General features: G+C 36.3%; 4 protein-coding genes, 1 long non-coding RNA gene and 2 pseudogenes across 6 annotated transcripts; 4 read left to right on the top strand and 3 right to left on the bottom strand.

Moving 5' to 3' along the window:
• Window positions 1-4,037: 4,037 nt before the first annotated feature.
• LOC116142478 (peptidyl-prolyl cis-trans isomerase CYP57) lies at window positions 4,038-11,246 on the top strand. Its single transcript, XM_031427905.1, has 10 exons — window positions 4,038-4,412; window positions 5,542-5,720; window positions 5,797-5,898; window positions 6,103-6,209; window positions 6,333-6,465; window positions 7,302-7,527; window positions 8,170-8,209; window positions 9,308-9,503; window positions 10,372-10,512; window positions 10,874-11,246. The coding sequence occupies exons 1-10, from the start codon at window positions 4,193-4,195 to the stop codon at window positions 11,012-11,014; spliced, it is 1,485 nt and encodes a 494-aa protein (XP_031283765.1). The 5' UTR covers window positions 4,038-4,192; the 3' UTR covers window positions 11,015-11,246.
• A 3,224-nt stretch (window positions 11,247-14,470) lies between these two features.
• LOC116142472 lies at window positions 14,471-25,534 on the top strand (annotated as a pseudogene).
• Window positions 17,656-21,240, bottom strand: LOC116142483 (RNA-binding protein 1-like). Its single transcript, XM_031427908.1, has 6 exons — window positions 20,973-21,240; window positions 19,775-19,893; window positions 19,374-19,680; window positions 18,996-19,057; window positions 18,244-18,325; window positions 17,656-17,800 (listed from the first exon to the last, which is right to left on the bottom strand). Exons 1-6 carry the CDS (start codon window positions 21,013-21,015, stop codon window positions 17,688-17,690), a joined length of 726 nt encoding a protein of 241 aa, XP_031283768.1. The 5' UTR covers window positions 21,016-21,240; the 3' UTR covers window positions 17,656-17,687.
• Window positions 25,535-33,463: 7,929 nt separating the features above from the next.
• Window positions 33,464-35,486, top strand: LOC116142479 (protein ALP1-like). Its single transcript, XM_031427906.1, has one exon. The coding sequence runs from the start codon at window positions 33,712-33,714 to the stop codon at window positions 35,227-35,229; it is 1,518 nt and encodes a 505-aa protein (XP_031283766.1). The 5' UTR covers window positions 33,464-33,711; the 3' UTR covers window positions 35,230-35,486.
• A 1,556-nt stretch (window positions 35,487-37,042) lies between these two features.
• LOC116142484 lies at window positions 37,043-40,440 on the bottom strand (annotated as a pseudogene).
• A 14,788-nt stretch (window positions 40,441-55,228) lies between these two features.
• LOC116142480 (protein ALP1-like) lies at window positions 55,229-56,887 on the top strand. The gene has a single exon (XM_031427907.1). It carries the CDS (start codon window positions 55,361-55,363, stop codon window positions 56,876-56,878), a length of 1,518 nt encoding a protein of 505 aa, XP_031283767.1. The 5' UTR covers window positions 55,229-55,360; the 3' UTR covers window positions 56,879-56,887.
• Window positions 56,888-57,756: 869 nt separating this feature from the next.
• LOC116142485 lies at window positions 57,757-60,245 on the bottom strand. Of its 2 annotated transcripts, XR_004129995.1 has the most exons (3): window positions 59,517-60,245; window positions 58,965-59,073; window positions 57,757-57,991 (listed from the first exon to the last, which is right to left on the bottom strand). It is a non-coding gene; the product is annotated as an uncharacterized LOC116142485 (long non-coding RNA). The 2 variants fall into 2 exon arrangements; XR_004129994.1 differs by lacking the exon at window positions 57,757-57,991 and having other exon boundaries at window positions 58,640-59,073.
• Between the last annotated feature and the right edge of the window lie 11,844 nt (window positions 60,246-72,089).

Genomic DNA, 72,089 nt, shown 5'->3' on the forward strand with positions numbered 1-72,089 from the left:
CATTTATATATATGTATTATATGTGAAATGTCCGAAAGATACAAATCTTTAGAAGATCAAAATCATCAAAGTACTCCCTATATAGGTAATATTAATTGGGCAATAATATTACATAGTAGACATGCTGAATGCCTCCGTAGAATATCATGTGATGGTATTAGTATGGATGATTATAAAAGTTATATCACTAGGGCATGAGCATGGATAAGCGGTTAGTAAACTGTTTATCGAATATGATCATTTATGATGAATCATATAGACATTTAAAATGTAGTCAATGATGCATCATAAGATCGTACTAGTGTATTATTAATCTTTAGACCTGAGATATCACGGTTGGATTCTGCATAAATGCATATAGTTCATATGGTGTATAAACATGAGGCTAATAATGTCATGTGTTAATAAGCCGATTTGGTCATGTGTTGTTTAATTATGTTTGAAGATAAGTGATAGTCAAGATTGAATCCGTTGACTTGATATAGATTGATATCAAGTTCCTAGACAAATGTCAAGATACATTGGAAAAAGGAAATCGCCAGCCGGGGTATATAAAATGTTACCTGACAGGTTGTTTCATGGTGACATGTTCCATATGTATCGATTGTCAATTTGATATAAAATTAAGATAAATATTTTGACATACCATGAATCCATTCTTAATTGAGATTAGACAACGGAAGGATTTGATTATATAGCGCATATGATTATAAAAGGGTTCGTTAGAGTATATCTTCATTGTGACTTAAGCGTTATGAAATATTACTAGATGCCTACCATAATCAGTATGAGTTTTGTTCATAAAGAGTTATGACAAAACATATCGGAATAGACTATAATATTAGGCCCACGGCTAGGCCACAGTGAACCTAAGAGGTCACACATTAAAAATAAGAAGAATGGAGACATAGCCAAAGAGAGTTGATTATCCAAGATTGGCTAGCACCTACCAAGGGTAATAAAGTTATTTATATTATTATCATTGAATTAGATTCGATGGAGAGTTATATTAGTTACTATAAATAATTTAAGAGTTAAATTGCTAATTAGAATTAAATAGAATTCCAATTCATAATTAATCATTTTCTTTATATTAAATTGAATTTAACAATGGGTTGTAATTGTAAACATATGAACAATTTAAGGGTTAAATTATTATGTTAACAATTTAAGAGTTCAATTGTTAATTGTGATTAAATGTTAATCCAATGTTTTTATTTAAAGAAGTTTAATAACTTCATAATAATTATGGAATTATTTACAATTCCAAAACAATTATGAATTTGTTTAAAGAAGTTCAAAACAATTATTAAATTGTTTACAAAGCTAATATATAAAAAAAAAATATATATCAATTTTAAGATAGAGATCAAAATTTCTAAGAACCCTAAATGTCTCTCTTAGCCTAATTCTTCTTTTACCTTAGTGTGGATACTCTTTTATTTAATTTTCTTGAAGTTAAAAGTCTCTAAGGTTATTAAGAACTTAAAGTAACAAGTTATACTTTACTTGTTTTCAATTTGATTGAAATTTTTTGCAAAATAATAATATACGTATTATAGAATTGTATTGCATTCCAACTTTCAAGCAAACCTACTCAAAAAGGACAAGTCAAAAGCACAAACCAACTAAAAGAAAATTGTAGCAAGACACACTACAAGTGATCAACAACCATTAAGCAAATAGAGCCCCAACAGGCACAATCCCAACTCAAAGGAAACTGCAGTAGGGCGCACAGCAAACCAAGAGGACCAACAACCAACAAGCTGACTGAACTCCAACTTGCAGAAATAGCAGCCACCCTCCAGCCCAGCCATAAGACAAAAAGTAATAGCCTTAATTAAGGAGAAAACCAACCCAAACTATTAAGCTGGCCTTTAGATACTCAAGTAACGAATCAAGTTGGTGACAGAATCAGGATCTTAGAATGACAAAGACAAGTCACGATAGGGACGAGAACGGCACCAGTGAAGTCATCAGCGAGAACGACAGATTGACAGAGGTTGGAGAGATATTACGTTTTTTTCTGTTATAATTTCAAAATTTCCAAATCGTTTTGGGTATCTTTCGATTTTGGGTTTGTTTGTCATTTAAAAAACTTTAAAATTACCTATTGCCCTTATTACTGTCAAAACTATCAAAAACACCCTTCGAGCTCGCTGAAGCTCGTGAGCTTTTCAAGCTGCAAGCTAGAGCGATCAAGCTCGGCTCGACACTATAGTCAAGCTGCTCAAGCTCGAGCTGAGTTTGAGCCGAGCTCGAGCTACTCGTTAGCGGCTCGGCTATCACCGACTCAGTGTTGAACTAATAGTTAAAGGATATATATGACTTTCCGTTTTATAAAATATGAAAAAGCAACTAAGGAATTTTGTTTAATGTAAAAATAGATAAATATATAAATATATTCCATATAATTTGTTATAATTAGAATCAGAATGCCTAAATCTCAATTTCTTCAAATTTCTCTTCATCGAATATCTTTCCAGAAAACCATACTCAACGCCACTTTAACATCAAATCCTCACCATCCACAGTCATTACAAACTTCACAAAACTACTAATACACTAAATCATACCTAGCACAATTGAAGAAAAGATTTCAGAACATCACCATTCATCTAGAAGGTAAATAAATTTTACATAATTTAAATCAAATTTTGGAACGTACTCCTTCCGTGGGTATCTTGAGAGAAACTGGAAGAACAAAATGAGATTTAGCAAAGAATGGGACTATTGTTTGGTCCGACGGAGGAGACCAGAGCCTCGTTCAACCTATTGCTCAAAGGTTTGGATAAAAATATGATAATGAGTCGGCCCAAATTTGTACATAAAAAAACCCCAAAGGAATAACAACAGAGAAACACAATAAAGTTGCTAAACTTCTAAGGAAACAAACTTGACCAGCAATTATCTAAAGTAATAACACAACTGAAATTAAACATTATTTTTTAATATCTGGCCAAACTCATAACAACTAGAAGACGTGCTGCATGGTTGCGAACTGGAAGGAACCATTGGCTACAGAAACTGTTGAGAAGAGCAAACAAAGGCCCACATCTTTCATGCCCAAAAATTCACGTGCGAGACATGCACACAAACAACTCCTCCCTTAAATGGGCTCTTGTCCTCAAGAGCAAAAAATTGGAAATTGCTGATTTTTTTCAACAAAAAAATAAAAATAAATAAAGGGTGGGAGATTCTTGTTGTTGAGCTGCACAGATGAATTTGAGATTTATGATGCCACTTTTATTGACGCTAGAGGAAAGCAGTAGAATGGATTTTCTGGCCTTTTCTTAGAGGTAAAGAGGGGGGACGAGAGAGTGAAGAAGATGATAGGGCGCAGAGTAGGAAGAGATGAAGGAGGAGAGCATGAAGCAGGGAAAAGAAATGGAGGAGGCGATGGGTAGGGTTTATTTTGGATCGGACTTTAATTTATTTTTTATTCAATTTTTTTTTAATCTAAAGAAAAGAAGTAGGGGTATCTTGGACTTTATAGAAAAGATGAGTAATACTATGTTCAATAACCAAATTGTACTAATCCAAGTACTAACAATTGAAATTTTAAAAACTCTTTTATTTTTTTTTAGTTTTTTGGAGGAACTGACGTGACAATAAGAAAGGTCAGTCATGTCAGTTAGTACTTGGGTTAGTATGATTTTGATTAGTGTATATAACATTATTCCAGAAAAGATATTGTATTAACCAACAAAATTCGATGACGTCCGTTAGTTTCAGGGACGATTTTGCACGTAAAAATTCATTTTTTCCTTAATTAGTAAGAGTATAACCAAGGGACGTCTAATATTTACCTCGTATTAATGCATGAAAACTAACAGTTCATATTAATTAGAAATTGGTTAAGTTGAAGGGCAATTATGTGATTTCACTATTTTAATCTGTGGTGATAATAAGTTGTTTTGGTCAAGTCAAAGTCAAGCGGACGTAGGTGATAATTTTTCAAATGTGAGGGAATGTTCTGATAGTTTCTCATACGTAGAGGATATGCTTACGACAAATAAAACCCTTTGTAGTAACAGCAGCGGCGACATTAAGTAGTTCGCACATAAATCTCCACAACGACGTCGTACTCTGCAATCCGCAATCAGAAATTCAGAATTCAGAAAGCCACAAAACCGGCAACAGCTTCACTGAAATATTGATTGAAACGAAAGACGGAAGTTAGGGAAGAAGAATGTCATCGATATACGTGTTAGAGCCGCCGACAAAAGGAAAGGTGATAGTGAATACGACGCACGGGCCACTTGACATCGAGCTCTGGCCCAAGGAGGCACCAAAAGCTGTGAGGAACTTCGTGCAGCTCTGCCTCGAAGGCTATTTCGACAACACCATCTTTCACCGCATTATCAAGGGCTTTCTCGTCCAGGGTGGCGACCCTACCGCCTCTGGCACAGGTTTTTCTCCTTCTTAATTTCTTTGTTATATTAGGCTATCAATTGGGGGATTTTGGACTCAATTTGAAGTTCAAAATTAGGTTTGGAAGATTAGTTTCGAAGTTATAAAAGATTAGTAACTGGCAAAGAAAATTGTTTTTAATTGCTTATAAAGTTGTTACCATGAGATATGTAACTAACGAAATAGGAAACTCAAGATTGGAGAAAAGTTTGATGTATGCCTTTTAGATAAGAAAAGCTCTCGAAGTCAACCTTTTTTTCATTACTGGGTTTTTATTTTGAATTAGTTTTTAGGGTTCTATCTGAAAACTATTCTGGGAAGGATTTTGACCAAATGTATTTAAGAATGGTATTGAAGTTTTTTTTTATGAAGATACGAGGTGTGATTAGGATCTTAAATGTTGAAGAGTAGTTCTTCCTGCCTTCGATGGATTGATGCCTGACTAAAACAGTAATATCATCAAATATGACTTACGCTTATGTTGTTGGCACGGACAAAAGACCGCTTGAAGCAATAAATAAGAATACACTTAAGTTCATCAGGACCGGCTGCACTAATAACATGAAGAAGAGTAAGTAGGGCTTCTCAGACTACTGATTATTCAGTTCCATATTATGAAAATAATTCCAAGGATACAGTAAAGCCCAAATTTATAGGGTAATTGGAAGAGAATCTACCATTAAATGTGTATCTAGTAGTTGGTACGATAGAATGGGTCACAAATAAGGAAATTAAATCTGAGCAAAATTACATAGCGTCGATTTGGTGTTCCTTCACAGACTTCACAAACAAAAATTTGTGGATGAGAAATGAATTTTCATAGTAATAAAGGTAATGTGAGATATTGAATTATTTAAGAATTAAAGTCACAACTTAACTTTTGTCGGTCTGTTCGGTTCTAAAACAATATTCTACTTCTACAAATATACCTTTGTAATTATTGGCTTGAATTATAGATTGTGACTTAAAACAAATGATTTTTTCTTAAATCTTTTTCGGGGGATGAATTCTGGTTTTAAGGAAATAGAAAATTATATTTGGTTGCTTACTTTGTGCAAGCTTGCTTTTGCAGATATCATTCATGTCAGGGTCTTTGTTTATTGACATTGTGATTAAAAATATCGGCAGGTGGTGAGAGTATATATGGAGGCCCCTTTGCTGATGAGTTCCACTCACGTCTAAGATTCAACCACAGAGGGCTAGTTGCATGTGCAAATGCTGGCACCCCACATTCTAATGGGAGTCAATTTTTTATATCTTTGGATAGATGTGATTGGCTTGATAAGAAGAATACTATTTTTGGAAAGGTAATGCTGATTTCATTTCAAAATGTTATTCACCAATTATTTGGGGTGGCTACTGAAATCATTTCCTTGTTTTCAGGTCACTGGAGATTCAGTATTTAATATTTTGAGGATAGGTGAGGTTGATACTGATAAGGATGATCGGCCTTTGGATCCGCCACCAAAAGTGCTCTCAGTTGAGGTATGATTCTTGTAGTATTTCCTTTTTTTGGATGCCTAACAATTTCCAGAACTGTTTAGAGTTCGGTGATAACGGCAACCATATCATTGATTATGTAAAGAAATTGCAATATTTTTGTGTAAAACATATTAATACAATACAAAAACTTAGTGCTTGTATGCAAATTAATGAGTTGAACCTCTTTTTCTTAAATTCTTGTTTTAGGTATTATGGAACCCTTTTGAAGATATTGTTCCAAGAACGCTATCAAGGCCTTCTATCCAAACCACAACTGGTGCTGAAAATAGAGACACAAAGAAGAAAGCTGTGAAGTAAGTTTCTTCACCCATCATGTGGAACATCATCTTTAGGAGCCACTGAAATTAACATTATGCATACTTTGTATTTCTCACTCTTATTTTTTAAGGTGCATGTGGTATATTTGGACAATGCAGAAAGCTGAACTTGCTTTCATTTGGAGATGAAGCCGAAGAAGAGGAGAAGGAATTGGCAGCTGTAAAGCAAAAGATCAAGAGTAGCCATGATGTTTTGGATGACCCCCGTCTTCTGAAGGATGATAAAGGATTGGTAATGATCAATTATCTAACATGTGTGCACTTTTTATGATTAACAAACTGAATGGTATGGTAGATCACAAATTTGTAGATCTAGTTAATTTTTTTTTTTTGTTTATAGGAAACAATTATATGTACTGATATTAAAAAGAGTTACAGCAGTGGACCAGATGTCCAGAACAGATTCTTAAAAGGACATAAGCTGTACAATATAGATGTGAATCAATCTCTACAAAAACCCCAATGACAAGTTAATTGATCACCCCATTAGATGAATAAAGTAAAGTTAAAAATTGAGAAAATCCTTAGAGAATGCGATGCTAAGAACTGAATCCTTTAGAAGACGGGGGTCATCCAAAACGATGCTAAGAACTGAATCCTATTACATAAATCACTAACATCTTCACCAATTTTTCTTCGAAAATGCAAGCATTCCTTTCTTTCCATATCACCCAAAGGATTGCAAAAATAACACAACTCCATAGGGTCTTGGCTTTCTTTCCTCTTTGAAAAGCAACAGTTTTCTCTACAAGCAAATCTCCACAGGTTTTTGGGATAGCCCAGCTTTGTAGATCGAGTTAATTTTATTCCACAAATTGCTAATTCATATAAGGACATAAAAAGAGAGAAACTTTGGCACTTTTTTCTTGTAAATTATTTTTCCATATATAAAATCTTTGCACTTCAGTCCTTGAAATACCTCTTTGATAATTGCTATTGCTATATGCTCATCAAGTTTACTACTGTTTTTATTACTACAAATAAAATATGAACATCTCATGTCGTAACCAATATGATCAGAAATTTGTTACGGTTCACATATGTAACACATTGAATTCTACAATGCAGGGCACTTCTGGAGACAAAACGAGAGAGGTGCAGTTATCCGTAAGAGAAGCTCTGAGCTCAAAGAAAGAAGAGCCAGGAAAACTTATGGAAGCTGAATCCTTTAATTCCCCTGATAATAGTGATGAAGATGAGTCAAACTTTGACGCAAGAATGCGCGGGCAGATACTTAGAAGACGACAAGAGCTGGGAGATGCCCCAATCCCACCTAAGCAAAAGCCTCGAAAGGGTACCTCATTATATTCGACACTTTTTTGTTTTTAATACCATACTTCCGTGTTTACTGTCAAGATAAATATTTCCTCATCACATGTACTAAAGGGTCGTGTGACTTAAAGAGTTTGGAATTTGTTTGTTGTTTGAGTCACAAGATCCCCAACCCTTGCATAAAGTATAACAGACTCCCACCATGGAACTACTGAGTAATTGTATAGGAATAACCACAGATGTTTATGACATAGGTGTGGATACCATTGCAACTTGCTGGAGAAAATATTTTGTTTTCTGCAATTAAATGGTACTTCAACATTGGTATTTCATGGTGTCATATCATCTATCTATTGAAGTGGTTTTCTTATGTATCACTTTTATGCATCCAAATCAGTGCTGCAACATACTATTGTTCTTTGATACTTGAAACCTGACTGAGTTCCAAATATCTTTTACTGGTAGCATTTTAAACTTATTGAATGGTATGGCAGTTTTTTAACATTTTGAAAATTTAGAAAGAATAGCTTGGATATATTTATTAAAAGAAATAAAAAAGCTTAGATATCGTCATAACTTCTTTGTAATTGCTCTTGATATTAACATGAGTTGTCTTTGATTATCTTTTTTTTTTTTTTTTCTTTTTTTTTTTTTTGGTTTGCAGGGAGCTCAAGCCCAAAGTATAATGACATGTCTACTCGAAGGTAAAGATACAAATGAAGTATTTCAAAGTTTCATTATTTTTTAAGCTCAATTGTGTCCAGATTGCTTGCTCATTTTCCTCTTGGAATGTTGATTTAGTTTGGAATTTACACATACAAATTCTTATTGCAGACTAATTTTTACTAATTGACGTGGCATTGTTGTATTTATTCTTTGCTACAACCTGTCTGGAGCAGCAGCAAACTCTAAGAAAACTTTTGCTTGCTTAATTTACCTTTGTTTTATGGATAGAATTCGCACAAGGTTTATTCCTGAAAACATCCTCAAAGCATGATTTTAACCTAGTAACGATTATTGAGTTAAGAAATATAATTAATTTTTGGTAAACAAGTGAAAATCTTGTGGTTAGACAAACTGGGTACAAGAGATAAAAGATCCTCTATATGGGCTTGCTTGGCAAACCAAAAGAAACTTGATTCTGTATCCATACCTGGTAGGATTAGGAGGGTTTTCAATCATTAGGAAAAGTACTTAATGAAGGTAACAGTTTCTGTTCCTAGCAATTCATGACATAGAGAACCTTCCACTTTAGAACATTCTCCCTCTTCCTTAAAATTTGACACAGTTAGAATCCAAATACGTCAACCGAAGAGTGAAATTTCAAATTGCTGCCAGCTCACTGAAATTTAGTTAACCTTTGCTATGGATTAGGAAAATTGATATGGAAATTAGGAGGATTTTCAATCATTAGGAAAAGATCGAGCAACTTTTTGATTAAATCCTTGTTTGATAAATATTATCTTTAAGGTATTAAGTTTGGATACAAAAGTTAGTAGCTTTTACAAATTGAGCATCACTTCCTTCTTTGTACAACTTTGGCCTCTGTACTTTTAAAGGTATAACAACTTTATGATTTCAAATAATGAACCAATAATGTGAACAATTTTTTTTTTAAGTTTTTACTGAAGACATTTTGTCGTATTTAATTTGTTTATTTGCATTGTGGACTGTAATACTTTCTTCCTGTGGCTGAATCTGCTTTTTTTCTAAATTAATATTTTTCCTGTCTGATTGAACCTATTCCTTTCACTGAGGTTAACAAATTCAACACTCACTACTATTGTTGTTTTTCTCATCAGATCTAATGCAGAAAGCATTGATGATGAACAACCAAGGGTGGAAAAGTTGTCCTTGAAGAAAAAGGGCATAGGGTCGGAAGTCAGAGCTGAACGCTTAGCCAATGCAGATGCTGACTTACAGCTCTTGGGTGATGCAGAACGAGGAAGACAATTGCGAAAGCAAAAGAAACGCAGGCTTCAAGGACGTGAAGATGAAGTACGTTATATATCACAGATCATCTTTGTTTTTCATCCGTTATATGCTTGTGAAAGTTTGTACCTCATCCTAGTTTTCTCTTGCTTATCTTCCATTCTTTCCTTCATTTTATGCTGTCAGCAGTGGCTGTCCCAAGTGATCCATCTGGTTGAAATATCATAATATAGTTTAATCAAGAATGATGGAAATCGAGAGAAGATGAAAAGAGGCAAAAGCCAATGCATTAGCTGCATAGGTGTATCTGGAAATCATGCACATTAAACATTTTAGGTATTTAAGCTGAAATTTTAAATGAACCAGAAAATTTAACCAACATTATTTAAAATGTAATAAAATGAATATTAACATTTTTCTTGTGTGCTGTTTATTTAATATTCCTCGAACCATTTCTTTTGGAAACAATTCATATTTAACAGTTGAAATTTCTACATATTTAAAACTAATTGTTTCCTGGTGAGAAAAAGCCTTGAAACCTAAAACTGAAGGTGAACTTTTGGATGCCAAATTTAATTAATTTATCATATTGCTAAGACTTGGACAGAGGAGGTGAATTTACGGAATATTAGGACATTTCTTCATACTGTACTGAAATCCTCACCCACTCCCCCTTTGTCCCCTTAGCAATTTTAAATGCAATCCTTTGTTATATTATCAAATTGAGGTTAATGACTTATCCCATATAAATGATCAGTGGAATAAAGATATCTAGAATGAAGGAAAGAAAATAAATTTTTGGGGTTAGTTTGCGGTGTATCCATGCATGAAAACAATAATCTTTTATGTGTACCTATTTATTGTAACATACTTCTCTTTTATATGTGTTATTTACCATTTTTGTTAACATGTGCTTTGCTATTGCTACTATCAGGTTTTAGCAAAGCTTGAGATGTTCACAAAGGCCATCTCTGAGAAAGCAAATGCCTCAAGCAACAAATCGGAAGGCGGTGAAGATGAGGATGTTTCTGATTGGAAAACTGTAAGGTTAAAGTTTGCACCTGAGCATGGCAAGGTAAGCTTTCTCTATTCCTGACATCTCCAATTCAATTCGTTTCATTTATCTGCAGGCCTCACGCCAATTGTATGTGCAGACATTTTACATTTGCTATTGTCTGGAATTGACCAAGGAAAAAATGAAGTCTTAAACATTGCAAATTTCCTTTTATTTGTAACTTAAAAAATTATGATGATAAGCATAAACAATTGAAATTAGATAATTCATATAGCAGTTTTGGAATTGCATCTTCATATGCAGTGGAACTTGTTCTATAATTACTTATTTTTGGGAATGGTTTTACAGATTAATTCTCTTTCATGTCCAGACCCCCCACACTGGACTTTATTTTTTATTTTTTTGGTGAATCATCATGCAGGATAACATGTCCCGTAAGGATGATCCAAATGACTATGTTGTGCATGACCCCCTGTTGGAGAAAGGGAAAGAAAAGTTCAACCGAATGCAAGCCAAACAAAAGCGGCGAGAACGGGAATGGGCTGGCAAGTCTCTTACTTGACTTATCTTAGCAAACTTATACGAGCTTGTGAATATTAAAGGCCGAATGAAACTGATGAGTTGGTTCACATGGTGGTTTGTCTAAAACCGTGCAAAGGTTCTTCAAACCATTGAAGCCAGTTTCCAAGAAAATAGGAGCTTGTGTTTTATTTACTTTAGTTTTATTCAGCCCAGAGCAACTTTAACTGAAAAAGAGAATTGCAGCCCTTTTGGTATGTAACTTTATACTCTACTCTTTTTTTTTTTTTTTTTAAATTTATAATATGTTTAATAAGTAGGTAAGAATGAACGAAGTAGAAGACCAATTTATAATTTGGTATTCAAATAATTTGACTGCCGTTCCCACTGGTTCAATCAGTGTGAAGAGTTTTGGGAAATAGCCAGCCCCATTAACTAAAATTTTGAAAATGTTATTATTAAACAATTTGACCTAGAACTTGAGAAAGAGGCATATTTGTGTGTCATGAGAATCAGTCAAGGCAAAGAGATTGACACGACGTGAGCGTCTGTAGAAAATCACATGGTATGGTTTGAGTTGGTGCCTCTTCTTGGATCATTCATTTCACACACCACGCGTCATTTTGTTAAAGAATGAAACCATTTCTAGAATCACTCCGCAAAACTTGAAGTTAAGTTAACGAATTGACAGCTATAAATTCCAGTTGATTGTGGGGAGAATGGATTCCTGGTTGTTAAGCAAATATTATCACTTAGCTTTACAAGTTTACTAATTATCAATTAAAGACTTAACAGTTTACTTATAAATTATAATTATATTATATCTAATTAATAACAGTTATAATTTTAGTTTTAAATTTTTTAAAGGTTTTTTGTTTTTTTATTAAATAATAAACATAGAACACGTTAATATCATTTATATTTTCTTTCCCAATTAACAAGGCAAAATGGTGATGCTTTTTGCTTTGATGTTGTTCACATTTCAATTTTGGTGTTGGTCAAAAGTAGCGTAAATTGTTGACATTTGGAGCTAAAGTCTCATCGTAACAAACACACAGATTAACTTCACTGCGAACTTAAACCATTTTGTCAACTTCTTGTCTCCCGAAGTGGGACCCCCTTCAATTTTCTTATTTTTGCTTTGCTCACCGTCTCATTTTATGCGTCAATATGTTTTCTTTATAAATAATTACATTTACCCCCCTTGGTTTGGGTCCTGATTTTGTAGACTTCCCTGATTCTAATCAAGGGTAAGTAGTTAGAACTAGTTTGTTTTTTTGCAATAAAATTAAAATTAATTGACGCCTATTAGTTTAAGGGGTGTTTTGTAGTGTTTAAAAAGTTGAGATTTGAACTGGGACCAAAAATCTAGGGGATTAAGTCTTTGTCTTTAGTATAACAAAGACTCCTCTCTAATGAAATTACTTAATGAAAAGTCTGAAAATATTCAAAGGTAAATAAGTTTGACTTTACTTTACTTCATGACTTTATTGTATTTTTACTTCTTGTTGAAGTATATAATATTCTCTTTTTTCACTTTATTATTTTATAAATTAAATTAAATATAATAGGCAGCATGGCATGGCATTTTTGAAATGTAGCGTATATTCGCTCAGCTCAACAGATTACTTGATAAAGATGGCATTCTTTACAACCAAGTAATTCAAATACTACTCTCCATCCACACCTTACCATTTCAAATCTTCATTATTATTTTGTTTATTTTTTTAAAGTTTTATATTGTATTATTTTAGCATTTTAGTAGTTTTTATTTTTATTTTTAATGACCAAAGTGTTTGGATCAGTTTACGTACACCTAACTAAATCTTCCCGACCTAAAAGTTGTTTACCACCCTCACCCTATTAGGTTGTCGTTTATGTTACTTGGCTTTAAGATTTATTATATAAACATGATTGTTTCTCAGTTTCATATTATAGGTGTCAATTAATCATATTTCTATAAAGTTTTGATACTCAGTTGGAACAACTCATTCACCTTTATTCAAAATTTCTAAAACAATTCAGAAATGTTGCAAAATTCTATCATATGACCCACAACTAAGTGACCAGTTTGACAAATCCAACATACACTTCTCTCTCTCTCCTCTCTCTCTCTCTCTCTTTATATATATATATATACTCACTTGAGATCCAAGTTGAGATCAAATTTGGATAATTGAAATACATAGTGTTGATCGTGATTTTGACACAACGATTCGCACGTGCAAATTGTTATATGATTAGAAATTACTGTAAATTATTAATCAGATACAAAAATTGAATAATAATGAGAGAGATGATTTTTAAAGTGTTCGATGCTTAAAGCAAATCCTATCTACTGTTTCTTTTATATATGAGAATTACAAGAGATCGCGTATAACAAACCGAACAGAGGTACAATGATAAATATTCAAGAGAATATCAAGCAGTATCTTTCTATAGGTTATCTTGTTTTGAATAAATATTACAATCAAAATGAGGTTCAGTATCGAATCCGAAAATGAGAAGGGGAGTCCTCTATTTATATAAGATGAATTAAAGGTAATGATTATAAATCTGCAAGTGGGTGGTGACGTGAAAGTCTTTCCTTCTCCCATTAGCTGATAACTTAAGATATCCTCAAATTATCTGGGGCTTGGAAAGTTGCGGTCCTCAATCACTTAAGATAAAACATAAATCTGTTAAGTCTGACAGTCATCGATGAGCAACGTAGCTCTTGGATAGATAAACCTTCCTAAACTCTGATTGGTCTTTGCTGAAAGAGATCAACATCCCTCTGATTTTTTTAGATATACACATAGCATCACCTTCTCGAGGATCAAAAGGGGTGGTTTATTAATAGCTAGGGCAATAATAATTTTGAAAGAATATGGGTAGTAAGTAGATTTAGACATTCCAAAAGAAGTTGAGAAAAATGAAAGATCCATCCGCATCCGCATCCGCGTAATCAAAGTCACCGTCCAACAGCACCTACCCCCACCACCCCCACCCACATCATCCATTATTAAAGAAGTACTGCACCTGCCGTGTTCACACTACACACGTTTTTTTTCACTTATCCATTGAACTCAACTATGTTTGATCTTTGAACTTTTATATCATTTTCCTTGACATATGCCAAACCAAACAACACTTCATCGACCTCTTTTTTATTATTATTATCAAACTTTTCCCTCCCCCATTTCCGTATTCCAAATCTTTGTGTTCACACTTTGTTCACACCGTTAAACCCAATTTCATAGACTTTCTTGTTTTTTCTTTACCCCTTTTTCATTCCTTATATCAAACTCTCCCTTCTCTCAATCCAACAAAAAACCATCATTTCTCTTCTTTTCTATTTGTGTTACGTTTTCATCTTTGCTTCAATCTTCAACTTTCTTCGAATTATGAATGACCACCACCACAGCAACCATCATAGTATCAGGAACGCGAGGCGAAAAGATGAAAGATCATCGCGTTAAAAGCGATGTTTGAACATGAAATAAATCATTTCGCGAAGATGATGATGGAGAAGAGGAGGAAGAAGAAAGACTTAAAGGGTATTATTACTTCATTGATATTGTTGGAAGAACACGAGAAGGGCATTGAAGAAGAGCAGAACAAGCCTCTGCTGAAGCTAAATCACTCTTCGACACAATCAAAGAAGAAGACCAAAACCATGTTGGATATTACTCCGATCTTCAAATTACTATTCAGAAGAAACTGAACATATAAATAGAAAGAAGACACGCGTTCTCGCCTCTTCCGTTGCCACCATCGCTGCCGTTGCTGAATCAGATAATCTACAAAAGTCTGTCAACAGAAGCGGTGGGCCGGGCACGGCCCGCACAGGCGTTTGTGGGTCAAAGACCGGTCAAAGGCTTGGTGGGATGAGTGCAATAGTCCTGATTACCCAGAAGAGGAGTTCAAGAAATGGTTCAGAATGAGAAGGCAAACTTTTGATATGATAGGCGAAGAGCTGAATTCTGTTTTGCCAAGGAAGATACAACTTGTGCGAATGCAATTCCTGTGAGGCAAAGGGTTGCCGTTTGTATCTGGGACTTGCCACTGGTGAGCCACTTAGACTCGTGTCAAAAAGGTTTGGTTTAGGCATTTCAACTTGTCATAAATTGGTTCTTGAAGTTTGTACAGCTATTAGAGTGTGTTAATGCCAAAGTATTTACAATGGCCGGATGAAGAGGGTTTGAGGAAGATTAAAGAAGAGTATGAAGTCAGGTCCGGGTACCAAATGCGGTTGGTTCTATGTAACCACACAATTCCTATTATAGCGCCTAAGATTAGTGTTGCACTTATTTCAACAGAGAGCAACTGAGAGGAATCAGAAGACTTCGTATTCGATTACGGTACAAGGTGTTGTGGATCCGAAAGGGTTTTTTACTGATGTATGCTTGGTTGGCCTGGTTCGATGCCTGATGATCAGTGTTTGAGAAGTCTGCCTTGTATCAAAGAGCAAGCGGGGGTCTTTTGAAGGGAGTGTGGATTGTTGGAGGTTCAGGGTATCCCTTACTGGATTGGGTGTTGGTACCTTATACACAGCAGAATTTGACATGGACCCAACATGCTTCAATGAGAAAATCGGGAGATTCAAAGGGTTCTAAGGATGCATTTGCGAGGTTGAAGGAAGGTGGAGGTTTGCAGAAAAGAACAGAGATTAAATTGCAGGACCTGCCAGTGGTTCTTGGGCATTGTGTGGCTGCATAATATATGTAATGAGCATAGAGGATGGATCGAAGCTTGAAATTTGACCTTGTTGACGATGAGATGATCCGATGTTCCTGAGGTCAGCCACTCATGAAGGCTAGAGATGCCATTGCTCATAATCTTTTGCACCATGGCCTTGCAGGCAATGCATATTTATAGTTGAATGATTTGTGTTTGTTCATTTGATGAGAATATGATTCTTTTGTTAATAATTATCATAGTTGTGTATTCATCCTAATTTGATGAGGGCTATCTAAACATTACAATATATATTTTGCCCTCCTTCAAATTGATGAACATTGCTATCTTACATAGCTTTAAGTTTATACCCAAAGAGACAAACAATGTGCCTAGGTTCCATACTCCACAAGAATAAAAAGATGAATGATTTAACATATATATCTTCTTTTGCTATGGTTTATAAGTGTTAATGTCAAATTGTTGAAATGTTATGTATTATCATTCTGTGATTATTTAGCTGCATATATACAATGATCCCAGAAACCCAAACTAATGTTCTTGTATATCTGTTTGAAGGAAAGTTTTTATGTGTTGCAGAATAACATTTTGCTTTATACCTCTTGCACTTATATTATTCTGTTATTTGACTCATCAACACTCAAATTGGCATGAATCTTGCTGTTATAAAATGGGTCAACATTCCCAAACCTAAGAGTTGGATTATTATATGGTTTAAGTTCCTTCTCACTGTTTGAAAATTAAAACAAGCACACTTTGAACATGTAACAATGAATATTTTAATTTTCGATAGGTTTCTCATAACTGAAAAAATGTGCATATGTTTGATTAAGCATTAATGAAATGGGCAATCAATCATCAAGAGTCGTTAATAGGGGAATCATGTCTTCTCTATTTAAACCACTAAATTATAACTGCACTTTTAACATAAAACCATATAACAAAATGTAAACCACATCTCATCAAACTCTGAAAATGTCAACTACCCCTGTTTGCCGCACTGCAAATTTTTGTTAATTAATGATAAATGAAACTGCATGAGGTCCACTTTCCCTTGGTTTTTGTTTGTTTATTTATGTTGTTTCAACTGTACTACCAGAAAACTATATATATTTGGTATGAGTAAGCAATTTGGGCGATAATGAATGTAACTAATGCTGAAAATAGCCTATATTTCACAGAGGACAAGGATAGAAAATGACACCTTTCGATGTGTAGTGTGAAATCATCAATATTCTCCTTTCTCAAACATATGGAACTCACAGCAGCATTCAAATCACAACCACTCACAGAATTTTCCAATCTGAATTGTTTAACTTCTGGAAAATCCACACAAAATGTCATGGAAATAATATCAGTGCTGCTACTTAACTACCCTCTGTTTTCATACCCAAAATTCATCCATTTCTTTCTAATTGAAACCATGATGCAAGATCATTATAACTCAACTGCTTTAAAGATTTCAATTTTCATACCCTAGCTTATCTCTCTCTCTTAGTAAGACGAGATTTTTTAATCAGTTTGATGATTCTTAACATTCAATTTTCAACCATTTGATGGCTTCATGTCAATCATATTCTTGCAACCAACACTATAAGATTTCAATTTTTATGTGCCACACAATTACATTCAAATGTGATTTTAAATATTTTAAGATTATTTAAATATTTTTTTTTAACATCATTAGTAACGAATTAAGGCAGGAGAAAAACTATGTGATAAAGTGGGAAGGTTAAAAATTTGAAGATGGAATTAGGACGCAAAAATAAAGGCTTTTTCAATTAGAGGTCCATTCCATCAGTTTGGGGAGAAATGGACATAAATTTACGCAACCAACCAATGCCTAAGGGTGGAGCATCAATAGGAATGTACAAGCTTATTTAATCACCCAACGTAATTTTATATGAAAAATGGCTACCAAAACCACAGAATGGCTCAAAACTATAACTATACAATTCAAAATGAGGACGGCTGTTTCTATACCATAACAAATCCAAACCAACTAAATGGATTGTCGTCCAACCATGCACAAGTACTCACCGTGGAATCCCAATCCGCTGCTCATCACCATCAGATGGACGGAAAGGGAACTGTGCAAATTGGATCCTCAAAGTAGGGGACTCAGGTTTTTTATCATCAAACTTGTAACCTGTAGAGAAAACCCACATTTACAGACTGTCAGAGATCTATTCCCGAGTAAAATGATTAATCATTTGAACAACCTCAAGCATCAATCTTGATTAACAAAATTAGTGCCGAGAGTTCAGCATGCATATCAATTGAGTAGTTTCTTTTCCAATAAAAGAAACTATTTATCTTAAGCCTATGCAAGTAAAAGATAAATAATAAATTAGTTGACACCTGCTGCCATAATGTAACGAACATGAAATTTTGAAAGAAGTGTAAATGCAATGTGTTGTGTTATAATCAACACTGAACTATATTACATATAAAGAGTATGCTAGCGATGAATTTACTGGCATATGGAAGTATCCTTTTCCCATTGTCCCTAAATGAAAGTAAAGAGAAGTTCAAAGAATTTTCCAAAAATATTTGATAGAAACATCAAAATAATTTCTTGTATTACCCTACCATTAAGAGCTTCCATAGCAGTCACAGCACACTTTGAGTCCATGAACTCCACGAAGCACAAAACCATAGCCTTATCTCCACTCTGTAACACACTTATTTATTGAGAAAATTACAGAACTCTGAAAACATAAATCTAACAGAAATAGCACAGAATGTAATCATATGAGCATCAAGAACTAGAAAATGATGACAAGTTGATGGGCCAGAATTGATTCATTGGAATGTATACCATAATATGCATTGTAAAATCTTCACATTAGTTGAATCTAATAGTTATCAATTTTGTAAAATTCAATATTATCTTTGGATGTGGCATTAAAGACCTAACCCAGACCCCATACTCCCTGAGACAAATCCTGGACAGATCCAAAAGCTTGTAAGTAATTGAATAAGTGAGGCTAAATAGAGCAACATAGCAACAAAGAATACATATAACTACTCTAAATCGTTGGGTAAAATTTTCAGTGTATAGCTTTCAGGTCAACTTGAGTTGAGTTAATTACGATGCTATAAACAGAGGGTACAATATACCACCATCAAGATTCCGGACACTCAAAACCAGAGTCACTAATCATTCCATCCTCCACAAAAATTGCTGACGTTAGATGAACATAACATTCTCAGTCATTCTCCAGATAAACCATATGCACTGAGACTTGAAACTATATTTGACATAAATGAATAAAGGAATCTCTCAGTTTGACAATGTAAGCCCTGCCTCCAAACAAGTATAATAGGTTTATTGTACTTACACGTCTGGGCTCCTTGTGAACAACTTTGATTTCCCTATAGCCAATAAAGGGACGGAAAAGATCTTTTGATTATATGTCAAGGAGACAGAACAAAGCAATTGATTAATGGATTTTCAAGAACATTTCATTACTTTTTCATTACGTCACAAGGCATATCTCATTCTGGTGCAGCAGAGCCAATGCCTGAAGATGATGGAAATTTTTCGATTCGAAACTCATATTATATGTACTGATTTTTCACATTTCTAAGAAGTATCCAAATGACCAGTCATGAAATTAAAAGAAGCACCAGGCATCTCAAGATGTCACACATCAACAGGATAATGCACACATACATACACATGTACGCACAAAAGCACACATAGGAAAAAAGGATACGAGCTACTTCTCTTCTGGTACAGTCAGTTGGGAGTCCATCAACAAACAGAATGTTTGATTCTCCTTTTATTAGCAGGGAACCATTAACGTTTCTCAAAGAATTGGGCATTTCAATCCTACCAGGAATAGGTGGACCAATGCCTAGTGCAACATCCCGTCTTTGAACTATTAAACTTGGATCTTGTGGAGGAGATGAGTAGCCCTTTACACTAGCTCCTGCTGTGATTGCACCCATAACAGGCTCAGGATGAACTCCAATCCCTGCAGTTTCATCCAAGCCATATGGCGAAGGCCGCACTGCACTTATCTGGAAGTAAAAGCACAAAAAGGAAAAGAAATCCCCTCATTACGTACACCAATTGTAGAATAACTAAAAACTTTGTCTACAGTGAAATTTTTACTTCTCTCTGTGGAAAATCAGAAGCAACTCGCAAATCACTAGAGCCCAAAGGTTGATGAGAAACAAAAGAGGGTGCCTTAGGAGTCAAGTAGCCAGGAAAGCTAGACCTTGCAACACTGCCTGTTACAAAAAGGATTATCAATGGGAATATCTATGCTAAAACCAATTTAGAAACAGGAAAAGATGGAGAGGAAAGATAACTAGTCATACATCAAAACAGTAATATGCTGTCTACATCTTTTTCATGCAAGGTTATTCTACTATTCATCAACTTAATTATAAACAGCAGCAATCTTCCCAAGACATGGCACTAAGAGGTATAAATAGTGCAAAGACAGATGTGAAGACTAGAAACCATCTATCAATAAAGCACCAACATGTGCGTAGCAAAATATCAAATAACCAAAGGACCATTGACGTGAGACTGAACCAACGTAAGTTCATTAAAGTAAGAAAAGCAATGGTTCAGGCAAAGGAACACAAGCACTCATAGGATCCATCTAAAGTCAAGAACTTCAATATGAGCAAATGTTAATTCAGTCATTCCAGTCAGAGCTACAATCAGTTCAGCCACCCGTCCATCATATCTTTACACAACCAACCTTGAGAAACAAGGTGAAATTTTCCAAAGTAAATTGAACAAAGGAGAGATGACACTGTTGACACAGTGAACTAATCAACCAAGCAGAAAATGAAGAGAAGTACCTACATACGATTCTTCAACAGGAAGGAAACGTTTGAAAGCATTAGGATCAGGCATCCAAAAATTCAATTAAGAAACCTAAACATCAGACAGTAACTAGAGAAAACAGTTAGACACCAATGTTTGGCTTAATAAACAGTAAAACATAACAAACAATAATGAATTCTAAAATTACAAACGCGATTTTCATCATCTAAAAACTTTAAAGATCGACTATCACATTACGAATACAAACTAGGCAATCATCTTAATAGCTGTACTACCAAATTTGTAATACATAAGAATTAAGAATTTTGTATAGACAAAGCATAAGCATCTATCAAGTAATTAGATATTAAGACGTAATAGTCTTGGCAGCATTTAGACCTCACTTTTCACTTTATTTTCTCACATTTTCTCGGCAAACAAACAAAGAATTCGAATGTTAAGGTTTAACTGTTAGTCTACGGTGCGCAAATAGAGTTTGAGAAATTAAAGCTAGGGAAAAGAAACGAACCTCTGTCTGCGGAGGCATCGTATCGATAATAGGGATCACTCATGGCTTCTGTCAGTCTCGCCTCCTCTCTCGCCTCCTCAGTTTATTTACCGGTATTTGAGGTCGCCGGATGACGGGATGCGGTAGTGGCAGTTCTTTTACGGGTAAAAAAATGAACACCCTGAGATATCAGACTTACGAATCCCCCAATGTTTTGGAAACTATCAATAAGATCCTCAATTGTTGGTGAGAAAGTTAGGTTTAATTACCCCGAGGAAACACTCACTATAATTTATCATCACATATATAAATTGAACAAAAATTACAAAAAGAACTTAATAAACATTTAATTCATTGAATAAAATTTCATAATTTTTTTATAAATTTAAAGAGTAAACAATATGTTCCCACCCAAAGATTAGCAAAATTCCAGTTCCCACCCCTAGTTTTATTTATTCCACTTTCTCACCCTTAAATTAACAGAAAATCATTTAATGTAACGGTTAAAGGGTAAAGTTGTCAATTAAATCGCATTAAATCTTAAATAAAAATGAAAATTTTAAAATAACCCTTTACATCTCAAATTTCTCTTACAAGCACCCATCATTACTCCCCTCCCTTGTGGCCGCCAGAAAAATCCAGACCTAGCTAGATTCCAGTGCCATTTGACATCAGCGCCACCACTACTAGCTTCCCCCACTCATCCCTGACAAAACCCACCATCCCCCAGCCTCATCGACCTCCATTTTGGCCGGATCTAGGCCTTTTCTCCGCGATTTTCCCCTTCCTCGTGGCTACCGGATAAATCAAGATCTAGCCGGATTCTGGCGTCGTTTGACATCATCGCCACCACCACTAGCTTCCCCCACTCATCCCCAACAAAACCCATCCATCCCCCAGCCTTGTCTGCCTCCATTTTGGCTGGATCTAGGCCTTTTCTCCTCGATTTTCCCTTCCCTTGCAGCTGTTAGAAAAATCAAGACCAAGTCGGATTCCGGCATCGTTTGACATCACCGCTACCACCACTAGTCTCCCCCACTCATCCCCAACAAAACCCAACCATCCCCCAGCCTCATCCACCTCCATTTTGGTCGAATCTAAGCCTTTTATCCACGATTTTTCCCTCCCTCGTAGTTGCCAAAAAAGTCCAGATCTAGCCGAATTCCGACGTTGTTTAACATCACCATCACCACCACTAGCTTCCCCCACTCATCCCCGACAAAATCCATCCTTCCCCCAGCCTCGTTCGCCTCCAGTTTGGCCGAATCTGAGCCTTTTCTCCCAATTTTCCCCTCCTTAGTGACTACCGAAAAAATCTAAATCTATTTGGGTTAAAAAGTAATTTACTAGTAAGGGCAGCTTGGTAATAACATTCTCCATATTGGGTCAAAACCCAAAAATCATTAAACAATGTTAACTTAAGGGTGGGTATCTGAAATAAATGAAACCAGGGGTGGGAACTTGGATTTTCACTAATCTTTGGGTGGGAACATTTTACTCATTTAAAAAAATTGAAATGACAATGGTGTTGGGCACCACCAGCGGTGGTCAACTACTGGTAAATAGAAAGTCAACTATTGTTAAGCGGTGGTCAAGTCAAAATTTGTTCCACTAGTGTCAAATTTTCTCCCATTAAGACCGGAACAAGCTAATCTATAGGAATCCATTTGAATCACTGGATTCCGACTCCAATATTAGCCGCAAAATGTGGTGGACTATTTCACCACCTTCTGCGGCCAAAATAAGTGTCAAAATATGGTAATTCAACACCTTCTGCAGCCAAAATAAGCTTCAGAATATGGTAATTCAACCAGATTCTTGTAGGTCGGGAAAGTATGACCCAGACTAGGCAAGAGGTGGCAGTTGACCAGTGATCAACAATGGTTGATTGATGCTAGCTAATAATTAATATTTATCATAATACATTTTTAAATATTTTATTAAAATACAAATTAGTACGAAGGAAAATTTGTATTTTGACTAAATACAAAAATCATTATGAAAACTTGATTAAAAATACAAAAAATAGATTAAACATATATATTAAAATTTATGGATGGATGATCCATAATCCAATCCAATCTATCTTCAGATTATAAGAATGGATTGGATTGGAGATTAGATTAGACTGGATTGGATCTATCTAATCCACAATTTTTGTCATCCCATACAAATAACCTCTTGAAGTGAGCTCTCCTTAGGACACATTTATAAGACAAATTTTATTGTTGGGGTTCTTTTGTGCTAGGGGTAAAATAGTAAATATAACTGATATGAAAACAATTATAGAAAAATTACAGAAGTAACAAAATAACTGATCAAATAACATTATTAGTTTTTAGTCCAAGAGCATAGCCTAAGTCTCATAATTTTTAAATATTCGTTGTTTTTTCGAAACTTTTTGAATCTGAGTACAATGACAAGTAAATTTAAGACCTTCCCATGTAATACCCCATATCGGTGAGCAGTGTCCCTAAGGAATTGGTTTTGGTGTAGGGTGCAAAGTGTAAGAATTCAAAGCCTTGGTGGGAGTAAAATGTTACAATTGAAATGATGGAGGGCCAAATAAAATTTGGTAGAATTAGTATAAAATTGGGTTGTTCACCCAAAATGGAGAAGAATCGATAAGGAGATAAGGAAAATAGAGAAAGGAGAAAAGAGAAGAAGACGAAGAAGAAGAAGAAGAAGAAGAAGAAGAAGAAGAAGAAGAAGAGGAAGAAGAAAAGAAATAAGAGAGAGAGTGATTTTGAGCCAAGGTAAGTGTGAATCATGCTTGTATTCATCCCAAACTCTAGCTTTCTCCCAATTTCCTTGTTTATTGTTGGGGAAAAACCTTAATTTTGGTGTGTTGAATGTGGGTGTATTGTGTATGTTTGTTAATGGAGTTAAATTTAGTGTGAGAGGATGGATTGGGGAGTGAGGAAAATGGGCTAGAGTAGAGATGTTGAAGATGGGTTTTGAGGTTAGGGTTATTTAAGTTTTAATTAATAAAATTGAGTTGATGTTGTTGTAAATGTGTTGTGCATGTGTGAAAGGTTGATTTGGGGTATAGTTTTGAGAGAAATTGTTGAAACGACATTCCCTTCTGGAAGTCCACTGTAAGAAGGGCAAAATTTCTCTTTACCAAGTATTAATTCGCCTGAATGTGGACCACTTTCGCGTCTACGTCCAGAGCCCCAAAGTCTTGTTTCTGTTTGGTATTCTCCTCTCTCAGCTCGTGGAATCCTCTAGTAGAGTCCATATCAATCTTCTGTTTAGTCATGTGTAAGGTAAGCAGAAACTGTATGAGAAAAGAAACAAGAGTTAGCCTTTTTTTTTTTTTTTTGAAAATCATAAAAGTTAGGAAATCAACTAATACTAAAAAGTCCTCGACAAGAACAAATTGTTTTACCCGGCTTTGCAACTGAAGTGCAATAGCCGCTAGATCCGCGGGTCGGGAAGCCACGAACTCCTCGAAGGCTGCAACAAGTTGGCATTCCAGCAACGTATACACCACCGACTGCAGGTGCTTCGACAGTTGCCCCGTGGAATTCAGCACATGAGGGTCTGATCCTAGAGGAAGAAGCACCTCGTCGACTCGTTGCTTGCCCACTCTCATTTGGGCAACTACGACCTCCCTTTCTCCTCTGCGCGAGCTCTCGAGGACCGCCGAAGTGCCAGGGACACTCCTCGAGGGCACCCCCAAGTGGAAAGCCTGGTAAGGCTGCAATCCCTCGGGCAACATCCCGAAGCCCTCTGGCTTGGACTCTGACTCTTCCTTGGTAAGTAGCTGTTTCCTCTTCTTGGCCTTCTGGCCCATGGTTTTCTGCTTTGCAACGTGAGTAGCCACGGGCCGAAAAGCCTCTCCACGTCGCTCCATGGATGTTCGCCTTTCGCCACCAATCTGTACCCCTCCTATGGGGATATTGCCAGGGGTCACCTCGACTGGCTCAGTCAGGTCGACCCGGGGAAATATGAACCCCTTAGTTCTCTTCGATGGCTTTGGAACCCTAGATGGCATAGTCACTGCGCGCCATGGAAGCATGTTAGCGAAAAGGTCACCTCTGCAAAAAAAAAACCAAGGCGTTGTGGATCCGAAGGGTTTTTTACTGATGTATGCATTGGTTGGCCTGGTTCGATGCCTGATGATCAGGTGTTGGAGAGTCTGCCTTGTATCAAAGAGCAAGCGGGGGGCTTTTGAAGGAGTGTGGATTGTTGGAGGTTCAGGGTATCCCTTACTGGATTGGGTGTTGGTACCTTATACACAGCAGAATTTGACATGGACCCAACATGCGTTCAATGAAAAACGGGGAGATTCAAAGGGTTGCTAAGGATGCATTTGCGAGGTTGAAAGGAGGTGGAGCTGTTTGCAGAAAGAACAGAGATTAAATTGCAGGACCTGCCAGTGGTTCTTGGGGCATGTGTGTGCTGCATAATATATGTGAGATGAGCAATGAGGAGATGGATCGAAGCTTGAAATTTGACCTTGTCGACGATGAGATGATCCCAGATGTTCCTGTGAGGTCAGCCACTCAATGAAGGCTAGAGATGCCATTGCTCATAATCTTTTGCACCATGGCCTTGCAGGCAATGCATATTTATAGTTGAATGGATTGTTGTGTTTGTTCATTTGATGAGAATATGATTTTTTTCTTTGTTAATGAATTATCATAGTTGTGTATTCATCCTAATTTGATGAGGGGCTATCTAAACATTACATATATATATTTGCCCCTCCTTCAAATTGATGAACATTGCTAGTCTTACATAGCTTTTAAGTTTATACCCAAAATGACAAACAATGTAGCCTAGGTTCCATACTCCAACAAGAAATAAAAGATGAATGAATTTTAACATTATGATATCTTCTTTTGCTATGGTTTATAAGTGTTAATGTCAATGTTGAAATGTTATGTATTATCATTCTGTGATTATTTAGCTGCATATAGTTCACTGACATGATCCCAGAACACAACTAATGTTCTTGTATATCTGTTTGAAGGAAAGTTTTTATGTTTGCAGAAATAACATTTTGCTTTATACCTCTTGCACTTATATTATTCTGTTATTTGACTCATCAACACTCAATTGGCATGAATCTTGCTGTTATAAAATGGTCAAATTCCCAAACCTAAGAGTTGGATTATTATATGGTTTAAGTTCCTTCTCACTGTTTGAAAATTAAAACAAGCACACTTCATGAACATGTAACAATGATATTTTAATTTTCGATAGGTTTCTCATAACTGAAAAAAATGATGCAATATGTTTGATTAAGCAGTCATGAAATGGGCAATCATCATCAAGTTAGCTTAAGTAGGGAATCATGTCTTCTCTATTTAAACACTAATATTATAACTGCTACTTTTAACATAAACCATATAACAAAATGTAAACAACCATCTCATCATAGACTCTGAAAATGTCAACATACCCCTGTTTGCCGGCACTGCAAATTTGTTGTTAATTATGATAAATGAAACTGCATGGAGGTCCACTTTCCCTTGGTTTTTGTTTGTTTATTTATGTTGTTTCAACTGTATCTACCAAGAAAACTATAAGATATTTGGTATGAGTAAGCAATTTGTGCGATAATTAATGTAACTTAATGCTGAAAAGATGCCTATATTTCACAGAGGACAAGGATGATGAAATGACACCTTTCCAGATGTGTAGTGTGAAATCATCAATATTCTCCTTTCTCAAACATATGGAACTCACAGCAGCATTCACAAATCAACAACTCACAGAATTTTCCAATCTGAACATTCGTTTAACTTCTGGAAAAATCCCACAAAAGTCATGGAAATAATATCAAGTGCTGCTACTCTAATCTACCCTCTTTTTCATACCCAAAATTCATCCATTTTCTATTCTAATTGAAACCATGATGCAAGATCATTATATAACTCAACTGCTTTAAAGATTTCAATTTTCATACCCTAGGCTTATCTCTTCTCTCTTAGATGAAGACGAGATTTTTTAATCATGTTGCATGATTCTTAACATTTCAATTTTCAACCATTTGACTGGCTTCATATCAATCATATTCTTGCAAACCACACTAAAGATTTCAATTTTTTTATGTGCCACATACAATTAGCATTCAAATGTGAATTTTAAATATTTTAAGATTATTTAAATCATTTTTTATTTAACATCATTAGTAACGAATTAAGGCAAGGGGAAAAACATGTGATAAAGTAGGGAAGGATTAAAATTTGAAGATGGATTTAGGACGTCAAAATAAAATGGCATTTTCAATTTATGAGGTCCATTTCTCATTTTGGAGAAATGGACATAAATTTACGCAACCAACCAATGCCTAAGGGTGGAGCATCAATGGAATGTACAAGCTTATTTAATCACCCAAACGTAATTTTATATGAGAATGGCTACTCAAAACCACAGAATGGCTCAAACTATACAATTCAAATGAGGACGCCTGTTTCTATAACATAACAAATCCAAACCAACTAGATGGATTGTCGTCCACACCATGCACAAGTACTCACCGTGGAATCCCAATCCGCTGCTCATCACCATCAGATGGACGGAAAGGGAACTGTGCAAATTGGATCCTCAAAGTGGGGACTCAGGTTTTTTATCACAACTTGTAACCTGTAGAGAAAACCCACATTTACAGACTGTCAGAGATCTATTCCCGAGTAAAATGATTATCATTTGAACAACCCTCAAGCATCAATCTTGATTAACAAGATTAGTGCCGAGAGTTCAGCATGCATATCAATTGAGTAGTTTCTTTTCCAATAAAAGAACTATTTATCTTAAGCCTATGCAAGTAAAAGATAAATATAAATTAGTTGACACCTGCTGCCATAATGTAACGAACATGAAATTTTGAAAGAAGTGTAAATGCAATGTGTTGTGTTATAATCAACACTGAACTATATTACATATAAAAGTATGCTAGCAATGAATTTACTGGCATATGGAAGTATCCTTTTCCCTTGTCCCTAAATGAAGTAAAGAGAAGTTCAAAGAATTTTCCAAAAATATTTGATAGAAACATCAAATAATTTCTTGTATTACCCTACCATTAGAGCTTCCATAGCAGTCACAGCACACTTTGAGTCCATGACACTCCACGAAGCACAAACCATAGCCTTATCTCCACTCTGTAACACACTTATTTATTGAGAAAATTACAGAACTCTGAAAACATAATCTAACAAAATAGCACAGAATGTAATCATATGAGCATCAAGACTAGAAAATGATGACAAGTTGATGGGCCAGAATTGATTCATTGGAATGTATACCATAATATGCATTGTAAAATCTTCACATTAGTTGAATCTAATAGTTATCAATTTTGTAAATTCATAATATCTTTGGATGTGGCATTAAAGACCTAACCCAGACCCCATACTCCCTGGACAAATCCTGGACAGATCCAAAAGCTTGTAAGTAATTGAATAAGTGAGGCTAAATAGAGCAACATAGCACAAAGAATCATATAACTACTCTAAATAGTTGAGTAAAATTTTCAGTGTATAGCTTTCAGGTCAACTTGAGTTGAGTTAATTACGATGCTATAACAGAGGGTACACATACCACCATCAAGATTCCGGACACTCAAAACCAAGTCACTAATCATTCCATCCTCCACAAAAATTGCTGACGTTAGATGAACATAACATTCTCAGTCATTCTCCAGATAACCATATGCACTGAGACTTGAAACATATTTGACATAAATGAATAAGGAATCTCTCAGTTTGACAATGTAAGCCCTGCCTCCAAACAAGTATAATAGTTTATTGTACTTACACGTCTGGGCTCCTTGTGAACAACTTTGATTTCCCTATACCAATAAAGGGACGGAAAAGATCTTTTGATTATATGTCAAGGAGACAGAACAAGCAATTGATTAATGGATTTTCAAGAACATTTCATTACTTTTTCATTACGTCACAAGGCATATCTCATTCTGGTGCAGCAGAGCCAATGCCTGAAGATGATGAAATTTTTCGATTCGAAACTCTATATATGTACTGATTTTCACATTTCTAAGAAGTATCCAATGACCATCATGAAATTAAAAGAAGCACCAGGCATCTCAAGATGTCACACATCAACAGGATAATGCACACATACATACACATGTACGCACAAAAGCACACATAGGAAAAAGTACGAGCTACTTTCTTCTCTGGTACAGTCATTGGGAGTCCATCAACAAACAGAATGTTTGATTCTCCTTTTATTAGCAGGGACCATTAACGTTTCTCAAAGAATTGGGCATTTCAATCCTACCAGGAATAGTGGACCAATGCCTGTGCAACATCCCGTCTTTGAACTATTAAACTTGGATCTTGTGGAGGAGATGAGTAGCCCTTTACACTGCTCCTGCTGTGATTGCACCCATAACAGGCTCGGATGAACTCCAATCCCTGCAGTTTCATCCAAGCCATATGGCGAAGGCCGCACTGCACTTATCTGGAAGTAAAAGCACAAAAGAAAAGAAATCCCCTCATTACGTACCCAATTGTAGAATAACTAAAACTGTCTACAGTGAAATTTTTACTTCTCTCTGTGGAAAATCAGAAGCACTCGCAAATCACTAGAGCCCAAAGTTTGATGAGAAACAAAGAGGGTGCCTTAGGAGTCAAGTAGCCAGGAAAGCTAGACCTTGCAACACTGCCTGTTACAAAAGGATTATCAATGGGAATATCTATGCTAAAACCAATTTAGAAACAGGAAAAGATGGAGAGGAAGATAACTAGTCATACATCAAAACGTAATATGCTGTCTACATCTTTTTCATGCAAGGTTATTCTACTATTCATCAACTTAATTATAACACAGCAATCTTCCCAAGCATGGCACTAGAGGTATAAATAGTGCAAAGACAGATGTGAAGACTGAAACCATCTATCAATAAAGCACCAACATGTGCGTAGCAAAATATCAAATAACCAAAGGACCATTGACGTGAGACTGAACCAACGTAAGTTCATAAAGTAAGAAAAGCAATGGTTCAGGCAAAGGAACACCAAGCACTCATAGGATCCATCTAAAGTCAAGATTCAATATGAGCAAATGTTAATTCAGTCATTCCAGTCAGAGCTACAATCAGTTCAGCCACCCGTCCATCATATCTTTACACAACCAACCTTGAGAACAAGGTGAAATTTTCCAAAGTAAATTGAACAAAGGAGAAGATGACACTGTTGACACAGTGAACTAATCACCAGCAAAGAAATGAAGAGAAGTACCTACATACGATTCTTCAACAGGAAGGAAACGTTTGAAAGCATTAGGATCAGGCATCCAAAATTCAATTAAGAAACCTAAACATCAGACAGTAACTAGAGAAAACAGTTAGACACCAATGTTTGGCTTAATAAACGTAAAACTAACAACAATAATGAATTCTAAAATTACAAACGCGATTTTCATCATCTAAAAACTTTAAAGATCGACTATCACATACGAATACAAACTAGGCAATCATCTTATAGCTGTACTACCAAATTTGTAATACATAAGAATTAAGAATTTTGTATAGACAAAGCATACATCTATCAAGTAATTAGATATTAACGTAATAGTCTTGGCAGCATTTAGACCTCACTTTTCACTTTATTTTCTCACATTTTCTCGGCAAACAAACAAGAATTCGAATGTTAAGGTTTAACTGTTAGTCATACGGTGCGCAAATAGAGTTTGGAAATTAAAGCTAGGGAAAGAAACGAACCTCTGTCTGCGGAGGCATCGTATCGATAATAGGATCACTCATGGCTTCTGTCGTCTCGTCCTCTCTCTCGCCTCCTCAGTTATTTACCGGTATTTGAGGTCGCCGGATGACGGGATGCGGTAGTGGCAGTTCTTTTACGGGTAAAAAATGAACACCCTGAGATATCAGACTTACGAATCCCCCAATGTTTTGGAAACTATCATAAGATCCTCAATTGTTGTGATAAAGTTAGGTTTAATTACCCCGAGGAAACACTCACTATAATTTATCATCACATAATTAAATTGAACAAAATTACAAAAAAACTTAATAAACATTTAATTCATTGAATAAATTTCATATTTTTTTATAAATTTAAAGAGTAAACAATATGTTCCCACCCAAAGATTAGCAAAATTCCAGTTCCCACCCCTAGTTTTTTTATTCCACTTTCTCACCCCTTAAATTAACAGAAAATCATTTAATGTAACGTTAAGGGTAAAGTTGTCAATTAAATCGCATTAAATCTTAAATAAAAATGAAATTTTAAAATAACCCTTTACATCTCAAATTTCTCTTACAGCACCCATCATTACTCCCCTCCCTTGTGGCCGCCAGAAAAATCCAGACCTAGCTAGATTCCAGTGCCATTTGACATCAGCGCCACCACTACTAGCTTCCCCACTCATCCCTGACAAAACCCACCATCCCCCAGCCTCATCGACCTCCATTTTGGCCGGATCTAGCCTTTTCTCTCGCGCGATTTTCCCCTTCCTCGTGGCTACCGGATAAATCAAGATCTAGCCGGATTCTGGCGTCGTTTGACATCATCGCCACCACCACTAGCTTCCCCCACTCATCCCCAACAAAACCCATCCATCCCCCAGCCTTGTCTGCCTCCATTTTGGCTGGATCTAGCCTTTTCTCCTCGATTTTCCCTTCCCTTGCAGCTGTTAGAAAATCAAGACCAAGTCGGATTCCGCCATCGTTTGACATCACCGCTACCACCACTAGTCTCCCCACTCATCCCCAACAAAACCCAACCATCCCCAGCCCTCATCCACCTCCATTTTGGTCGAATCTAAGCCTTTTATCACACGATTTTTCCCTCCCTCGTAGTTGCCAAAAAAGTCCAGATCTAGCCGAATTCCGACGTTGTTTAACATCACCATCACCACCACTAGCTTCCCCCACTCATCCCCGCAAAATCCATCCTTCCCCCAGCCTCGTTCGCCTCCAGTTTGGCCGAATCTGAGCCTTTTCTCCCAATTTTCCCCTCCTTAGTGACTACCGAAAAAATCTAAATCTATTGGGTTAAAAGTAATTTACTGTAAGGGCAGCTTGGTAAAACATTCTCCATATTGGGTCAAAACCCAAAAATCATTAAACAATGTTAACTTAGGGTGGGTATCTGAAATAAATGAAACCAGGGGTGGGAACTTGGATTTTCACTAATCTTTGGGTGGGAACATTTTACTCATTTAAAAAAATTGAAATGCAATGGTGTTGGGCACCCCACGTCGGTCAACTACTGGTCAATAGCAAGTCAACTATCGTTAGGCGGCTGGAACAACTCATTCACCTTTATTCAAAATTTCTAAAACAATTCAATGAAATGTTGCAAAATTCTATCAATATGACCCACAAACTAAGTGACGCAGTTTGACAAATCCAACATACACTTCTCTCTCTCTCTCTCTCTCTCTCTCTCTCTTTATATATATATATATATATATATATAATCTCACTTGAGATCCAAAGTTGAGATCCAAAATTTGGATAATTGAAATACATAGTGTTGATTCGTGATTTTGACATCAACGATTCGCACGTGCAAAGTGTTATACTGGACTTAGAAATTACATGTAAATGATTATAATCAGATACAAAAATTGAATAATAAATGAGAGAGATGATTTTTAAAGTAGTTCGGATGCTTAAAGCAAATCCTACGTCTACTGTTTCTTTTATATATGAGAGATTACAAGAGATCGCGTATAACAAACAACGAATAGAGGTACAATGAATAAATATTCAGAGAGAATATCAAGTCAGTATCTTTCCTATAGGTTATCTTTGTTTTGAAAATAAATATTACAATCAAAATGAGGGTTCAGTATCAGAATCCTGAAAATGAGAAGGGGAGTCATCTATTTATAGTAGATGAATTAAAGGTAATGATTATAAATCTGCAAGTGGGTAGGTGACGTGAAAGTCTTTCCTTACCTCCCATTAGCTGATAACTTAAGAAGTATCCTCAAATTATCTGGGGCTTGGATAAGTGTGCGGTCCTCAATCACTTACAGATAAAACATAAATCTGTTAAGTCAATGACAGTCATATTCTTTCTGTTATTGAGCAACGTGGTAGCTCTTGGATAGCATAAAACCTTCCTAAACTCTGATTGGTTCTTGCTGAAAGAGATCAACACCAGCTCTGATTTTTTTAGATATAACACATAGCATCACCTTCTCGAGGATCAACAAAGGGGTGGTTTATTAACCTAGCGGCAATAAAATAATTTTGAAGAGAAGTAGGGGTAGTAAGTGAGATTTAGACATTCCAAAAGAAGTTGAGAAAAATGAAAGATGCCATCCGCATCTACAGATGCATATGCATCCGCGTAATCAAAGTCACCGTCCAACAGCACCTACCCCCACCACCCCCAGCCCACATCATCCATTATTAAAGAAGTACTGCACCTGCCGTGTTCACACTACACACGTTTGTTTTTCACTTATCCATTGAACTCAACTATGTTTGATCTTTGAACTTTTATATCATTTTCCTTGACATTTATGCCAAACCAAACAAACGAAACTTCATCGACCTCTTTTTATTATTATTATCAAACTTTTCCCTCCCCCATTTCCGTATTCCAAATCTTTGTGTTCACACTTTGTTCACACCGTTAAAACCCGATTTCATAGACTTTCTTGATTTTTCTTTACCCCTTTTTCATTCCTTATATCAAACTCTCCCTTCTCTCAATCCAACAAACAAACCCATCATTTCTCTTCTTTTCTATTTGTATGTACAGTTCATCTTTTGCTTCAATCTTCAACTTTTCTTCGAATTATGAATGACACCACCACAGCAACCACTCATAGTATCAGGAAACGGAGGCGAAAAGATGAGAAAGATCATCGCGTTAAAAGCGATGAGTTTGAACATGATAAGAAATCATTTCGCGAAGATGATGATGGAGAAGAAGGAGGGAAGAAGAAAGACTTAAAGGGTATTATTACTTCATTGATATTGTTGGAAGAACACGAGAAGGGCATTGAAGAAGAGCAGAACAAAGCCTCTGCTGAAGCTAAATCACTCTTCGACACAAATCACAAGAAGAAGACCAAAACCATGTTGGAGTATTACTCCGATCTTCAAGATTACTATTCAGAAGAAACTGAACATATAAATAGAAAGAAGACACGCGTTCTCGCCTCTTCCGTTGCCACCATCGCTGCCGTTGCTGAATCAGATAATCTACAAAAGTCTGTCAAGCAAGGAAGCGGTGGGCCGGGCACGGCCCAGCACAGGCGTTTGTGGGTCAAAGACCGGTCAAAGGCTTGGTGGGATGAGTGCAATAGTCCTGATTACCCAGAAGAGGAGTTCAAGAAATGGTTCAGAATGAGAAGGCAAACTTTTGATATGATATGCGAAGAGCTGAATTCTGTTATTGCCAAGGAAGATACAACTTTGCGGAATGCAATTCCTGTGAGGCAAAGGGTTGCCGTTTGTATCTGGCGACTTGCCACTGGTGAGCCACTTAGACTCGTGTCAAAAAGGTTTGGTTTAGGCATTTCAACTTGTCATAAATTGGTTCTTGAAGTTTGTACAGCTATTAGGAGTGTGTTAATGCCAAAGTATTTACAATGGCCGGATGAAGAGGGTTTGAGGAAGATTAAAGAAGAGTATGAAGTCATGTCCGGGATACCAAATGCGGTTGGTTCTATGTATACCACACATATTCCTATTATAGCGCCTAAGATTAGTGTTGCAGCTTATTTCAACAAGAGGCATACTGAGAGGAATCAGAAGACTTCGTATTCGATTACGGTACAAGGTGTTGTGGATCCGAAAGGGGTTTTTACTGATGTATGCATTGGTTGGCCTGGTTCGATGCCTGATGATCAGGTGTTGGAGAAGTCTGCCTTGTATCAAAGAGCAAGCGGGGGTCTTTTGAAGGGAGTGTGGATTGTTGGAGGTTCAGGGTATCCCTTACTGGATTGGGTGTTGGTACCTTATACACAGCAGAATTTGACATGGACCCAACATGCCTTCAATGAGAAAATCGGGGAGATTCAAAGGGTTGCTAAGGATGCATTTGCGAGGTTGAAAGGAAGGTGGAGCTGTTTGCAGAAAAGAACAGAGATTAAATTGCAGGACCTGCCAGTGGTTCTTGGGGCATGTTGTGTGCTGCATAATATATGTGAGATGAGCAATGAGGAGATGGATCGAAGCTTGAAATTTGACCTTGTTGACGATGAGATGATCCCCGATGTTCCTCTGAGGTCAGCCAGCTCAATGAAGGCTAGAGATGCCATTGCTCATAATCTTTTGCACCATGGCCTTGCAGGCAATGCATATTTATAGTTGAATGGAGTTGTGTTTGTTCATTTGATGAGAATATGATTCTTTTGTTAATGAATTATCATAGTTGTGTATTCATCCTAATTTGATGAAGGGGCTATCTAAACATTACATATATATATTTGCCCCTCCTTCAAATTGATGAACATTGCTAGTCTTACATAGCTTTTAAGTTTATACCCAAAGATGACAAACAATGTAGCCTAGGTTCCATACTCCAACAAGAAATAAAAAGATGAATGAAATTTAACATTATGATATCTTCTTTTGCTATGGTTTATAAGTGTTAATGTCAAATGTTGAAATGTTATGTATTATCATTCTGTGATTATTTAGCTGCATATATGACAATGATCCCAGAAACACAAACTAATGTTCTTGTATATCTGTTTGAAGGAAAGTTTTTATGTGTTGCAGACATAACATTTTGCTTTATACCTCTTGCACTTATATTATTCTGTTATTTGACTCATCAACACTCAAATTGGCATGAATCTTGCTGTTATAAAATGGTCAAATTCCCAAACCTAAGAGTTGGATTATTATATGGTTTAAGTTCCTTCTCACTGTTTGAAAATTAAACAAGCACACTTCATGACCATGTAACAATGATATTTAATTTTCGATAGGTTTCTCATAACTGAAAAAATGATGCAATATGTTTGATTAAGCAGTACATGAAATGGGCAATCATCATCAGAGTTAGCTTAAGTAGGGGATCATGTCTTCTCTATTTAAACACTAATATTAACTGCTACTTTTAACATAAACCATATAACAAAATGTAAACAACCATCTCATCATAGACTCTGAAAATGTCACTAACCCCTGTTTGCCGGCACTGCAAATTTGTTGTTAATTATATGATAAATGAAACTGCATGGAGGTCCACTTTCCCTTGGTTTTTGTTTGTTTATTTATGTTGTTTCAACTGTATCTACCAAGAAACTATAAGATATTTGGTATGAGTAAGCAATTTGTGCGATATTAATGTAACTTAATGCTGAAAAGATGCCTATATTTCACAGAGGCAAGGATGATGAAAATGACACCTTTCCAGATGTGTAGTGTGAAATCATCAATATTCTCCTTTCTCAAACATATGGAACTCACAGCAGCATTCACAAATCACAACTCACAGAATTTTCCAATCTGAACATTCGTTTAACTTCTGGGAAAATCCACACAAAATGTCATGGAAATAATATCAAGTGCTGCTACTCTAATCTACCCTCTGTTTTCATACCCAAATTCATCCAATTTCTATTCTAATTGAAACCATGATGCAAGATATTTATAACTCAACTGCTTTAAAGATTTCAATTTTCATACCCTAGGCTTATCTTCTCTCTCTCTAGATGAAGACGAATTTTTTAATCATTTGCATGATTTTAACATTTCAATTTTCAACCATTTGACTGGCTTCATATCAATCATATTCTTGCAACCAAACACTATAAGATTTCAATTTTTTATGTGCCACATACAATTAGCATTCAAATGTGAATTTTAAATATTTTAAGATTATAAATCTTTTTTTATTTAACATCATTATTAACGAATTAAGGCAAGGAGGAAAAACATGTGATAAAGTAGGGAAGGATTAAAAATTTGAAGATGGAATTAGGACGTCAAAAATAAATGGCATTTTCAATTTATGAGGTCCATTTCATCATTGTTGGGAGAAATGACATAAATTTACGCAACCACCAATGCCTAAGGGTGGAGCATCAATAGGAATGTACAAGCTTATTTAATCACCCAAACGTATTTTATATGAGAATGGCTACTCAAAACCACAGAATGGCTCAAACTATACAATTCAAAATGAGGACGCCTGTTTCTATAACATAACAAATCCAAACCAACTAGATGGATTGTCGTCCAACCATGCACAAGTACTCACCGTGGAATCCCAATCCGCTGCTCATCACCATCAGATGGACGGAAAGGGAACTGTGCAAATTGGATCCTCAAAGTAGGGGACTCAGGTTTTTTATCATCAAACTTGTAACCTGTAGAGAAAACCCACATTACAGACTGTCAGAGATCTATTCCCGAGTAAAATGATTAATCATTTGACACCCTCAAGCATCAATCTTGATAACAGATTAGTGCCGAGAGTTCAGCATGCATATCAATTGAGTAGTTTCTTTCTTCCAATAAAGAAACTATTTATCTTAAGCCTATGCAAGTAAAAGATAATAATAAAGTTGACACCTGCTGCCATAATGTAACGAACATGAAATTTTGAAAGAATGTAAATGCAATGTGTTGTGTTATAATCAACACTGAACTATATTAAATATAAAGTATGCTAGCAATGAATTTACTGCATATGGAAGTATCCTTTTCCCATTGTCCCTAAATGAAAGTAAAGAGAAGTTCAAGAATTTTCCAAAAATATTTGATAGAAACATCAAAATATTTCTTGTATTACCCTACCATTAAGAGCTTCCATAGCAGTCACAGCACACTTTGAGTCCATGAACTCCACGAAGCAAAAACCATAGCCTTATCTCCACTCTCACTCTGTAACACACTTATTTATTGAGAAAATTACAGAACTCTGAAAACATAAATCTAACAGAAATAGCACAGAATGTAATCATATGAGCATCAGAACTAGAAAATGATGACAAGTTGATGGGCCAGAATTGATTCATTGAATGTATACCATATATGCATTGTAAAATCTTCACATTAGTTGAATCTAATATTTATCAATTTTGTAAAATTCATATTATCTTTGGATGGGCATTAAAGACCTAACCACCCCCATACTCCCTGAGACAAATCGGACAGATCCAAAAGCTTGTAAGTAATTGAATAAGTGAGGCTAAATAGAGCAACATAGCAACAAAGATACATATAACTACTCTAAATAGTTGAGTAAAATTTTCAGTGTATAGCTTTCAGGTCAACTTGAGTTGAGTTAATTACGATGCTATAAACAGGGTACACTATACCACCATCAAGATTCCGGACACTCAAAACCAGAGTCACTAATCATTCCATCCTCCAAAAAATTGCTGACGTTAGATGAACAAACATTCTCAGTCATTCTCCAGATAAACCTATGCACTGAGACTTGAAACTTATTTGACATAAATGAATAAGGAATCTCTCAGTTTGACAATGTAAGCCCTGCCTCCAAACAAGTATAATAGGTTTATTGTACTTACACGTCTGGGCTCCTTGTGACAACTTTGATTTCCCTATAGCCAATAAAGGGACGGAAAAGATCTTTTGATTATATGTCAGGAGACAGAACAAGCAATTGATTAATGGATTTTCAAGAACATTTCATTACTTTTTCATTACGTCACAAGGCATATCTCATTCTGGTGCAGCAGAGCCAATGCCTGAAGATGATGGAAATTTTTCGATTCGAAACTCAATTATATGTACTGATTTTTCACATTTCTAAAGTATCCAATGACCATCATGAAATTAAAAGAAGCACCAGGCATCTCAAGATGTCACACATCAACAGGATAATGCACACATACATACACATGTACGCACAAAAGCACACATAGGAAAAAGTACGAGCTACTTCTCTTCTGGTACAGTCAGTTGGGAGTCCATCAACAAACAGAATGTTTGATTCTCCTTTTATTAGCAGGGACCATTAACGTTTCTCAAAGAATTGGGCATTTCAATCCTACCGGAATGGTGGACCAATGCCTAGTGCAACACTCCCGTCTTTGAACTATTAAACTTGGATCTTGTGGAGATGAGTAGCCCTTTACACTAGCTCCTGCTGTGATTGCACCCATAACAGGCTCAGGATGAACTCCAATCCCTGCAGTTTCATCCAAGCCATATGGCGAAGGCCGCACTGCACTTATCTGGAAGTAAAAGCACAAAAGGAAAAGAAATCCCCTCATTACGTACACCAATTGTAGAATAACTAAAAACTGTCTACAGTGAAATTTTTACTTCTCTCTGTGGAAAATCAGAAGCAACTCGCAAATCACTAGAGCCCAAAGGTTGATGAAACAAAGAGGGTGCCTTAGGAGTCAAGTAGCCAGGAAAGCTAGACCTTGCAACACTGCCTGTTACAAAAGGATTATCAATGGGAATATCTATGCTAAAACCAATTTAGAAACAGGAAAAGATGGAGAGGAAAGATAACTATGTCATACATCAAAACAGTAATATGCTGTCTACATCTTTTTCATGCAAGGTTATTCTACTATTCATCAACTTAATTATAACAGCAGCAATCTTCCCAAGACATGGCACTAAAGTATAATAGTGCAAAGACAGATGTGAAGACTAGAAACCATCTATCATAAAGCACCAACATGTGCGTAGCAAATATCAATAACCAAAGGACCATTGACGTGAGACTGAACCAACGTAAGTTCATAAAGTAAGAAAGCAATGGTTCGGCAAAGGAACACCAAGCACTCATAGGATCCATCTAAAGTCAAGAACTTCAATATGAGCAAATGTTAATTCAGTCATTCCGTCAGAGCTACAATCATTTCAGCCACCCGTCCATCATATCTTTACACAACCAACCTTGAGAAACAAGGTGAAATTTTCCAAAGTAATTGAACAAGGAGAGATGACACTGTTGACACGTGAACTAATCAACCAAGCAGAAAATGAAGAGAAGTACCTACATACGATTCTTCAACAGAAGGAAACGTTGAAAGCATTAGGATCAGGCATCCAAAATTCAATTAAGAAACCTAAACATCAGACAGTAACTAGAGAAAACAGTTAGACACCAATGTTTGGCTTAATAAACGTAAAACATAACACAATAATGAAATTCTAAAATTACAAACGCGATTTTCATCATCTAAAAACTTTAAAGATCGACTATCACATTACGAATAAACTAGGCAATCATCTTATAGCTGTACTACCAAATTTGTAATACATAAGAATTAAGATTTTGTATAGACAAAGCAAAGCATCTATCAGTAATTAGATATTAAGACGTAATAGTCTTGGCAGCATTTAGACCTCACTTTTCACTTTATTTTCTCACATTTTCTCGGCAAACAAACAAAGAATTCGAATGTTAAGGTTTAACTGTTAGCTAACGGTGCGCAATAGAGTTTGAGAATTAAAGCTAGGGAAAAGAACGAACCTCTGTCTGCGGAGGCATCGTATCGATAATAGGGATCACTCATGGCTTCTGTCAGTCTCGCCTCCTCTCTCGCCTCCTCAGTTTATTTACCGGTATTTGAGCGCCGGATGACGGGATGCGGTAGTGGCAGTTCTTTTTACGTAAAAAAATGAACACCCTGAGATATCAGACTTACGAATCCCCAATGTTTTGGAAACTATCATAAGATCCTCAATTGTTGGTGAAAAGTTAGGTTTAATTACCCCGAGGAAACACTCACTATAATTTACATCACATATATAAATTGAACAAAATTACAAAAGAACTTAAAAACATTTAATTCATTGAATAAAATTTCATAATTTTTTTATAATTTAAAGAGTAAACATATGTTCCCACCCAAGATTAGCAAAATTCCAGTTCCCACCCCTAGTTTTATTTATTCCACTTTCTCACCCTTAAATTAACAGAAATCATTTAATGTAACGGTAAAGGTAAAGTTGTCAATTAAATCGCATTAAATTCTTAAATAAAAATGAAATTTTAAAATAACCCTTACATCTCAAATTTCTCTTACAAGCACCCATCATTACTCCCCTCCCTTGTGGCCGCCAGAAAAATCCAGACCTGCTAGATTCCAGTGCCATTTGACATCAGCGCCACCACTACTAGCTTCCCCCACTCTCCCTGACAAAACCCCCATCCCCAGCCTCATCGACCTCCATTTTGGCCGGATCTAGGCCTTTTCTCCCGAGTTTTTCCCCTTCCTCGTGGCTACCGGAAATCAAGATCTAGCCGGATTCTGGCGTCGTTTGACATCATCGCCACCACCACTAGCTTCCCCCACTCATCCCCAACAAAACCCATCCATCCCCCAGCCTTGTCTGCCTCCATTTTGGCTGGATCTATGCCTTTCCTCCTCGATTTTCCCTTCCCTTGCAGCTGTTAGAAAATCAAGACCAAGTCGGATTCCGGCATCGTTTGACATCACCGCTACCACCACTAGTCTCCCCCACTCATCCCCACAAAACCCAACCATCCCCAGCCTCATCCACCTCCATTTTGGTCGAATCTAAGCCTTTATCCACGATTTTTCCCTCCCTCGTAGTTGCCAAAAAAGTCCAGATCAGCCGAATTCCGACTTTGTTTAACATCACCATCACCACCACTAGCTTCCCCCACTCATCCCCGACAAAATCCATCCTTCCCCCAGCCTCGTTCGCCTCCAGTTTGGCCGAATCTGAGCCTTTTCTCCCAATTTTCCCCTCCTTAGTGACTACCGAAAAATCTAAATCATTTGGGTTAAATAATTTACTAGTAAGGGCAGCTTGGTAATACATTCTCCATATTGGTTCAAAACCCAAAAATCATTAAACATGTTAACTTAAGGGTGTTCTGAAATAAATGAACCAGGGGTGGGAACTTGGATTTTCACTAATCTTTGGGTGGAACATTTTACTCATTTAAAAAAATTGAAATGACAATGGTGTTGGGCACCACCAGCTTCGGTCAACTCTGGTCAATAGCAAGTCAACTATCGTTAAGCGGCGTCAAGTCAAAATTTGTTCCACTGTGTCAAATTTCTCCCATTAAGACCGGAACAAGCTAATCTATAGGAATCCATTTGAATCACTGGATTCCGACTCCAATATAGCCGCAAAATGTGGTGGACTATTTCACCACCTTCTGCGGCCAAAATAAGTGTCAAAATATGGTAATTCACACCTTCTGCAGCCAAAATAAGCTTCAGAATATGGTAATTCAACCAGATTCTTTAGGTCGGGAAAGTTGACCCAGACTAGGCAAGAGGTGGCAGTTGACCATGATCAAACTGGTTGTTGATGCTAGCTAATAATTAATATTTATCATAATACATTTTTAAATATTTTATTAAAATACAAATTAGTACGAAGGAAAATTTGTATTTTGACTAAATACAAAAATCATTATGAAAACTTGATTAAAAATACAAAAAATAGATTAAACATATATTAAAATTTATGGATGGATGATCCATAATCCAATCCATCTATCTTCAGATTATAAGAATGGATTGGTTGGAGATTAGATTAACTGGATTGGATCTATCTAATCCACAATTTTGTCATCCCATACAATAACCTCTTGAAGTGAGCTCTCCTTAGGACACATTTATAGCAAATTTTATTGTTGGGTTTCTTTTGTGCTAGGGTAAAATAGTAAATATAACTGATATGAAAACATTATAGAAAAATTACAGAAGTAACAAAATAACTGATCAAATAACATTATTAGTTTTTAGTCCAAGAGCATAGCCTAAGTCTCATAATTTTAAATATTCGTTGTTTTTTCGAAACTTTTTGAATCTGAGTACAATGACAAGTAATTTAAGACCTTCCCATGTAATACCCCATATCGGTGAGCAGTGTCCCTAAGGAATTGGTTTTGGTGTAGGGTGCAAAGTGTAAGAATTCAAAGCCTTGGTGGGAGTAAAATGTTACAATTGAAATGATGGAGGGCCAAATAAAATTTGGTAGAATTAGTATAAATTGGGTTGTTCACCCAAATGGAAAGAATCGATAAGGAGATAAGGAAAATAGAGAAAGGAGAAAAAGAGAAACGAAGAGAAGAAAAGAAAGAAGAAGAAGAAGAAGAAGAAAGGAAGAGAAAAGGAAATAAGAGAGAGAGTGATTTTGAGCCAAGGTAAGTGTAATCATGCTTGTATTCATCCCAAACTCTAGCTTTCTCCCAATTTCCTTGTTTATTGTTGGAAAAACCTAATTTTGGTGTGTATGTGGGTGTATTGTGTATGTTGTTAATGGAGTTAAATTTAGTGTGAGAGATGGATTGGGAGTGAGGAAATGGGCTATAGTAAGTGTTGAAGATGGGTTTTGAGGTTGGGTTATTTAAGTTTTAAATTAATAAATTGAGTTGATGTGGTTGTAAAGGTGTGTGCATGTGTGAAAGGTTGATTTGGGGTATAGTTTTGAGAGAAATTGTTGAAACGACATTCCCTCTGGAAGTCCACTGTAAGGGGCAAAATTTCTCTTTACCAAGTATTAATTCGCCTGAATGTGGACCACTTTCGCGTCTACGTCCAGAGCCCCAAGTCTTGTTTCTGTTTGGTATTCTCCTCTCTCAGCTCGTGGAATCCTCTAGTAGAGTCCATATCAATCTTCTGTTTAGTCATGTGTAAGGTAAGCAGAAACTGTATGAGAAAAGAAACAAGAGTTAGCCTTTTTTTTTTTTTTTTTTGAAAATCATAAAGTTAGGAAATCAACTAATACTAAAAAGTCCTCGACAAGAACAAATTGTTTTACCCGGCTTTGCAACTGAAGTGCAATAGCCTAGAATCCGCGGGTCGGGAAGCCACGAACTCCTCGAAGGCTGCAACAAGTTGGCATTCCAGCAACGTTACACCACCGACTGCAGGTGCTTCGACGTTGCCCCGTGGAATTCAGCACATGAGGTCTGATCCTAGAGGAAGAAGCACCTCGTCGACTCGTTGCTTGCCCCACCTCATTTGGCAACTACGACCTCCCTTTCTCCCTGCGCGCTCTCTCGAGGACCGCCGAAGTGCCAGGACACTCCTCGAGGGCACCCCAAGTGAAAGCCTGTAAGGCTGCAATCCCTCGGGCAACATCCCGAGCCCTCTGGCTTGGACTCTGACTCTTCCTTGGTAAGTAGCTGTTTCCCTTCTTGGCCTTCTGGCCCATGGTTTTCTGCTTTGCAACGTGAGTAGCCACGGCCGAAAAGCCTCTCCACTCGCTCCATGGATGTTCGCCTTTCGCCACCAATCTGTACCCCTCCTATGGGGATATTGCCAGGGGTCACCTCGACTGGCTCGTCAGGTCGACCCGGGGAAATATGAACCCCTTAGTTTCTTCGGTGCTTTGGAACCCTAGATGGCATAGTCACTGCGCGCCATGGAGCATGTATCGAAAGGTCACCTCTGCACAAAAAAAAAAAAAAAAAAAAAAAAAAAAAAAAAAAGTGTCCTAAATGTGAAGATACTTACGGGCCAGGGGTTCCAAAGATGCTTTTGGGTTAAAGAAACCATACTTTCGCAAGTTGGCAGTAGTCACGAGCAGTCTTGCACCATAACTTTGTTCGGGTAGACGACCGAACGTCACAATGCGGTTAAAGTCTGTCAGAGCTGTCAACCTGGTCATCTTAGTTTCTGCAAAGAGACAAAAAATTTGTTAACTTCACTTATCAAAGAGGAGCCGAAGAAAAAGGGGCGACATGCAGAGATGACTTAGTCTCCATATAGTGTCCCATACGATGACGTGGAAGAGCAAAAGAAACCGTAATTTACCTTCCTTAACCCCTAGAAAAACCCTAAAAACCATTGAGAATGAATTCCCAAGAATCCGTGCCCCAAGTTTTCACTTTAAAAAAAAAAAGTTTTCTCTTTTTACCACTGTCCAGAAACATGCATCGTGTAGGTTTACTAGGCAGTTTATACCCACCATTACTGTAAAGTCAAGCTTGTAACAGAAATAAAAGAGGAAAAATGAAGAAGAGTCCTCCTTACCTCTTGACTGCTAAGGATGAACTTCTTGTTGTAATGACAAGTGCGCATCAACTGGAAGAAGAACAGACTGATTTCACAAGTGCAAGAGCTTTGCTTTTCTCTCTTAAAATGTGAGTTATGTGATAAAACTTGAAGCGAACTTGGGATTTTATAGGGGCAAAGACGACGATTGGTTTCCCTAGCAAGCGACGCTTGGGCGAGATACGTTTCTCGCCATTGATTATGACCACATGTCGTTAATCCACGTGAAGAGTAACCTTCATGCTTTATGGATGCCAATTGATGTTTCCTTCCATTGGAGTAACCAAGAGTCTACGCGGTTATCTCATCCGCATTTAATGCGCTCTCATCCACATTTAATACTCTGAAAGGGAATGTCGTTTCAACATGGCTTACATTTAACGCACATGGTTGGCACTTATTGCGTAAGAGACACGTCTGTCAGAATAAAGTTTACTTTATTGACCAGACCAACTGTCAAGCGTAATGGATAACATCTGAAGAGGTCGTTCGAATAAAACACTCTTCTTCATGTATCGATTTTGAGATGATGCGACCCCTTGTTTTTAACAAAAATATGCTAAGTATTTTCAGGTCGTGAGTGACAGATGAAGTCCAAAGCATGTTGGTATAACACTAAGCAGGGTCCGACCCAGGTAGCTGAACCTGTAGGGGAAGGCTGCATCAGGTCGCTTGTGCTATTCTTAGAGACCTATGCTGTGACCTCCTTACGGCTCGTTGGTCGGGTTGAACCACTAGTTTCACATCATCTTAACTGACGTAAGCTCGCATCAAAATTTTAATCAAGGAGAACAATGCTTTTCAATTTAGTTCTTCAGTTCTTGTTTTCATTTTCCATTCAGGCCGAACATATATGAAAATTTTTGAGAAAATGAAGCTTACTAAAAATAAAATTACTTTTCGATATTAATAATAATATATTGGTTTAAATAATTGATCAGTTTACAATTTTTGCTTTATGAACACAACCTATTTTATTGGGATTAAATTTACAAAAATAAATTTGGTAGAGTTTCAAAGATATGAACCGGAGATCAAAATGAAGAAATTTAATTAAAAAAAAATAGATTTCTCACTTCCTTGTTCTCCTTTAGTTTGCTAAAGGAAGAGTTTTCTTTATAAATTAATTTTATCCTTTAAATGGGATTTAAAAAAAAAAAAAGGGCTAATTAATATTACTGAGAAAGAAATTACTTAAATATAATTTTTAGGGCCCACAACTAATGTTCTTGTATATCTGTTTGAAGGAAAGTTTTATGTGTTGCAGAAATAACATTTTGCTTTATACCTCTTGCACTTATATATTCTGTTATTTGACTCATCAACACTCAAATTGGCATGAATCTTGCTGGTTAAAAATGGTCAAATTCCCAAACCTAAGAGTGTGGATTATTATATGGTTTAAGTTCCTTCTCACTGTTTGAAAATTAAAACAAGCACACTTTGAACAGTAACAATGAATATTTTAATTTTCGATAGGTTTCTCATAACTGAAAAAATGATGCAATATGTTTGATTAAGCAGTAATGAAATGGGCAATCAATCATCAAGAGTAGTCTAATAGGGGAATCATGTCTTCTCTATTAAACACTAATATTATAACTGCTACTTTAACATAAAACCATATAACAAAATGTAAACAACCATCTCATCAAGACTCTGAAAATGTCAATACCCCTGTTTGCCGCACTGCAAATTTTTGTTAATTAATGATAAATGAAACTGCATGAGGTCCACTTTCCCTTGGTTTTTGTTGTTATTTATGTTGTTTCAACTGTATCTACCAAGAAAACTATAAGATATTTGGTATGAGTAAGCAATTTGTGCGATAATTAATGTAACTTAATGTGAAAAGATGCCTATATTTCACAGAGGACAAGGATGAGAAAAGACACCTTTCAGATGTGTAGTGTGAAATCATCAATATCTCCTTTCTCAAACAATATGGAACTCACCGCAGCATTCACAAATCAACAACTCACAGAATTTTCCAATCTGAAATTGTTTAACTTTGGGAAAAATCCACACAATGTCATGGAAATAAATCAAGTGTGCTACTTAATCTACCCTTGTTTTCATACCCAAAATTCATCCAATTTCTATTCTAATTGAAACCATGATGCAAGATCATTATAAAACTCAACTGCTTTAAAGATTTCAATTTTCATAACCTAGGCTTATCTCTTCTCTTTAGATGAAGACGAGATTTTTTAATCATGTTGATGATTCTTAACATTTCAATTTTCAACCATTTGAATGGCTTCATATCAATCATATTCTTGCAACCAAACACTATAAGATTTCAATTTTTATGTGCCACATACAATTACATTCAAATGTGAATTTTAAATATTTTAAGATTATTTAAATCATTTTTTTTAACATCATAGTAACGAATTAAGGCAAGGAGGAAAAACATGTGATAAAGTAGGGAAGGATTAAAAATTTGAAGATGGAATTAGGACGAAAAAAAAATGGCATTTCAATTTATGAGGTCCATTTCATCAGTTTGGAGAAATGGACATAAATTTACGCAACCAACCAATGCCTAAGGGTGGAGCATCAATAGGAATGTACAAGCTTATTTAATCACCCAAACGTAATTTATATGAGAATGGTACTCACACAGAATGGCTCAAAACTATACAATTCAAAATGAGGACGCTGTTTCTATAACATAACAAATCCAAACCAACTAAAGGATTGTCGTCCAACCATGCAAAAGTACTCACCGTGGAATCCCAATCGCTGCTCATCACCATCAGATGGAGGAAAGGGAACTGGCAAATTGGATCCTCAAAGTAGGGGACTCAGGTTTTTTATCATCAAACTTAACCTGTAGAGAAAACCCACATTTACAGACTGTCAGAGATCTATTCCCGAGTAAAATGATTAATCATTTGAACAACCTCAAGCATCAATCTTGATTAACAAATTAGTGCCGAGAGTTCAGCATGCATATCAATGAGTAGTTTCTTTTCCAATAAAAGAAACTATTTATCTTAAGCCTATGCAAGTAAAAGAAAAAATAAATTAGTTGACACCTGTGCCACAATGTAACGAACATGAAATTTTGAAAGAAGTGTAAATGCAATGTGTTGTGTTATAATCAACACTGAACTATATTACATATAAAGAGTATGCTAGCATGAATTTACTGGCATATGGAAGTATCCTTTTCCCATTGTCCCTAAATGAAAGTAAAGAGAAGTTCAAAGAATTTTCCAAAAATATTGATAGAAACATCAAAATAATTCTTGTATTACCCACCATTAAGAGCTTCCAAGCAGTCACAGCACACTTTGAGTCCATGAACTCCACGAAGCACAAAACCATAGCCTTATCTCCACTCTGTAACACACTTATTTATTGAGAAAATTACAGAACTCTGAAAACATAAATCTAACAGAAATAGCACAGAATGTAATCATATGAGCATCAAGAATAGAAAATGATGACAAGTTGATGGGCCAGAATTGATTCATTGGAATGTATACCATAATATGCATTGTAAAATCTTTCACATTAGTTGAATCTAATAGTTATCAATTTTGTAAAATTCAATATTATCTTTGGATGTGGCATTAAAGACCTAACCCAGACCCCATACTCCCTGAGACAAATCCTGGACAGATCCAAAAGCTTGTAAGTAATTGAATAAGTGAGGCTAAATAGAGCAACATAGCAACAAAGAATACATATAACTACTCAAATGTTGAGTAAAATTTTCAGTGTATAGCTTTCAGGTCAACTTGAGTTGAGTTAATCGATGCTATAAACAGAGGGTACACTATACCACCATCAAGTTCCGGACACTCAAACCAGAGTCACTAATCATTCCATCCTCCACAAAATTGCTGACGTAGATGAACATAACATTCTCAGTCATTCTCCAGATAAACCATATGCACTGAGACTTGAAACTATATTTGACATAAATGAATAAAGGAATCTCTCAGTTTGACAATGTAAGCCCTGCTCCAAAAAAGTATAATAGGTTTATGTACTTACACGTCTGGGCTCCTGTGAACAACTTTGATTTCCTATAGCCAATAAAGGACGGAAAAGATCTTTTGATTATATGTCAAGGAGACAGAACAAAGCAATTGATTAATGGATTTTCAAGAACATTTCATTACTTTTCATCGTCACAAGGCATATTCATTCTGGTGCAGCAGAGCCAATGCCTGAAGATGATGGAAATTTTTCATTCAACTCATATTATATGTACTGATTTTTCACATTTCTAAGAAGTATCCAAATGACCAGTCATGAAATAAAAGAGCACCAGGCATCTCAGATGTCACACATCAACAGGATAATGCACACATACATACACATGTACGCACAAAAGCACACATAGGAAAAAAGGTACGAGCTACTTCTCTTCGGTACTCAGTTGGGAGTCCATCAACAAACAGAAGTTTGATTCTCCTTTTATTAGCAGGGAACCATAATTTCTCAAAGAATTGGGCATTTCAATCCTACCAGGAATAGGTGGACCAATGCCTAGTGCAACATCCGTCTTTGAACTATAAACTTGGATCTTGTGGAGGAGATGAGTAGCCCTTAACTAGCTCCGCTGTGATTGCACCCATAACAGGTCAGGATGAACTCCAATCCCTGCAGTTCATCCAAGCCATTGGCGAAGGCCGCACTGCACTTATCTGGAAGTAAAAGCACAAAAGGAAAAGAAATCCCCTCATTACGTACACCAATTGTAGAATAACTAAAAATTGTCTACAGTGAAATTTTTACTTTCTCTGTGGAAAATCAGAAGCAACTCGCAAATCACTAGAGCCCAAAGGTTGATGAGAAAAAAAAGAGGGTGCCTTAGGGTCAAGTAGCCAGGAAAGCTAGACCTTGCAACACTGCGTTACAAAAAGGATTATCAATGGAATATCTATGCTAAAACCAATTTAGAAACAGGAAAAGATGGAGAGGAAAGATAAATAGTCATACATCAAAACAGTAATATGCTGTTACATCTTTTTCATGCAAGGTTATTTTACTATCATCAACTTAATTAAAACAGCAGCAATCTTCCCAAGACATGGCACTAAGAGGTATAAATAGTGCAAAGACAGATGTGAAGACTAGAAACCATCTTCAATAAAGCACCAACATGTGCGTAGCACAAATATCAAATAACCAAAGGACCATTGACGTGAGATGAACCAACGTAAGTTCATTAAAGTAAGAAAAGCAATGGTTCAGGCAAAGGAACACCAAGCAACATAGGATCCATCTAAAGTCAAGAACTTCAATATGAGCAAATGTTAATTCAGTCATTCCAGTCAGAGCTACAATCAGTTCAGCCACCCGTCCATCATTTTACACAACCAACCTTGAGAAACAAGGTGAAATTTCCAAAGTAAATTGAACAAAGGAGAGATGACACTGTTGACACAGTGAACTAATAAACCAAGCAGAAAATGAAGAGAAGTACCTACTACGATTCTTAACAGGAAGGAAACGTTTGAAAGCATTAGGATCAGGCATCCAAAAATTCATTAAGAAACCTAAACATCAGACAGTAAATAGAGAAAACAGTTAGACACCAATGTTTGGCTTAATAAACAGTAAAACATAACAAACAATAATGAATTCTAAAATTACAAACGCGATTTTCATCATCTAAAAACTTTAAAGATCGACTATCACATACGAAACAAAATAGGCAATCATCTTAATAGCTGTACTACCAAATTTGTAATACATAAGAATAAGAATTTTGTGATAGACAAAGCATAAGCATCTATCAAGTAATTAGATATTAAGACGTAATAGTCTTGGCAGCATTAGACCTCACTTTTCACTTTATTTCTCACATTTTCTCGGCAAACAAACAAAGAATTCGAATGTTAAGGTTTAACTGTTAGTCTACGGTGCGCAAATAGAGTTTGAGAAATTAAAGCTAGGGAAAAGAACGAACCTCTGTCTGCGGAGGCATCGTATCGATAATAGGGATCACTCATGGCTTCTGTCAGTCCTGCCTCCTCTCTCGCCTCTCAGTTTATTACCGGTATTTGAGGTCGCGGATGACGGGATGCGGTAGTGGCAGTTCTTTTAGGGTAAAAAAATGAACACCCTGAGATATCAGACTTACGAATCCCCCAATGTTTTGGAAACTATCATAAGATCCTCAATTGTTGGTGAGAAAGTTAGGTTTAATTACCCGAGGAAACACTCACTATAATTTATCATCACATATATAAATTGAACAAAAAATACAAAAAGAACTTAATAAACATTTAATTCATTGAATAAAATTTCATAATTTTTTTATAAATTTAAAGAGTAAACAAAATGTTCCCACCCAAAGATTAGCAAAATTCCAGTTCCACCCCTAGTTTTATTATTCCACTTTCTCACCATAATTAACAGAAAATCATTTAATGTAACGGTTAAAGGTAAAGTTGTCAATTAAATCGCATTAAATCTTAAATAAAATGAAAATTTTAAAATAACCCTTACATCTCAAATTTCTCTTACAAGCACCCATCATTACTCCCTCCCTTGTGGCGCCCAGAAAAAATCCAGACCTAGCTAGATTCCAGTGCCATTGACATCAGCGCACACTACTAGCTTCCCCCATCATCCTGACAAAACCCACCATCCCCCAGCCTCATCGACTCCATTTTGGCCGGATCTAGGCCTTTTCCGCGATTTTCCCCTTCCTCGGGGCTACGGAATAAATCAAGATCTAGCCGGATTTGGCGTCGTTTGACATCATCGCCACCACCACTAGCTTCCCCCACTCATCCCCAACAAAACCCATCCATCCCCCAGCCTTGTCTGCCTCCATTTTGGCTGGATCTAGGCCTTTCTCCTCGATTTTCCCTTCCCTTGAGCTGTTAGAAAAATCAAGACCAAGTCGGATTCCGGCATCGTTTGAACTCACCGCTACCACCACTAGTCTCCCCCACTCATCCCCAACAAAAACCAACCATCCCCCAGCCTCATCACCTCCATTTTGGTCGAATCTAAGCCTTTTATCCACGATTTTCCCTCCTCGTAGTTGCCAAAAAAGTCAGATCTAGCGAATTCCGACGTTGTTTAACATCACCATCACCACCACTAGCTCCCCCATCATCCCCGACAAAATCCATCCTTCCCCAGCCTCGTTCGCCTCCAGTTTGGCCGAATCGAGCCTTTTCTCCCAATTTCCCTCCTTAGTGACTACCGAAAAAATCTAAATCTATTTGGGTTAAAAAGTAATTTACTAGTAAGGGCAGCTTGGTAATAACATTCTCCATATGGGTCAAAACCCAAAAATCATTAAACAATGTTAACTTAAGGGTGGGTATCGAAATAAATAAACAGGGGTGGGAACTTGGATTTTCACTAATCTTTGGGTGGGAACATTTTACTCATTAAAAAAATGAAATGACAATGGTGTTGGGCACCACCAGCGTCGGTCAACTACTGGTCAATAGCAAGTCAACTATCGTTAAGCGGCGGTCAAGTCAAAATTTGTTCCATAGTGTCAAATTTTCTCCCATAAGACCGGAACAAGCTAATCTATAGGAATCCATTTGAATCACGGATTCCGACTCCAATATTAGCCGCAAAATGTGGTGGACTATTTCCACCTTCTGCGGCCAAAATAAGTGTCAAAAAATGGTAATTCAACACCTTCTGCAGCCAAAATAAGCTTCAGAATATGGTAATTCACCAGATTCTTGTAGGGGGGAAAGTATGACCAGACTAGGCAAGAGGTGGCAGTTGACCAGTGATCAACAATGGTGATTGATGCTAGCTATAATTAATATTTATCATAATACATTTAAATATTTATTAAATACAAAATAGTACGAAGGAAAATTTGTATTTTGACTAATACAAAAATCATTATGAAAACTTGATAAAAAAAACAAAAATAGATTAAACATATATATTAAAAATTATGGATGGATGATCCATAATCCAATCCAATCTATCTTCAGATTATAAGAATGGATTGGATGGGGATTAGATTAGACTGGATTGGATCTATCTAATCCACAATTTTGTCATCCATACAAATAACCTCTTGAAGTGAGCTCTCTTAGGACACATTATAAGCAAATTTATTGTTGGGGTTCTTTTGTGCTAGGGGTAAAATAGTAAATATAACTGATATGAAAACAATTATAGAAAAAAATTAAAGAAGTAACAAAATAACTGATCAAATAACATTATTAGTTTTTAGTCCAAGAGCATAGCCTAAGTCTCATAATTTTTAAATATTCGTTGTTTTTTCGAAACTTTTTGAATCTGGTACAATGACAAGTAAATTTAAGACCTTCCCATGTAATACCCATATCGGTGAGCAGTGTCCTAAGGATTGGTTTTGGTGTAGGGTGCAAAGTGTAAGAATTCAAAGCCTTGGTGGGAGTAAAATGTTACAATTGAATGATGGAGGGCCAAATAAAATTTGTAGATTAGTATAAAATTGGGTTGTCACCCAAAATGGAGAAGATCGATAAGGAGATAAGGAAAATAGAGAAAGGAGAAAAGAGAAGAAGACGAAGAAGAAGAAGAAGAAAGAAGAAGAAGAAGAAGAAGAGAAGAAGAAGAAGAAGAAGAAGAAGAGGAGAAGAAAAGAAAAAAGAGAGAGAGTGATTTTGAGCCAAGGAAGTGTGAATCAGCTTGGATTCATCCCAAACTCTAGCTTTCTCCCATTCCTTGTTATTGTTGGGGAAAAACCTTAATTTTGGTGTGTTGAATGTGGGTGTATTGTGTATGTGTGTAATGGAGTTAAATTTAGTGTGAGAGGATGGATTGGGGAGTGAGGAAAATGGGCTAGAGTAGAGATGTTGAAGATGGGTTTTGAGGTTAGGGTTATTTAGTTTTAATTAATAAAATTGAGTTGATGTTGTTGTAAAGTGTTGTGCATGTGTGAAGGTTGATTTGGGGTATAGTTTGAGAGAAATTGTTGAAACGACATTCCCTTCTGGAAGTCACTGTAAGAAGGGCAAAATTTCTCTTTACCAAGTATAATTCGCCTGAATGTGGACCACTTTCGCGTCTACGTCCAGAGCCCCAAAGTCTGTTTCGTTTGGTATTCTCCTCTCTCAGTCGTGGAATCTCTAGTAGAGTCCATATCAATTCTGTTTAGTCATGTGTAAGGTAAGCAGAAACGTATGAGAAAAGAAACAAGAGTTAGCCTTTTTTTTTTTTTTTTTGAAAATCATAAAAGTTAGGAAATCAACTAATACTAAAAGTCCTCGACAAGAACAAATTGTTTTACCCGGCTTTGCAACTGAAGTGCAATAGCGCTAGATCCGCGGGTCGGGAAGCACGAACTCCTCGAAGGCTGCAACAAGTTGGCATTCAGCAACGTATACACCCGACTGCAGGTGCTTCGACAGTTGCCCGTGGAATTCAGCACATGAGGGTCGATCCTAGAGGAAGAAGACCTCGTCGACTCGTTGCTTGCCCACTCTCATTTGGGCAACTACGACCTCCCTTTCTCTTGCGCGAGCCTCGAGGACCGCCGAAGTGCCAGGGACACTCCTCGAGGGCACCCCCAAGTGGAAAGCCTGGTAAGGCTGCAATCCCTCGGGCAACATCCCGAAGCCCTCTGGCTTGGACTCTGACTCTTCCTTGGTAAGTAGACTGTTTCCTCCTTGGCCTTCTGGCCCATGGTTTTCTGCTTGCAACGTGAGTAGCCACGGGCCGAAAAGCCTCTCCACGTCGCTCCATGGATGTTCGCCTTTCGCCACCAATCGTACCCCTCTATGGGGATATTGCCAGGGGTCACTCGACTGGCTCAGTCAGGTCGACCGGGGAAAATGAACCCCTTAGTTCTCTTCGATGGCTTTGGAACCCTAGATGGCATAGTCACTGCGCGCATGGAAGCTGTTAGCGAAAGGTCACCTCTGCAAAAAAAAAAAAAAAAAAAATTTTTTAGATATAACACATAGCATCACCTTCTCGAGGATCAACAAAGGGGTGGTTTATTAACCTAGCGGCAATAAAATAATTTTGAAAAGAATTAGGGGTAGTAAGTGAAATTTAGACATTCCAAAAGAAGTTGAGAAAAATGAAAGATCCCATCCGCATCCGCATCCGCGTAATCAAAGTCACCGTCCAACAGCACCTACCCCCACCACCCCCAGCCCACATCATCCATTATTAAAGCAGTACTGCACCTGCCGTGTTCACACTACACACGTTTTTTTTCACTTATCCATTGAACTCAACTATGTTTGATCTTTGAACTTTTATATCATTTTCCTTGACATTTATGCCAAACCAAACTTCATCGACCGCTTTTTATTATTATTATCAAACTTTTCCCTCCCCCATTTCCGTATTCCAAATCTTTGTGTTCACACTTTGTTCACACCGTTAAAACCCAATTTCATAGACTTTCTTGGTTTTTCTTTACCCCTTTTTCATTCCTTATATCAAACTCTCCCTTCTCTCAATCCAACAAACAAACCCATCATTTCTCTTCTTTTCTATTTGTATGTACAGTTCATCTTTTGCTTCAATCTTCAACTTTTCTTCGAATTATGAATGACACCACCACAGCAACCACTCATAGTATCAGGAAACGGAGGCGAAAAGATGAGAAAGATCATCGCGTTAAAAGCGATGAGTTTGAACATGATAAGAAATCATTTCGCGAAGATGATGATGGAGAAGAAGGAGGGAAGAAGAAAGACTTAAAGGGTATTATTACTTCATTGATATTGTTGGAAGAACACGAGAAGGGCATTGAAGAAGAGCAGAACAAAGCCTCTGCTGAAGCTAAATCACTCTTCGACACAAATCACAAGAAGAAGACCAAAACCATGTTGGAGTATTACTCCGATCTTCAAGATTACTATTCAGAAGAAACTGAACATATAAATAGAAAGAAGACACGCGTTCTCGCCTCTTCCGTTGCCACCATCGCTGCCGTTGCTGAATCAGATAATCTACAAAAGTCTGTCAAGCAAGGAAGCGGTGGGCCGGGCACGGCCCAGCACAGGCGTTTGTGGGTCAAAGACCGGTCAAAGGCTTGGTGGGATGAGTGCAATAGTCCTGATTACCCAGAAGAGGAGTTCAAGAAATGGTTCAGAATGAGAAGGCAAACTTTTGATATGATATGCGAAGAGCTGAATTCTGTTATTGCCAAGGAAGATACAACTTTGCGGAATGCAATTCCTGTGAGGCAAAGGGTTGCCGTTTGTATCTGGCGACTTGCCACTGGTGAGCCACTTAGACTCGTGTCAAAAAGGTTTGGTTTAGGCATTTCAACTTGTCATAAATTGGTTCTTGAAGTTTGTACAGCTATTAGGAGTGTGTTAATGCCAAAGTATTTACAATGGCCGGATGAAGAGGGTTTGAGGAAGATTAAAGAAGAGTATGAAGTCATGTCCGGGATACCAAATGCGGTTGGTTCTATGTATACCACACATATTCCTATTATAGCGCCTAAGATTAGTGTTGCAGCTTATTTCAACAAGAGGCATACTGAGAGGAATCAGAAGACTTCGTATTCGATTACGGTACAAGGTGTTGTGGATCCGAAAGGGGTTTTTACTGATGTATGCATTGGTTGGCCTGGTTCGATGCCTGATGATCAGGTGTTGGAGAAGTCTGCCTTGTATCAAAGAGCAAGCGGGGGTCTTTTGAAGGGAGTGTGGATTGTTGGAGGTTCAGGGTATCCCTTACTGGATTGGGTGTTGGTACCTTATACACAGCAGAATTTGACATGGACCCAACATGCCTTCAATGAGAAAATCGGGGAGATTCAAAGGGTTGCTAAGGATGCATTTGCGAGGTTGAAAGGAAGGTGGAGCTGTTTGCAGAAAAGAACAGAGATTAAATTGCAGGACCTGCCAGTGGTTCTTGGGGCATGTTGTGTGCTGCATAATATATGTGAGATGAGCAATGAGGAGATGGATCGAAGCTTGAAATTTGACCTTGTTGACGATGAGATGATCCCCGATGTTCCTCTGAGGTCAGCCAGCTCAATGAAGGCTAGAGATGCCATTGCTCATAATCTTTTGCACCATGGCCTTGCAGGCAATGCATATTTATAGTTGAATGGAGTTGTGTTTGTTCATTTGATGAGAATATGATTCTTTTGTTAATGAATTATCATAGTTGTGTATTCATCCTAATTTGATGAAGGGGCTATCTAAACATTACATATATATATTTGCCCCTCCTTCAAATTGATGAACATTGCTAGTCTTACATAGCTTTTAAGTTTATACCCAAAGATGACAAACAATGTAGCCTAGGTTCTATACTCCAACAAGAAATAAAAAGATGAATGAAATTTAACATTATGAGATCTTCTTTTGCTATGGTTTATAAGTGTTAATGTCAAATGTTGAAATGTTATGTATTATCATTCTGTGATTATTTAGCTGCATATATGACAATGATCCCAGAAACACAAACTAATGTTCTTGTATATCTGTTTGAAGGAAAGTTTTTATGTGTTGCAGAAATAATAACATTTTGCTTTATACCTGATGGATTATATCCACTTAGCTAAAAGAAGAGTGATTCAGAAGGTGATTTAAAATAATTTTTCATTTTGTATCATGTTGAGGTATAGTGCTGTTTTGGAATTGCTTGTTTGATTATTCTTGCACTTATATTATTCTGTTATTTGACTCATCAACACTCAAATTGGCATGAATCTTGCTGTTATAAAATGGGAGATAGAGGAGAATGGGCAAATCATTTTCAATTGATGTCAAATTCCCAAACCTAAGAGTTGGATTATTATATGGTTTAAGTTCCTTCTCACTGTTTGAATATTAAAACAAGCACACTTAATGAACATGTAACAATGAATATTTTAATTTTCGATAGGTTTCTCATAACTGAAAAAATGATGCAATATGTTTGATTAAGCAGTACATGAAATGGGCAATCAATCATCAAGAGTCAGTTTAAATAGGGGAATCATGTCTTCTCTATTTAAACACTAATATTATAACTGCTACTTTTAACATAAAACCATATAACAAAATGTAAACAACCATCTCATCAAAGACTCTGAAAATGTCAACATACCCCTGTTTGCCGGCACTGCAAATTTGTTGTTAATTAATGATAAATGAAACTGCATGGAGGTCCACTTTCCCTTGGTTTTTGTTTGTTTATTTATGTTGTTTCAACTGTATCTACCAAGAAAACTATTAAGATATTTGGTATGAGTAAGCAATTTGTGCGATAATTAATGTAACTTAATGCTGAAAAGATGCCTATATTTCACAGAGGACAAGGATGATGAAAATGACACCTTTCCAGATGTGTAGTGTGAAATCATCAATATTCTCCTTTCTCAAACAATATGGAACTCACAGCAGCATTCACAAATCAACAACTCACAGAATTTTCCAATCTGAACATTCGTTTAACTTCTGGGAAAAATCCACACAAAATGTCATGGAAATAATATCAAGTGCTGCTACTGTAATCTACCCTCTGTTTTCATACCCAAAATTCATCCAATTTCTATTCTAATTGAAACCATGATGCAAGATCATTATATAACTCAACTGCTTTAAAGATTTCAATTTTCATACCCTAGGCTTATCTCTTCTCTCTTGATGAAGACGAGATTTTTTAATCATGTTGCATGATTCTTAACATTTCAATTTTCAACCATTTGACTGGCTTCATATCAATCATATTCTTGCAACCAAACACTATAAGATTTCAATTTTTTATGTGCCACATACAATTAGCATTCAAATGTGAATTTTAAATATTTTAAGATTATTTAAATCATTTTTATTTAACATCATTAGTAACGAATTAAGGCAAGGAGGAAAAACATGTGATAAAGTAGAGAAGGATTAAAAATTTGAAGATGGAATTAGGACGTCAAAAATAAAATGGCATTTTCAATTTATGAGGTCCATTTCATCAGTTTGGGAGAAATGGACATAAATTTACGCAACCAACCAATGCCTAAGGGTGGAGCATCAATAGGAATGTACAAGCTTATTTAATCACCCAAACGTAATTTTATATGAGAATGGCTACTCAAAACCACAGAATGGCTCAAAACTATACAATTCAAAATGAGGACGGCTGTTTCTATACCATAACAAATCCAAACCAACTAAATGGATTGTCGTCCAACCATGCACAAGTACTCACCGTGGAATCCCAATCCGCTGCTCATCACCATCAGATGGACGGAAAGGGAACTGCGCAAATTGGATCCTCAAAGTAGGGGACTCAGGTTTTTTATCATCAAACTTGTAACCTGTAGAGAAAACCCACATTTACAGACTGTCAGAGATCTATTCCCGAGTAAAATGATTAATCATTTGAACAACCTCAAGCATCAATCTTGATTAACAAAATTAGTGCCGAGAGTTCAGCATGCATATCAATTGAGTAGTTTCTTTTCCAATAAAAGAAACTATTTATCTTAAGCCTATGCAAGTAAAAGATAAATAATAAATTAGTTGACACCTGCTGCCATAATGTAACGAACATGAAATTTTGAAAGAAGTGTAAATGCAATGTGTTGTGTTATAATCAACACTGAACTATATTACATATAAAGAGTATGCTAGCGATGAATTTACTGGCATATGGAAGTATCCTTTTCCCATTGTCCCTAAATGAAAGTAAAGAGAAGTTCAAAGAATTTTCCAAAAATATTTGATAGAAACATCAAAATAATTTCTTGTATTACCCTACCATTAAGAGCTTCCATAGCAGTCACAGCACACTTTGAGTCCATGAACTCCACGAAGCACAAAACCATAGCCTTATCTCCACTCTGTAACACACTTATTTATTGAGAAAATTACAGAACTCTGAAAACATAAATCTAACAGAAATAGCACAGAATGTAATCATATGAGCATCAAGAACTAGAAAATGATGACAAGTTGATGGGCCAGAATTGATTCATTGGAATGTATACCATAATATGCATTGTAAAATCTTCACATTAGTTGAATCTAATAGTTATCAATTTTGTAAAATTCAATATTATCTTTGGATGTGGCATTAAAGACCTAACCCAGACCCCATACTCCCTGAGACAAATCCTGGACAGATCCAAAAGCTTGTAAGTAATTGAATAAGTGAGGCTAAATAGAGCAACATAGCAACAAAGAATACATATAACTACTCTAAATCGTTGGGTAAAATTTTCAGTGTATAGCTTTCAGGTCAACTTGAGTTGAGTTAATTACGATGCTATAAACAGAGGGTACAATATACCACCATCAAGATTCCGGACACTCAAAACCAGAGTCACTAATCATTCCATCCTCCACAAAAATTGCTGACGTTAGATGAACATAACATTCTCAGTCATTCTCCAGATAAACCATATGCACTGAGACTTGAAACTATATTTGACATAAATGAATAAAGGAATCTCTCAGTTTGACAATGTAAGCCCTGCCTCCAAACAAGTATAATAGGTTTACTGTACTTACATGTCTGGGCTCCTTGTGAACAACTTTGATTTCCCTATAGCCAATAAATGGACGGAAAAGATCTTTTGATTATATGTCAAGGAGACAGAACAAAGCAATTGATTAATGGATTTTCAGGAACATTTCATTACTTTTTCATTACGTCACAAGGCATATGTCATTCTGGTGCAGCAGAGCCAATGCCTGAAGATGATGGAAATTTTTCAATTCAAAACTCATATTATATGTACTGATTTTTCACATTTCTAAGAAGTATCCAAATGACCAGTCATGAAATTAAAAGAAGCACCAGGCATCTCGAGATGTCACACATCCACAGGATAATGCACACATACATACACATGTACGCACAAAAGCACACATAGGAAAAAAGGATACGAGCTACTTCTCTTCTGGTACAGTCAGTTGGGAGTCCATCAACAAACAGAATGTTTGATTCTCCTTTTATTAGCGGCGAACCATTAACATTTCTCAAAGAATTGGGCATTTCAATCCTACCAGGAATAGGTGGACCAATGCCTAGTGCAACATCCCGTCTTTGAACTATTAAACTTGGATCTTGTGGAGGAGATGAGTAGCCCTTTACACTAGCTCCTGCTGTGATTGCACACATAACAGGTTCAGGATGAACTCCAATACCTGCAGTTTCATCCAAGCCATATGGCAAAGGCCGCACTGCACTTATCTGGAAGTAAAAGCACAAAAGGGAAAAGAAATCCCCTCATTACGTACACCAATTGTAGAATAACTAAAAACTTTGTCTACAGTGAAATTTTTACTTCTCTCTGTGTAAAATCAGAAGCAACTCGCAAATCACTAGAGCCCAAAGGTTGATGAGAAACAAAAGAGGGTGCCTTAGGAGTCAAGTAGCCAGGAAAGCTAGACCTTGCAACACTGCCTGTTACAAAAAGGATTATCAATGGGAATATCTATGCTAAAACCAATTTAGAAACAGGAAAAGATGGAGAGGAAAGATAACTAGTCATACATCAAAACAGTAATATGCTGTCTACATCTTTTTCATGCAAGGTTATTCTACTATTCATCAACTTAATTATAAACAGCAGTAATCTTCCCAAGACATGGCACTAAGAGGTATAAATAGTACAAAGACAGATGTGAAGACTAGAAACCATCTATCAATAAAGCACCAACATGTGCGTAGCAAAATATCAAATAACCAAAGGACCATTGACGTGAGACTGAACCAACGTGAGTTCATTAGAGTAAGAAAAGCAATGGTTCAGGCAAAGGAACACAAGCACTCATAGGATCCATCTAAAGTCAAGAACTTCAATATGAGCAAATGTTAATTCAGTCATTCCAGTCAGAGCTACAGTCAGTTCAGCCACCCGTCCATCATATCTTTATACAACCAACCTTGAGAAACAAGGTGAAATTTTCCAAAGTAAATTGAACAAAAGAGAGATGACACTGTTGACACAGTGAACTAATCAACCAAGCAGAAGACGAAGAGAAGTACCTACATACGATTCTTCAACAGGAAGGAAACGTTTGAAAGCATTAGGATCAGGCATCCAAAAATTCAATTAAGAAACCTAAACATCAGACAGTAGCTAGAGAAAACAGTTAGACACCAATGTTTGGCTTAATAAACAGTAAAACATAACAAACAATAATGAATTCTAAAATTACAAACGCGATTTTCATCATCTAAAAACTTTAAAGATCGACTATCACATTACTAATACAAACTAGGCAATCATCTTAATAGCTGTACTACCAAATTTGTAATACATAAGAATTAAGAATTTTGTTTAGACAAAGCATAAGCATCTATCAAGTAATTAGATATTAAGACGTAATAGTCTTGGCAGCATTTAGACCTCACTTTTCACTTTATTTTCTCACATTTTCTCGGCAAACAAACAAAGAATTCGAATGTTAAGGTTTAACTGTTAGTCTACGGTGAACAAGTAGAGTTTGAGAAATTAAAGCTAGGGAAAAGAAACGAACCTCTGTCTGCGGAGGCATCGTATCGATAATAGGGATCACTCATGGCTTCTGTCAGTCTCAGCTTCTCTCTCGCCATCTCAGTTTACTTACCGGTATTTGAGGTCGCCGGATGACGGGATGCGGTAGTGGCGGTTCTTTTATGGGTAAAAAAATGAACACCCTGAGATGTTAATGACTTACGGATCCCCCAATGTTTTGGCAACTATTGTTGGTGAGAAAGTTAGGTTTAATTACCCCGACCAAACACTCAATATAATTTCTCATCACATATATAAATTGAAAAAAAATTACAAAAAGAATTTAATAAACATTTAATTCATTGAATAAAATTTCATAATTTTTTTTATAAATTTAAAAAGAGTAAACAATATGTTCCTACCCAAAGATTAGCAAAATTTCAAGTTCCCACGTTTCATTTATTCCACTTTGCTACCCTTAAATTTACAGAAAATCATTTAATGTAACGGTGAAAGAGTAAAATGGTCAATTGAATTACATTAAATCTTAAATAAAAATTTTAAAATAACCCTTTACATCTCAAATTTCTCTCACAAGCACCCATCATCACTCCCCTCCCTTGCGGCTGCCGAAAAAATCCAAACCTGGCTAGATTCCAGCGCCACCACCACTAGCTTCCCCCACTCATCCCCGACAAAACCCATCCATACCCCAGCCTCGTCCACCTCGATTTTGGTCGGATATGGGCCTTTTCTCTGCGATTTTCCCTTCCCTCGCGGTTGCCGGAAAAATCAAGATCTAGCCAGATTTCGGCGTCGTTTGACATCATCGCTACCACCACTAGCTTCCCCCACTCATCCTCGACAAAACCCATCCATCCCCCAGCCTCATCTGCCTCCATTTTGGCTGGATCTAGGCATTTTCTCCACGATTTTCCCTTCCCTAGCGGTTGCTGGAAAAATCAAGATCTAGCCAGATTTCGGCATTGTTTGACATCACCGCCACCACCACTAGCTTCCCCCACTCATCCCCAACAAAACCCATCCAACCCCCAGACTCGTCCGCCACCATTTTGGCAGAATCTAAGACTTTTATTCGCGATTTTCCCCTCTCTCGTAGTTGCCAAAAAAGTCTAGATCTAGCTAGATTCTGGCACCGTTTGACATCACCATCACCACCATTAGCTTCCCCCACTGATCCCTGACAAAATCCATCCTTCCCCCAGCCTCGTTCGCCTCCAGTTTGGCCGGAACTGAGCCTTTTCTCCCGATTTTCCCCTCCCTAGTAGTTGCCGAAAAAATCCAAATCTATTTGGGTTAAAAAGTAATTTATAGGTAAGGGCAGCTTGGTAATAACATTCTCCATATTGGGTCAGAACCCAAAAATCATTAATAGTGTTAACTTAATGGTGGGTATCTAGAATAAATGAAACCAGGGGTGGGAACTTGGATTTTTGCTAATCTTTGGGTGGGAACATTTTACTCATTTAAAAAAATTGAAACGACAATGGTGTTGGGCACCACTAGCGGTGGTCAACTACTGGTAAATAGAAAGTCAACTATTGTTAAGCGGTGGTCAGGTCAAAATTTGTCCCATTAGTGTCAAATTTTCTCCCATTAAGACTGGAATAAGCTGATCTATAGGAATCCAGTTGAATCATCGGATTCCGACTCCAATATTGGTCGCAAAAGGTGGTGACGCAAAATGTGGTGGACTATTTCACCACCTTTTGCGGCCAAAATAAGCGTCAGAATATGGTAATTCAACCAGATTCCTGTAGGTCGGGAAAGTATGACCCAGACTAGGCAAGAGGTGGCAGTTGACCAGCGGTCAACAATGGTTGATTAGTGTTGGCTAATGATTAATATTTATCCTAATGAATTTTTAAATATTTTATTAAAATACAAATTAGAATGAAGGAAAATTTGTATTTTGACTAAATACAAAAATAATTATGAAAATTTGATTTAAAATACAAAAATTGGATTAAACTTATATATTAAAATTTATGGATGGATGATCCATAGTCCACAAAAATTCAATCCAATCCAATCTATCTTTAGATTATAAGAACAGATTGGATTGGATATAAACTCAGTGGATTAGATTGGACCTATCTAATCCACCATTTTTGTCATCCCAAACAAATAACCTCTTGAAGTGAGCTCTCTTTAGGACACATTTATAAGACAACTTTTATTGTTGGGGTTCTGTAAAACCCCTCCCTAGCCGGGTATTTCCTAAGTATCCATTGGCCATTGAGAACCTAGAAAAGACAGCCTAGGAAATGATTTTGGTTTAAAACCTATACTTTTGTCTGTTTTGTCTTTGTTTTTTTTTGTTTTTTTTTTTTTTTAAAAGCATGATATTAAACATCCTATATCCATAAAATGATTCAAGAAATTTAGCTTCCTACGGAGTTATTATCATAAGTATATAATATCATTTAACCCGTTTCATTCATTTGACAAGGAAATGGTCATACTAGGTTTATTGAAACATATTTACTTCAACATCCATAAACCAAAAACCATTTGATGTTATTTTACAACAAAAATTCAAAACATAGCAAAAGCATTCCTTCATGCGCATGTCATTCCCCAGTAGCCTCTCCTAGCTTCAAGCTTCAATTCTTACCTGCAAAACATTTTAAAAAAATTCGTGGGGTGAGCACTAATCGCTCAGTAAGGGAATATGGCCTTTCATAAACTATTAAGGTTTATTATACAAGCATGTTACTCAGGACCTTACCTTTACCTACCTACAAGACATGACCTTCATTCATTGACATTATCAAGTTCATAAAACATGTCATACGCAATATTCATAAACATGCCATGCCTATTTCTTTTGTTTTTGTACTTGATGTTTTCATTAGTCTTTATTATCTGATCGGATTCATTTAAACCATTACCTTGTTCTTGGTCGTCACCTTAAAGGACTCATGGTTTCCACAAAGATTCAATTCCTCTGATTTTGGTTTATACCTCAAGAGACTCATGGAATTCATTTTTTAACATTTCATAAATGTTTTCATAAGTTAACTAAATAAGCTATATGCATTACCATTATGAATGCAAACATATGGGATAACATCTCTCATGCTCAATCATACTATTCATTCATTTAACATGTACCCTTAGCCAATTGCACAATTCATCAATCAATTTAGCAAAACTCTATGACATGAATATTTTCCTATTAAATTCATTAACTTAATTCATTTGATTTCTCATACAACACAAGGAATTTCAACATTAAGATTATTCAGTGGTTTATTAGAAATTATAAAAAAGATGGGAATTTTATTTAAGGAGGTGGATGCCATACAGTTCATCACTATTCAAGCAATTTTTTCCTCATCTTCGAATTCGAATTAATTTTTGGCTAAAACATAAACGTTTAATCTATTTCTAAAATTTTTAATACTTCAAGAATCATCTCAATTAGACTTTTATAACTTCAGTTATGACTGATTCAGTGAAGCATGTACAGTATAAGTCTTGAAAAGCCAAATCCGAATTCTATTCATTTTTAACCATGTCACATTCATTTGCACATTCATAGTATTTGCTATATTATTCTAAGTATAAAAGGCCATAAGACCTCCCTTTTTACAAAACCAAAAAGTGCCAAAACATCGTCCAACTATAAATCTCTTAATTGGCATAAACATCCTCCATATGCACACATACACCAATCAACACACCCATTTAAACAATCCATAACCAAAACATAGCATCACACTCAAATTAACATAAATAGATGTAAGTTCCATCAATCCTAGGTGTTATCAATTGTAGTCATAATGGAGAATTTTTTTTCCTTACCTTAGTATTCAAAGCACAAAGACACTCCTCCTTAGCTCCAAAGGTTCATCCTTTCTACCTTACACACATAACCACTTATGAATTTCTCTTTTAACTGAAAATCAAAACAACTAGGGTTTTGAAACTCACCTTAAACCTTGAAATTGAAGTTGTTTAAGTGTGGATGGTGATCTCCTTTGAAATTCAACTTGAAATCCTATGAAAATTTTGAGAGAGAGAGCTTGAATTAAAGCCTTTAATGGAGGAAAATAAGACTTGAAGAAGAGAGTTTGGTGTTCTAAGGGTGTTGGCCGACTTAACCAAGAAAATATCTTATAAATATTTCATTTTTTTAATTCCCAAATGGGATTGGCCATCAAAAGTTAGAGATATGGGTCATTTGGTATAAATTTTGCATATAAGGGCATTTTGGTCATTTCAACTACAACATAATTATTACACTCCTTTAATGCCATTTGACTTCTCTTTTCTACTTGGTGACCAAGTAAATCCATAAGATAATTAACTAATTTACCCATAATACTCTTTTATAGATACTTGATTCCTATAAATTATTGTGAAAAGACCATTATACCTCTTGGGAACCGTTTATGTCGTTTAACCCTACTAACCTCCTTCATGACCCTTTAACCATATTTCTTATCAATATCATCAATTCCTAACACTTTACAACATTCACGTCTCATAATGCATACAAAATGACCATTTTACCTGTTTATTGATAAAAATCCTTTTAAGGGTAGAATTACATACCTTATAGCATTGGAATGCTGACGCGGGGGTTTACAGGTTCTTTTGTGCTAGGGGTAAAATAGTAAATATAATTTATATGAAAACAATTATAGAAAAATTACAAAAGTAACAAAATAACTGGTCAAATAACATTATTAGTTTTTAGTCCAAGAGCACAGCCTAAGTCTCATAATTTTTAAATATTCGTTGTTTTTTCGAAACTCTTTGAATCTAAGTACAATGACAAGTAAATTTAAGACCTTCCCTGTAATACCTCATATTAGTGAATAGTGTCCCTAAGGAATTGGTTTTGGTGTAGGGTGCAAAGTGTAAGAATTCAAAGCCATGGTGGGAGTAAAATGTCACAATTGAAACGATGGAGGGCCAAATGAAATTTGATAGAATTAGTATAAAAGTGGGTTGTTCACCCAAAATGGAGAAGAATCGAGAAGGAAAGAAGGAAAAGAGAGAAAGGAGAAAAGAGAAGAAGAAGAAGAAGAGAAGAGAAAGAGAAAGAAGAAAAGAAATAAGAGAGAGAAAGTGATTTTGAGCCAAGGTAAGCGTGAATCATGCTTGTATTCATCCTAAACTCTAGCTTTCTTCCAATTTCCTTGTTTATTGTTGGGGAAAAACCTTAATTTTGGTACGTTGAATGTGGGTGTATTGTTTATGTTTGTTAATGGAGTTAATTTAGTGTGAGAGGATGGATTGGGGAGTGAGGAAAATGGGTTAGAGTAGAGATGTTGAAGATGGGTTTTGAGTTTAGGGTTATTTAAGTTTTAATTAATAAAATTGAGTTGATGTTGTTGTAAATGTGTTGTGGTGTGTGTGAAAGGTTGATTTGGGGTATAGTTTTGAGAAATTGTTGGTGGAATGAAAGGAGTGTGTGAAAAGGGGGTTGAAGTGAAGAGAAACCCAGATTTTGAGAAAAATCTGGTCTTCGCCACAGTGAAGAAAAATTCTCGCTGCAGTGAAAAAGGTTCGGGAGAGTTTTGAGAATTTCTGGGTTTCGCCGCGGCGAAGAAAATTTTGCCCCGGCGAGATTCCCAGGGGGTATTTTGTCAGTTTTGAAACCTATTTCAAAGACAGGGGGTTAAGTGTACAATTTTAAAAGTTGAGAGACAAAGGGAATAGTGGAAAATATGGGGAGTAAAAAAATATTTTACTTGAGTGGAGTTTTTATAAAAATAAAATTGAGAGTGACCGGTGTTTGGTTATAAGACGGTTTTGTTTAAAAGGAAGTTAAGTTAACCTTTTGGTGTGTGGGTTGTCCAATAGGTTTAATATTGATGTGTTACCATAGGGAAACCCTTACATGGAGAGTTCATTGAACTGCAGATAAGGGAAGACAAGCGAGGCACTATCGGAGGATTCCGATCACTTTTTTGGGTCGAGGCTTTAGCTCTAGAGAGGTGAGTGGATCTAAACCTTTCTCTTTACTATCTTTTGTTGTAGTTAAAGTGCTTGTCTATAGATAAGTGGTAATTATTTATGTGCTCTTACATTGAATTTTAATGTCTATAAATGTTTGTAAAATGATGCTTGGATTTAATTGAAGTAATTAGACCCAATAGTGTTTGAATCTAATTGAAGTAATTAGACCCAATGATGTTTGGATTTACTCGAAGTAATTGGGCCTAATGGTGTTGGTTAATTAAAATAGTTGGGTTGTTAGGTTTTATTAATGAGAAGGGCCGGTTGTTATTAATGAGGCACAAGTTGCATCAAATGAATTTTAGGTCTTAATTCTCAAGTGGACTAGTCTATAAATAATATGGTTCAGATTTTTAAGGTTGGGCTTCTGAGTTTGATAAGTGTTTTGGCTTATTATTAATAGGGCCGCTATCATAATTTGGGTTTTGAAGTGGATAGCAATTGGTGGAAGGATTTTTAGCGGGCGGTTTGTTAGTTATGCAGATATTGAAGCACAAATAGGGGGTAAATTGTAAGGATTAGAAAGTTTTGGGGCTAAATGGAAATGAATAAAAATATAGGGGTAAATTGATATTTTACAAGTTGGTATACTTCTGAATATTGCGAGTGTTGTAATCGTATTTACATGCTCTAGCATAAGGATGTGTTTGGCTGGGAGTGAAAGGGCATGTTGTGTTTGGATCTAAGATTACCCTCCCATAGTACCCGTCCCTCTTCAGATATCAGCTAGTCTGTATTTTATTTCTTAGCCTCTTGCAAGTGTTGAGATGGCTCGTACTACCGCATGGTAGTAGCTTTCTATCAGGAGTACGGATGTCTGAGGAGCTCTAGGCAGGATATTATGGGATACTATATCATGACGCCCCGAGGATAGACTATGGATCAAGTATGGTTATCAAGTGATGAGTATACCATCCTGAGGATAGACTATGGATGGTACCACCTTGATGATAGACTGTTGGTGGGATATTGATACATGACGCCCTGATGATAAACTGTGGTCGAGATTCTTTTATATGATACCATATCATGACACCCCGAGGATAGATTGCGAGTTGAGTATGATTATCTTGTGGTGATTTAGCCATCCCGAGGATAGACTGTGGATGATGCCACCCCAAGGATAGACTGTGGGTGCCCTAGCTGGTTGTCTGTATTAGGGACTCTGGGTACTAGAGTGGTGGCAACGGTGGTGGTTGTAATAATGTTGTGAGAAGAGTTGGTTAACACCCAACGGGTATAGGATAGGGTGGAATTTATGATTATACAGCAAATATAGGCTGGGGTGGAATCTATGAATATCCAGAGAGCACATGGCTGGGGGTGGAGATTGTGGACACTTAGCGAGTATTGGTGTGAGTAAGAGTGGGTTTCGTATTGGGAAATGTCTACTCAGCTTTGATGATGGGCGAATCGATTGTTGTGAAAATAATTCGATGATCCATGGTAAGTGGGGAGGTTTGTACAAGGATACGAATTAAGGATTTATCGTGTCCGGAAATTATAGAAAGGAAAGTGTGGTTCTGCTAAGGGAATGGTTATGTGTTATGAGAAGTGCAAGTGTTCTCTCATGCAAGTTTAAGATTGAAGTTATTTTCACTTATAAATTGTATTATCCACTCACTGGGCTTCCCAGCTCACTGCTTTATGATTTTTCAATTAGGTTTTCATACAGGGTACGTGAGGCACATCCTATACACTTTTGGTTGGCCATAGATGCATGTTCATCGACATAATGTTTGTACATATTAGAACACTCTGATACATTGTTATTATGTAAATTGATTTTTAATGTTTGCACTTTCATAATTAGATTTTAAGTTGCATTACAGTCATTAAAGTTTTATGAATGGATTTTTATAAACTGTTTTCGGAAAATTCACCCTCCTCTCAGGATCCTGAGTCCCTTGGAGCACCCAGATCCGACGAAATAGGGAATACCCGGGAGGGGGCATGACATTCCCATTAAGTTGTTTCCTACGGAGAGTCTTGTTAATGTTGCAAACTTATATGACAAACATTGAATCATAAGAAGACTAAGGATAATTTTGGTAAAGATTTTGTTCGTGTGAGAGCCAACTCAACAAGTTTTGAAAACTTTTCATAAAACAATAAAGAGAGATTGTACAAAGACGGAACAACATTAAACATGGTTAGAAATGGTTTAATAAGATAAACTAATTTTGTAATGTTAGACTAAAACATTAGAAGCTCGATATTACTTAATTATAATAATATAGTAAAACCTCTCTATAGTGATACTTTATATAGGAATAACCTTCATGTAGTCATAAAAAATACTAGTCCCAACTGGGGATAGTTATAAATAAAAATAAACTCCACATTGTAATAAGTTATAATTTTTTCTAATTCTCGTCTTAAGAAAGTTGCCTCCATATAGTATAATTACTTTTATATTGCAAAAAAAAAAAAAAAAAAAAAAAAAAATATATATATATATATATATATATATATATATATGATATGTTACATTAAAGATTGAAGATAAAATAAAATATTTATCTAAAGTTGTTTGGGACAATGATTTATATTTTAGAGTTATTACCACATCTTTTAATTTGCGAGTAAGTATAACTCGCTAGCATGGACACATTTTTGTTGAAGTCAAAATATTTCTAGCTTCCCAAGCATGTTTAGAGCTTCTTGGCATAAAACTTTTTGTATTTCCTTTTCTTTTTGTCTAATTGTAGCAATGACTTCTTCTTTAGTTAAAGCATACATGACTTGTTGCTCATTTGGATTATTGAGGAAGACATTAATATCCATTCGATTAGTGTAGTGAAGTTGTCGAATCTGATCACTCAGTTCTATAATAACTCTTTGATTCTCCTTGTCCACTTCATTTGTAACTTACAATTCATCAACATCGGAGGTCCTAATTTTGCAATGCTTAAAACAATTGGCAATGTCTGTGACTCCACATCAATTGATTATGCAACAACTGCATTTATAATTCCATCAAGGACACTTATATTTGCTGGTTCCAAGACATAATCTTCTATCCATTTCAAAAGTAGACAATTAAAGCGTTGAATTGAAATCCTAATACTATTAAAACATAAATTGAAATCCTAATATTGTACTATTAAAACATGAATTATAAAATAAGAAATCAAAATAATAATTTTTGTAACTATACCTCTATTAAGTTATAACCTCTTTATAGTAATAAAATTAGTTGGTCTCACCATTATGACTATAGAGAGGTTTTATTGTGGATGGTAACCCTAGTGTCTATGGAACATATCCTCTAACAGATGGTGGTGCATGTGATCCTTAAACTTTAGATCACTAGAGCGTCATATGTAATATTGGTGTAGTTTGATGCTAGTCTAATGTAGTCCTATTTAAGATTATTAGTATGGTGGTGGTTGGCTGTATTGAGAAGTAGATTATAGCTATGGTGGATTAACAAAGGATTCATCACTCCTAGGTACAAAAGAAGTTATCTCATGGATCTATTTGGTTAATTACAACGACTGTGAATTTGTGATCACAATGGGATTGAGTTGCTGCTCAAATCCAATTTTATTTGGTCGTTGGTCTGATAACAGAATGCCAATATGTCAAGGTAATATATTTGAAGTTGACATTATTTATATACTTCAAACCTTGATGAGATATCAGATGATGAAGAGATTGAATTGCATGGTAATCATACCGTTGTTAGGTATCAGTTCTTCGCTAATCTCTATTTGTTAGGTAACTATAATGCCTTGTTAGAGGCTAATCTTAGTTTGTTTGTAGTGAGACGATTAATTGGTGGGTAATCGTAATACTACTTACTGTCAACATTATAGGGAGCCTACGAGTCACACATTAGAAGACAATTTAAGGTTTATAATGAATGAGGGCATTTTTGTCCTTTT

This window comes from Pistacia vera, unplaced genomic scaffold (assembly GCF_008641045.1).
Source record: "Pistacia vera cultivar Batoury unplaced genomic scaffold, PisVer_v2 Contig41, whole genome shotgun sequence".
In the NCBI taxonomy this organism is placed as follows: Eukaryota; Viridiplantae; Streptophyta; class Magnoliopsida; order Sapindales; family Anacardiaceae; genus Pistacia; species Pistacia vera.

What these genes read in the sequence shown, in the direction of transcription:
- LOC116142478 (XM_031427905.1), top strand. Translation starts at nt 4,193, where the DNA reads ATGTCATCGATATACGTGTTAGAGCCGCCGACAAAAGGAAAGGTGATA. An exon ending in AGAATACTATTTTTGGAAAG is followed by an intron (nt 5,721 to 5,796) that starts GTAATGCTGATT and finishes CCTTGTTTTCAG; the next exon opens with GTCACTGGAGATTCAGTATT. An exon ending in TAAGCAAAAGCCTCGAAAGG is followed by an intron (nt 7,528 to 8,169) that starts GTACCTCATTAT and finishes TTTGGTTTGCAG; the next exon opens with GGAGCTCAAGCCCAAAGTAT.
- LOC116142483 (XM_031427908.1), bottom strand. Translation starts at nt 21,015, where the DNA reads ATGAGTGATCCCTATTATCGATACGATGCCTCCGCAGACAGAG. An exon ending in CGATGCCTCCGCAGACAGAG is followed by an intron (nt 19,894 to 20,972) that starts GTTCGTTTCTTT and finishes TTTTTGTAACAG; the next exon opens with GCAGTGTTGCAAGGTCTAGC. An exon ending in TGCTATGGAAGCTCTTAATG is followed by an intron (nt 17,801 to 18,243) that starts GTAGGGTAATAC and finishes TTTTCTCTACAG; the next exon opens with GTTACAAGTTTGATGATAAA.
- LOC116142479 (XM_031427906.1), top strand. Translation starts at nt 33,712, where the DNA reads ATGAATGACACCACCACAGCAACCACTCATAGTATCAGGAAACGGAGG.
- LOC116142480 (XM_031427907.1), top strand. Translation starts at nt 55,361, where the DNA reads ATGAATGACACCACCACAGCAACCACTCATAGTATCAGGAAACGGAGG.